General features: G+C 43.1%; 1 protein-coding gene across 1 annotated transcript; it reads left to right on the top strand.

Moving 5' to 3' along the window:
- Positions 1 to 1,097: 1,097 nt before the first annotated feature.
- Positions 1,098 to 46,123, top strand: LOC102941678 (tyrosine 3-monooxygenase). Its single transcript, XM_007072310.2, has 12 exons — positions 1,098 to 1,286; positions 1,810 to 1,984; positions 2,974 to 3,062; positions 5,874 to 5,941; positions 7,128 to 7,178; positions 14,799 to 14,944; positions 19,439 to 19,574; positions 22,310 to 22,379; positions 27,524 to 27,580; positions 32,459 to 32,554; positions 42,201 to 42,334; positions 45,964 to 46,123. The coding sequence occupies exons 1-12, from the start codon at positions 1,098 to 1,100 to the stop codon at positions 46,121 to 46,123; spliced, it is 1,371 nt and encodes a 456-aa protein (XP_007072372.2).
- The last annotated feature ends 14,825 nt before the right edge of the window (positions 46,124 to 60,948 follow it).

Raw genomic sequence — 60,948 nt, 5'->3', positions numbered from 1 at the left:
AAAAATCACAGGGTGTTCTTGACTGGCATCTCCTCTACTTTATTGCTTTTAAAAAAAATCAATCACCGGTTTATAATCTTCTTAAACTAACCGGTTAGAAATAATTATATTGCACGACATAGGTTTAGTCATAGCTAATAAAAATCTCTACGTGACAGTATTCAAAATAGCGCTTAACACTCACAGCTGGCTTTGCAGCGGGGTTTAAGCAGGGCTGGAAACCCATCGAGAGTTACCAGATTGAAGAGTTGTCCCTTTCCAGGTCATTCTAATTTCCTCCCATCTCCTCCCTGCTGCTGGCCGGGACTGTGGCTCCGGGAAATAAAATGTAGAGGTTTCTTTATGATCACCTGTTCCCCAGATCGAAGACTGCGAGAAGAGAAATTCTACTTCCACCTTCTGAATTACCTGTGTAATTGACCGCATTAGGTAGAATACGGACCAGTCCAATAGAGGGAATTCAGCTATGGAAATAAGATTTGTCCAGTTAGACAATAAAAGCAAAGAAAGACACACACACACACACACAGAGGATGGGGGGAGGCTTTTTTTCACACACGAAGCACAGAAGCTCAGATTCAGAGATGTAAACTGAATCCAGACTTCAACTGGCCTCTTAACAAAAGACCCCTATTTCTAAAACGGTAAAAGATGCAAGGCGGGGGAAAATAAAGACACTTTGAAATAGAGCAGGAGGGTCCTGCTTTGAAATTACCATGAGAAGGGGGGTTATTTTAGTCTCCTGCGCACACTGTAGGCAGCGCCCTTCCATTGATCTCCCTGAGGCGGGCACCATAAAGGGTCCCCACTCACTGCTGGTCTCCCCCACTGTCAGACCCACAGGGAAGCCTACATCCACCCCAAGCCCAGCTCGCACTGTAAGGACGCCGGGGAGGGTTTTGCCCCCCAGCCCTTCGCAGCCAGGGCATAGACCCCTTTCGCTGCCTATGACCGATCTCCGCCGGGGCTGGCTCTAAGCAAGGCGAGGACGAGGGCTGGCTCTCGGAAACTCGGCGCCTGCGGGCGGGGTGAGCTACGCCCCCATCGGCACAGGGGTCGCCCCTGGCGGGGATCTGGATTTCCTGAGCCGGTTTGCGATGAAGACCGACGCTGCGGGCGCCCCAGGCAGAGAAGATGCGGAGAAGGGAACTCCGGCCCCACAGCCCGTGGGCAAGGGAGAGGGCCTGGGCTGGGAGGAAGAGGAAGGAAGAGCCACCCTGAGCCTGACCTTCACCCTCCGGAATGCTGGAAAGGTCGGGCTGTCCAAGACAGCCAAAGTCTTCGAGGTACAAACCTCCCCATCCCAGCCTCTCGCCTAATCCTCGCCCTCCACAGCAGCCTCCTGCCCTACCTCTGGCCTCATCCCCTTCCGTGCTCCATTGCAGCCCCCTGCCTCTGCCCCCTAATCTTCCCCTCCCTTCTCATCACAGGCTGTACCTTCCCTGGGACCCTGCTGGGCCTGACCCCCTCTAGTCTCTGCACGTGTCCCCACCTTATGGCCCAGCTGCTCCCCTCTATGTTAGCACCACCTCGCTGCTCAGGGGGGTTAGCTGGGGCTCTCCTGGCTGAAAGGGGATGCCAGGGGCACTTTGAAATGGGGATGGAGGGTTACAGGGATGGGAACAGCTGTTCAGAGGAACCATCTTGCTGTATGGATAGTTCATTTTAGGCCTAAGAAAAATCGGGGTTGGCATTTCTTGTAAAGCTTTATCCAGTTATCTTTTAAAAGACATATAACAGCTGCAGTCAAAGCGAGCCATCTTTCAGTGATTTTAGATTTCTCACCAGGTGGACATTTGTCTTTTGCAGGCTTCTGAAGCTGGAATCCAACACCTTGAAACCAGGCAAGCCAAAATATCCAAGAACACTACCGATGACCTCGAATTTTTTGTCAAATGTGAAGTTCGTAATTCTGATGTCAGTGTCCTTATAAACTCCTTAAAGAAAGTGGCAGAAGATGTGAAAACTATCAGAGAAAAAAGAGGTATGCAATGTGTGGAACCTGTATCCTAATGGCTAAGTCCCCTCCTCCCACAAATGAACACTAGCTTGTGTCTAATTGTATTTAAATTATTCATTAGGTCCAGAGTTTCCATTTTGTGTATGTGACGTTAGGCCCCCTATCCTGCAATGTGATGTTCCTGAGCAGACCCCACATTCAAGCATAGCTCCAGTGACCTCACAGAGGTCAGCCTTCCTAAAGCACATTGCGGCATTGGGTTCATGTTTTTCATACATCTTCTGTTTCTAGATGATTCTGAAAATAATGCACATAAAATATGCAATTGATTTTATCAATATTTCATATTTTCCATAGTACTTCCATGCATTTTGTCTCTGTGTGTCAACGTGTAGTAATTATATTTTCTATGCAATAGAAATTATTCCGGAAAACTGATGTTCTATAAATAAGAAGTGCTATTATTATTATTTATTAGAATACAGAGTGTTCTCTTCTTTTTAAATTTCTAAAGGACAGGATATTCCTCCTGTAATATTACTTGTTCTCTTAGAAGAAAAACAGCCTTCTCAGCAGCCAGTCTGAAATTAACAGTGGTCTGAGATCTAAATATCCTTTGCCAGAGAATAGGGGCTCAGCCTATTCTGGTAATTCTTACGTTCATTGGCTGGTGAAGAGTGAATGATCTGTGATCAAAACTTGAGGAAATGATAGAGCATAATGGTATATGGGCTTCATGCATGTGCATAACACTCATTTATGCTAATGTAAGCTACATTTTTTAGTTCAAGTATGAATAGGAATAGACTTAAACACATGTATAAGTGCATTACTGGATCAGTGACAGTAAGTTTGTCATTTTTCAACTCATTTTTAATTCACCATTTGTAACGCAGAGGTGTAAAATATTCCTCCTATAAAGCAGAGGTTGTTATTCTCAGTGGCTTGTTTTTTTTCTGTCCCTTCCCAAGCCTATATCATTTAAATGTACCATTTTTTGCTATCTCCAACAGTCCCATGGTTTCCAAAGAAAATACGAGACCTTGACAAGTGCCACCATCTGATCTCCAAGTATGAACCTGATTTGGACCACGATCATCCTGTAAGTTTGAGGTCATCATTAGTTTACCTTTGAAACTATTTAAATACGTTGGCTATTTCTGCTGTCCAGATGAATTCTCTGTAAAACTAGCCTCCAAAACAATTCTGTGCCCAACGTTTGTCTTTTAAAGAGGAGATTTACAATGGACATCAGTGAACTAGGAATGAATGAAGGAACCTAATAAAAAAAATCATAGAGACCTGTTGTATTAATTTATATGGAATAAATGGGCCCAAAGAGCTAAGTGTTAACATGATCCTGTCGCTGTCCAACATTAAACAGTGTCAAACAAGGTCTGGTGTTTAGCATACAGAGATCTCACTCTGCTTAGTACCATGGCAAACACACCATTAAAATAATTTTAACCCTTTAGTAAAGATACAGAAAAAGAAGGAAAAACAGTTAAAACATTTGAAAGGTAAAGTATTAAGTAAGGCTTTCCTTTTAATAGCATCCCTTGTTCCCTTTCCCTTTAGCTGTTGAGTGTCTTTAGAAGGAAAAGCCCCCTTGTCTGACAGTGTCTTAGATGGTAATAATTGTCCTTCTGAGGGGAAAGGGAAAAGGTTAGTTGAGCTGGGATGGAGCTGTTGTTATTGCCATTGTTGTTGAACTCTGATGCTGTTTCCTAGAAGACACAAGAAGACAAGCATGCACAAAAGGGGCAAGTAGAGACTAGCAAAGCTAGAAAATGCAACGTTTGTCCGTGGTGTTGACTCTCACTTGCAGCACATGGTCTTATTGGGCCCTCTGAGGTGTGGCAAACCTGTACAGCATCAGGCTATTTAAGGCATTGCTTTTAGCTGCCTTTTTGATCACAGGCTTACAGTAGTGTGTACAATATACAGTCTTGGCCAGCTACGTCAGACTCTTCTTAGATAGAAGGAAAAAGGAGAGGGAAAGGAAAGAGAAGGCATAAAGTGGGGAAGGAAAAAGACACAAGAAGAGGTAAGGGGGAGAACAGTCTCACATCCCAGGTGGGGTTTGGGATTCAGCCACTGTCAGTGGAGGTGGTGATGTCATCTGGGTCCCTCTCTCTGGCCCAGTCTGGTAAGAACCATCTCTCAGGATCAGTACAAGGAAGGCCCAAAGATATTACAGGAGATCCAGGGTCCCAAGAGACAGTGGGGATGGCAGCCCTGATGATAAAGCTCACTCTTACGTGCATCCATATTCAGAAAAGCCCTTTAGCACATGATCAGATCTCACTTTCTAGACAAGAAACCTCTTGTTCATTTGCCACCCCCAAATTACAACATATTAATCATGTGCTTGGCTGGTCTGACATAACAATGTGTTCCTGTTCCCCAACCTTCTGCATCTTGCCTTATCTTAGGTCTTGATCCTATGGTCTTTAAGCCCCTGGGTAACTTTACACATGTGAGCAGTCCCATTGAAGGAGATAATAATACTTCCCTGGCTCACAGAAATTATAACATACTCTCAGAGTCAAATTCTTCCCTCAGCTAAATGTGCACAACTCTCATGGACTACAGTAGTATTCATGATCATAACCCTAAAGGAAAAGTTTGACCCTTAACATGAAAAATGGTTCCAATAAATGTTGTTTACAATAATAAATATTTGCACAGTGATACCGATCAGCTATGCTTTATTAGTTGTGTTAATATGGAGCCGGAATTCAGATATTATTCTTATTATATCAAAAGTGATGTAAACCTTAAAGGGATTTGATTCCACGTGTTTTTAATGTTTATTGAAGAATTGGAAAGACCTGACTGGAAGAGCTGAATTTCTAGTAAAACATAAGAAAAAAGAAACTCAAAATTTCAATTTGCTCCCTTTTGAGCAAAATATCATATGTCTAGCTCTAAATGTCTCATATTTTAAAATGGCTGTCATGACCTTTCCCTTCCTAGGCGCACACTTCCTTCAGCACTGGTGTTTGTGTGTTGTTAGTACAGCCTTTTCCCCCCCATCCCTCAGCTTTCTGTCACGACCCTTGCCAGTGAAAAGCAGAAGATCCTGTCTGCTTTTTCCTAACTCTCTTTTGTGGGCCTTGTAGATCTCTTCAAAACCCACCGACTAACGACACTTCCGACTTTTACGTGTGAAAAACGACTCAACTTTTATTTAACCAAATTAAAGATAACAATAGCTTTCAGTAACCCTTCTACTAACTCCAGAGGGAAAGCCTGAGCTTATAAGACCCTGGTGGTGCTTCCCTTCCTGATCACAGTCCCGTTCCCCACCCTCCTCTGCGATCCTGCTCCCTCTCCCCATAGCAGCGAACCCCCCAAAGTTCCAAATGAGCAGGCTAACGACACTTCCATCCAGGAATCCTGTGTTTCAGGTCACCCAGTAGCATATGTTCTTTTGGTCTTTGTCCAGAGACACATCTCATCTTACAATTTCACTTAACAACTCTTATCCTATAGCAACGTCTCCTAGCATACAATTCCATATTAACATAGTCCCTTTTCACAATGGCTAAGCAGAAAATCAGTGGAAAATTAGCTTAGTTTCTAACTCTCCCACTTAAATTGTGCCTTTCATTCTATATAATGCTCACTACTCAAGCCTACTCTATCTTCATGCTTAGCTGTGACCTAAGTACAATTTACATTCCTTTGTAGGAACAGGTCCAAAGTCAGTGAGATTTCATGGGTGTAACTAAGTGCAGAATTTGGCTTACTCTGTAATATTCCCATGATGCCTTGCCACAGAGAGACTGCAATAGAAGAAACAACCAAATTCAGGCCTGTTAGTTTTGAATGTTTCTGTCAGCAAATCCATCCAAGCCCATCAATATGTCCTGATGTAAGAGTGATGCTAAATTATTTCCCAATTTAGGGCTACACTGACCCAGAGTACAGGAAACGGAGAGCCTTCTTTACAGACCTGGCCTTCAGCTACAGAGAGTAAGTGCATCACCACTGGAAAACTGCTTGTTCTAAGTCAGTTTCACATTTTGTGTGCTCTCACAGTAAGTAGTCTGATTTTGTTCACCTGTAAGCAGCTTTATGGTTGATGTAACTTAATCCTAGGCCAATGGTCTGTGGTGCCATCTGTTGGAAAACTGAGTTAATCACAGAAACACACATCCCAGGCAAATCAGGAACATTTCAGAATACAATGAAAATTAATTTAATATTTAACTTTAGGGCTGCCTCACTGAGCTCTGCATAATTTCATGTAACTCTAGGGGGAAAATGGTCTCTATATGACTCTTTCGTTTAAATTATAGGATGAGGCTATCTTCCTTCCAGGATTTGGCATGTACCTCAATAAACCTGTCAGGTAGACAAGGACTTGTGCATGTCCTACAGAAAATGGAGAAAATAATAATAATAAAAAAAAGATGGACTTATCCTCAAATGAACAATTTACACTTTCTTGCCTTTCTGTGTAAAAACACATGGGAGTGGAAGAGAAGTCTGGGGGCTTGTCCTTGTGGACACTGAAATTCATTCTACCCACTTGTAGGTGGCATTAGCAAGATGCATAATGATCTTGAGCTGTGAGCCACATGGTGCCCAAGAACTTAGGAGAAACCCTGAACCTTGGGAGATTTCTGCTTAATGACAGCCTCCATACATGGTGGCTAGTCAGCCTGCTCCCTCACTAGTAGTGTGAATGATCGCCTTCTCGGATGGTAGATACAACTACAGAAGGGAAGTTAATGCTGAAATATGCACAATATACCTATGCACTCACTTGCTGTATAATTTAGGGCTCTTTCCCCTGTGACTATGTCACGTGGAGCAGTTGTTCCTAGCTCCATCCCACCTTCTGGCTAGCCAGCTATGTTGTTGATGGTCTGCCAGCAGCTAAGCGATGGGAACGGGAGACAATACAGCACTGCTTCCTCTACATTCCATCAAGTGGTCCTTCCTTTACAGTATTTCACTGTTTGCACCACCCCTGGGGATTCAGTAGAGCCTAGGACACCTGGGTCATAAAACCCTTTGGAATCCTTCAGGATGATTATTTCTTATTTGTATTTATTTTAGTATGCCAAATAATCCTGATGCATAGAAAGAAAATTATATTTGAAACTAGGACTCAAATCAGCTACATAATTTTTTTTTCTCTCTTTCCTTAAAGAGGAGACCTTTTGCCTAGAGTTGAGTACACTGCCCAGGAGACCGCTACCTGGTGAGTATATTTTTCATATCCTGCCCCATGACACGTCATGGGGCAATTCTACTGAAACCCAGGGAAATTTTGGAGGCGCAAGAAGTGCACAATGGTTCCCTAGAATTTTCAAATAATATTGGACATCTCTAATTTTAATTGATGTCTTAATGATCCCTTCTTGTTGTTCATTTTGCAGAATTCTATTCTCCCCATGCAAGTGTAACTCCTGGTGTTGCTAAGAGGGGTTACATACCTGCACTGAGGGGTGAATAGACTTCTGAGTCTACTTCCAAGTTACATTAAGTGGTGAGAATACATCAGAAGGCTCAGGGTTGGTGCATCTAAGTGAGGGGGGGCTTTCTGCTACATTTGTGGCCTCTCTTTCTGCCCCCACCCAGTTTCCAAGGTAGCAGAGGCAAATTTGATCCCTGGCAGGTTGGAACAACCTCGGGGCTGCTCTAAATTGCACTCGCTAAGGGGCTGTCACATCCCCTGTGATGTTGGTAGGAGGTGTGGAGCTTAGGACCAAAGCAGCATAAAGTACACTGAGTAGGGCTGTGGATCTAGCCCTCAGAGTTCTGGTTCACTTAAAAGACACTAAGAAGTCTGGCTACTTAACCATACTATCCAGAACTCTTGAAAATCTGCTAAATTTGTCTTGAAAACTCATAAGAACAAGCGCTTTATTAAGATTTCTTTTGCTTCTGTTTGGGCTGGAAATAAAATGAAACAGTTTCTTGCAAGATATTTTGGCAGCTCCTGGCTTGGCCAGAACCTGGAAGTGTGTAAGACTGAAAAATGATCAAATAAATGTTAACTGAGCATTTCAGAATCTTTAAAAGAGATTGGTCCCATGCCAGAAAGTTCAGATCTCTATCCAGATCTGGATTTGAGTCTGTGGTTTTTGTTTGGTCCTTATAAACATAGGGGCCTGAAATCATCTGTTACTGGTCTCTACCAGAGAGAGGATGCTGGACTATTTGAACCACTGGTCAGTCCAGCATGGCAATTCCTGTGTTCTTAACTTGAAATTGAACATTATCTGGTTCATGTTATACTTAGGGGATAGTGTGAAAAAGAAGCGAGAAGGGGAGAAAGAATAATCCAGTGGAAAAAAAGGGTGAAAATGGAGCAAAAAGAGTGAAAAACTATGTGAAAGTGGGAGGGAAGAGAAAAAGCAGTGTAGTCAAATGTATATACATATACACACACACAGAGTGTATTTTTCCATTTGAATTTTTCTCTTCTCCTCTTTCCTCCCCTTTATATGCTAGAACTGATGCAAAGGTGTGCTCTTAATATATACATGCTGAGACAGATAGTAGGTGCAAGGGAATGCATCTATCTAGCAATTTATGGGGTGCGGGATGTTTCTAACCCCAGTGCACAGCACAGGTTTCCCGTTACGTTAAAAATGTTCCTTTTTAAGTTGACTCACTCTCTGAATAAACATGGTCTCAACTTACAGTATAAAAGCTTCATGATCTCAGCTGAACCCAGGGCAAGCCACACTAGAGAAAGTCACTTTTCACACTGGTGCAGCACATTTTCCCCGGTGTTTTCCTCATTGTAGCTATCCCTGTGCAAAAGCCCCAGTGGGGTTTGCAACAAAAAAATAATGCAAGAAATTCATTAAACCTAGAAGACGTTTGCCAACTTCAGAAATGGGTGAAGGTTTTGGAGGAAAGGGGAATTCTTATTTCCTTGTCCACCTCCTTCCATCATCCCTAGCTGCCTTTCAAAAATCACAGTATATAGCAATAATTATTGTTATGGGTTACTTGTTTTACAAGAATGTCTTGTGGTCCCACTTGAGATCAGGGCCCCACTGTGCTAAGTACTGCATGTACACATAGTTGAAGATAGTCGCTGCCCAGAAGAGTGTACAATCTAAATTGACAAGACGGACAAAGGGTGGGAGAAAGGAAAAATGATTATCCCCATTTTACAGATGGGAAAGTGAGAGATTAGATGATTAGCCCAAGGTCTTACGGGGCACAGCCAGGAATTGAACCTAGATCTCCCAAGTCCCCACCCAGCGCCTCAGCAACAAGGTCATCCTTCCTCTCTGAAGAAGTGTTTTATTTTAAATAAAATCCATTGGGCCTTAGAATTTGCAAAATGAGCACCAGATAATCACCAAGGAACATCATATCCCACTCATCCAGCTTCTATTATTTTCAGAAGCTCAAATGCTAGATTTTCAAATAACCTTTGAAAAGTAGTAACATGCCTGTTAAGTCCTTAGCGTCTTGTTCATGACGGCTCCCACCAGCCAACAATATTGGCATGTTCTGGTGTGTGGGAATGTTGTATTTAAGAAAATTAAATTTTGTGTTCTTTCCTGTTTTTCCCCTTTTTCTGCCAACCTCCGTCACGGAAGCCATTCTCCACCTAGAACTATTCCCATAGTGGTAAATGGAACAGGCCTTTTGGGAGTATCTATTTGTCTCCTCAACACAGTTAGCCCCAGCAACCCAAGTCCCTGGTTGTGAACATCAAATTCCAAATTTAGATCTCACAGTTGTTACCGTAGCTCCCTCGGGCTGTGTGCTGAGGTCAGCTGCATTACAGCACAACTTCATATGGATACAGGGAAACCAAAGGGGAAATTTTTTAACATGCTGTAAATTCCCTTGATGTTAGCTCTGAAGAGCTGTTGGATTCCATTAGTTTGTAGCAACATGTGTATAAAAATGAAAACAAGAACAGAAATCTCAGCTTCCAAAAACAGGGCTTGGACTATCTGAGTCTACGTTGTCAGGCATAGTTATTGCAGAGCCATAAACTGAACAGTCCTGGAAAAGGGAGAACAGAGGACAAAGATATTGAGACATACGTCATGTGACAATAGTAAAGGCTGACAGTCACCTTCTTCTAACAGAGAACAAGGAACTTGATTAGAATAAGGAAACAGTATTAGCCCTAAAACTGTCCCAGCTCTTTCCCACTGCTTCACTGTCAAGAGTCTCCCTAGAATCTTTCACAGCCCTCACCTGTCATTTTAAAGAAACAGCACACATATGCTCTCAGCATGTGTGCATTTTACAATGCACTTAATTTATCACACTATTCAGATCAAGGTTCAGTTTTAGAAATCCAGATTTTTACTAGCTTTTAGTATTTACAACGAATATTCCCTTTTAAAATATTTATTACCTTCCTCCTCCCACACCAAATAGGGGTCTGATCCAACTCCTCGGAAGTCAATAAGAATAATTTCACTGCATGTAATGGGAGTTGGATCAGACCCTAAATTTCTCAGGTGTATTATCCTCAGTGTTCTGAATAAATTTTATCTAGGGGCTATATGGGGGGAGGGATAGCTCAGTGGTTTGAGCATTGGCCTGCTAAACCCAGGGTTGTGAGCTCAATCCTCCAGGGGGGCCATTTAGGGATCTGGGGCAAAAATTAGGGATTAGTCCTGCTTTGAGCAGAGGCTTGGACTAGATGACTTCCTGAGGTCCCTTCCAACCCTGATATTCTATGATACTAGAGATGGTCAGGAAATAATTTTCTTCTCACAAAATGTTTTTGAGGAAAATCAAATTTTCATTGATTTTTTAAAAAAATTAAGGTCGTAAGAATGGCCACATGAGGTCAGGCCACTGGTCTGTTTAGCCCAATACCCTGTCTTTTGATAGTGGCCAGTGCCAGATGCTTCAGAGGGAATGAACAGAACAGGGCAATTATCAAGTGATCCATCCCCTGTCACCCAGTTCCAGCTTCTGGCAGTCAGAGGTTTAGGGACACCCAGAGCATGGGGTTCTGTCCCTGACCATCTCGGCTAATAGCCATTGAAGGACCTATCCTCCATGAACTTATCAAATTCTTTTTTGAATGCAGCTAGCATGAGAACATAAGAATGGCCATACTGGGTCAGACAAATGGTACATTTTTTAGGATTTTGTCTGTACTGAGTGTGTATAGATATATATTTCTCTTTCTTCAGCAATTGAATTGTTCAGCTTATAATTAAAAAAAGTAGGGGTTTTTTTTGTTTTATAAAAAATTGTTTTTCAGGTTTTTTAACAAAATCCCTTCAAATTTTGAGAAAAACAGATTTTTTCCAAACATTTTCATTGATTCAAAAAGCCATTTTCTGTGGAAAAAATGTTTTGAAGGAACATTTTCTACTTTCTCTAGCAACTACATCACTCTTCTGTGTCCCAGGTAATTTTAAAAACCAATCCCAGTCATCTAAGGGTGGTGCATCTTTCCACAAACCATTGATCACACAGGGAAGTGACTGCAGCCTTGCTCAGGATGGACTGCCTCTGCTTTCCCCCTCGTGGCCTGGGGACTTTGAAGGCAATCCAAAGAATGAGAAGAGGTTCAGTGCAGAAGGAAGGAGAGGAGCACATGTTCCTGAGCTCACCATCTGCTCCTCCTGAGAAGCTCTGAAACTCTCTGTGGAGAAGTTTGGTGTAAAGAGGTTCTGCCTTCAAAGCAGATTAACTTTTCCTCTGCTTCAGACAGCTTACTATGGAGCTGCCTTCCAAGGCTTCATACCTAGAAAAGCTGTGCACTGAAGCAGTGGGCATTTTCCCTGTATAAGGACTGCAGAATTGAACCCTATGTGTACACAGTTCTGTTTTCCTGTGACTGAATTGTAGCCACCTCTGGGCTTGAACTCTGCAGCTGCTTAACAGTGCAGATTAATAGTGCACAGCAGCTGAGAATACTAAATAAAGACCACTGTTTCTTCTCTCTATTTTCTAAGAATAAAATATTTTTTTTTTAAATTTGCAGTGCTTATAATTTTCTTAAAAAAATAAACTGTTTGCAGTAAAAGCATATGTAATACTGAACTTTGTTTTAGAGCAACCTGTAAAATTAATTTTAAAGTTGTCTCTATTGTAAGTGTAAATACAATTTTACATTTTCTAACAGGGAAGTATTGGTCTATTAAAAATATTTTTAAAGTTTTGTAAAGTATAAGTAAGTATATTTAAAAGTCTGTAATTTCTGTTTTCTAACTCAGCTCCTTTCTACTTGGTTTGTAAACAGAATTCATAGGAACATAGGACTGGAAGGGATCTGCTGGGTCAAGTCCAGTTCCGTGCTATCACAGGAAACCACAGCATATAATTCCATTCATAAATTTATCAAGCTCCACCTTAAAACGCGTTACAGTGTTTGGCCCCACAACTGCCACTGGGAGGCTGTTCCAGAACCTCACTCCTCTGACGGTTAAAAACTTTCATTTAATTTCCAGCCTGTTGTTCATGGTCAGTTCATACACAGTTGTTCTTGTGCCAACATTGTCCTTTAGCTTCAATAGCTGTTCTCCTTCCCTGGGGTTTACTCCCAATGCATTTATAGAGAGCAGTCAGATTCCCCCTCAGCCTTTGTTTTGCTAGGCTAAAGAAGCCAAGCTCTCCTTGTCTTCTCCTCTCAAAAGATAGGCTCTCCATTCCCCTGATCGTCCTAGCAGTTCTTCTCTGTACCTGTTCCAGTGTGAATTAATCTTTCGTGAACACGGGTGCCCAGAAGTCCCACCCCCTTGTGACAACTAGAGGTAAAGCAGCCTCAACACAGGGAATGTCCCTTTGCTGGTGATCATAGGCGTCCAAAGGCCGGATCACAAACTCTTCTGTGGGGATTCACCTAGTCTGCTCAGAGTGTGGACTGCAGTCTGAGGGGCTGCTATGGGATCAGGTTCCTCGGCTTAACTCCCCCACCCCACTCTGCCCTTCCCACCCTTCTTGTTAGTGTGGGGATGGCCAGCACTGGCCCTTCAGCGCCATTGGTCCCTACAGCTAGAGCAGGCTGAATACAGGGTTCACAAATATTCATTTGAATTTCCAGCTGCTCAGTTCATTCTTATTCATGTGCTCTGTACAATGGTTTGGAGAATGCCTGTTCCTTGTACAAATAGCTGCATTCATATGTGAACCGAGGTATTTATGCCCACACAAAATATTTGGTGTTCATTATCCACTAGTCCCCATTCCTTTTATGTTAGTCCCCATTTCTGTCATCCAACCAGGGAGTCAGAACACCACCATGTGGAGGAGAAATGGGCCAACAATTGGCTCCTCCAATGGCAGAGTATCCTGGCAACAACTTGTTTCTCTGTGGGGCTTCTGTCCTCCATGTCTCCTCCTCCAAGCCCTATAGTAGAAGGCCAGTATCTAGTGGCTTCTCCTCTTATATGCTGATGGTGATAATTATGCAGACAAATGGTGCTGAAAGAGACATGACTACAAAATACACTGTGGGCCAAAGCCTCATCCAGACAATTAGATAAAACGCATGGACTGTGTCTATTTACACTGCCTGAGGCTCTGGCCCCTGGACTTTAAAGTTTGTTTTGTTTTAAAACAAAATGACCAAGATTAGTTCCATAGAGATAAGGGACAGGGCATCCAGCTTCTTATCAGAATACAAACTTTCCCAAAGCTGAAGAAGAATATTTGGCCTGGAGTTTTGGGTCACACTTATTTCTAGTCTCCTATCCTGCCTAAGTTTTGGTACTAGTATTAACAGTAAAGTCACTCTTTGAAGTAAGTATGTCCAGATTCTTCACACAAGTCTAGCTAAGACTGTCCAGAGAGCAATCTTGGACTCATGCCCTGCTTTATACCCTATACAATCCCATTAAAGTAAGAGGTAGTCTATGGGAAATAAGTTAGGGCAAAATCTGGCCTCTCATTCTCCTGAACTTTTCCTAACTGCTCCGTGGAGATGGTCCAGGCTCATGCAGCTTTTACAATACTGACAACAGCCACTGTCTAAGGCTGTTTCTTTTTTTCCCAATTACACCCACGCTAACATAAGAAGTTTATGTGATGGAATGACAAACCATTACAAGATACTGGCTATCACCTCCATAGCAACAATAGCAGCAAAAAAACTACAATACAAAAACAAGAGAAGGTCATTTTCTTTAGTCAGCATTTCCAAGAATGAGCTCAATTTTCATAAAACAATGTTTATACACTTGTTAGAACCCCAGAGCCGGGTGTGAATAAATATAACTCTTTCTATAAGCTTCCCTGCCATCACTTTAGTGCTTGTTTATTTTGCAACAGCTAAATATAGTTAAAAAGTGAAGCCTTTAAAATGAAATAATAAAATACAAGAGAAGGGCCCAAACCACAGCCCTAGATTCCAAGTACTGCCAAATATTTTTATATAATAGCATATAGCACCTTTCCTTACAATAAGCTAAACACCTCCAAAATTTGAGATGATGGAAATCTCCATCTTGCATTCGGATCTGCCTGGGTGGTATCTTGCACTTGCACAATGACCCTGATGCAAGAAAGTACTGAAGCATTCGCTTCACTTTATGCACATACTTAGTGCTTTCCTGAACAGGGAAACTCTGGGTGCCTCTTTGCAGTTGAACAGTTCCTGGGGTTCCACACAGGCATCAAGATCTGCCTGAGCAGAGCCAAATACAAGAGCGAGGCCCATATCTGGTTCCTCATTTTGTGCCCATCTCCTGGAAAAATCCTACCCTGCAGCCTCCATCCAGGCTTCGGCTTCAGAGCATCATTTTTTCTGAGCTCAGCTCGGCTTTAGATACCCTCTCTGCGCTGCCTGTGTGAACAGCCGTGGTTCTGAAGCCAGGGAGAAGAGGTGCTGCTCCTAGTAAAGGAGACGAACTAAGGGTTGTTGTTCTTTCAGGAGAGAAGTCTACAGGAAGCTGAGCAGCCTCTATCCCACCCACGCCTGTAAGCAGTACCTGGATGCCTTTCAGCAGCTGGAGAAATGCTGTGGATACCAAGAGGATAGTATACCTCAGCTTCAGGATGTCTCCAGATTTTTAAAAGGCAAGACATTACAGCTCATTGTATTTTAGCACTCCCAAGGTGGGAATCTACAATGCTGTGTGCTGGAAAGAGGAGTTGATGGTAGACCCCCATTCTGAAGGAACTGTGACTGCACAGGCCGTGAAGATCTGTTTGCTAATAACAAGGAGAGGGGGGTTAGGAATAGATACACTGTTGAGAGGCTGCAAGCTCAAGTTAGTCTGTCAGCAGACGTTTGAGTGACGGAGGACAGTGGAGATTGAGATCCTGTCTTGCTAACCCCCAGGCCAGATTCAGTTCCAAGGCAGGGTGTGCCTTTTCGACAAATCGGCTTGCCAAAATCACTGTAATCTGGAGTAGCCAAGGAATGGCTGCAATAAAAGAAAACACCCTCCTTGCTGCTCTCCCAGCAATAGGAAGGGTGCCAGATGCAGGCCAAAGACAGTTGCTAAAGTAGGGCAAAATAAATAGATAAATTGTAGATTTAACTTCAAATAAAGTTTAAATTGGATGTTTATCCAGTCAAGTGATCCATTCCATCTACCAATAAACAAATGCAAGACAAATTGGCTTAACCTACTGCTGAAGAGATTTCCAGTACATTGTCATTTTAATTAGAGACTAACACATATTGGGTCAGGTCCTTGTGTTGATCCAGCAGCAAAAAGAGACTGGACAGCTGCATTACTAGTGCAGCCAGGGAGTCCCCAAATGTAGAGACATCCTTCTGTGGTGTAAATGGGAATGGCCAGGAGTATGTCATCCATCCCCTCTCCCCCCGAACCTCAGGCATAATAGGCATTCCTGGGTGGGCTGAGGGCATTGCCAGGGCTAGGAGGAGGTGGAACTGGAGAACAATGCCCTCCAGTGATTCCATGATGGCAAAGCAGTCCTAGAGAGTTGCTGTTGCTGATATAATATAGAGCTGCCTTTAGGCTGCTCTACGTTGTGCTGGGGGCTCGTGGTTGTGTTAAGGATAAGGAGAGTGGAAAGATGGCTGAGAGGCAACTTCCCACATCTCACACACCTGTGCATGAGCTGAACACTACTCAGCTTGGCCTAGGGATCTGGCCCATTTTAGCTTGCTCACTAACAGAAAGTGAGAAATAACTAAGAATTGTAGGTTTCCTTTGAGTTCCTCAGTGGATCATGGGGACAGTGGCCTCATTCTGATATCACTAACACTGGTGATACACAAGTATAACTCCATTGTCTTCAATGGGGGTTATTCCTGATTTACACTAGTGAACATGTGGTCAGAACTGGGCTCATAATACACATTGTTTTTCGTAACACACTGTTGTTGCTACCGTCATGTCCTATTCCTGCCACTGCCTCTGCTCAGCTGGCTTCTTCCAGACCCCTACTGATCACAGCCAGTGTCTGGAAGATGTCTTGGACCAGGTCACTTGTCTTTTTCCTATCATTTGCCTCTCACCAGCGGTCGGAGGCTGTTTCCCTTTGAGAGCATGCCAGAGTGAAATTTTCCTGAAAAAAAAGCGTAAGACTTGAAAGTGCCTTAGCTAAGGGAAGTTTATTTAATATAGGAAAAAAGAGAATCATTTAAAATAATAGTGGATCACAACACTCCTGAGCCCAACTAAGGGAACATCATACCTCACTGTGTAGGTAAAATGACATTTTGTTTTATTGATTACTGTTCATTTTGGAAAATCCTACACAGTGGGTTCAACCATGTCTTTCCTCGACTCCCTGAGCCAAACCTCCAGGCTTCACCCATCACCCAGTTCCTTCTCTGCTCTCTCTTCCTTTTCTGCTCCACTGAGCCTCTCCTTGGTGTACATGGCAACCATATCTGCCCTGACCATTTGGGCAAGCTACTCTGACCAGTTTAGGGCTTGTTTTAGTATTCTCCCTCCCCCCTTCCTGTCTATTCAACCCTGCCTCCTGCACTCACTAGAATATTGGGGCATCTCTGGATGGTGGCGAGGAATTGGGTATGTATCTTCTCTGTGTGTTTTACTGCCAGCAGGGAGGTCTAGAAGTAATCTTTGTCAATAAGTCTTGGGATACTGCTCTGAATGTGACTGGTATTGATATTTTTTTTCAGTCCTAGCTAGCGTCAGAAGGGATAACAGAAGCAGGGAGATTAGGGCAAAGTAAGGATCTACTGGTGTTCACTGTTTGTATGTGAACTGTTAGATTTTGTTTACTGATGTCTGTGGCTATCCGCATCTGCTCTAGATTGTGTCCTAAGTTATTTCCATGTGTCATTATGCAAGTTGTTCTGGGCAAACATATGACAAAAAAAAAATCAGTTAGAAAACTCTGCAAATATCTACTGGGGGAGGGAAATTCAGAGTGTTCCACAAACCAGTGTTGTTTGTGGCTAGACTCATATAGTGGTGGATAAGATACTTGGGTCCAGTCTGAATCAATATTCATTGATACCTCCTTGTCACCAATACCTCTAACATTAGATTCTCCTTATCACACAGCATTCCTCATAGGGCATTGTGAGAGTTGCAGTTACTGTCAGATCCCTTTGGCACAAACTCACTCTAAGTCAGAGTCTAATGGTGTCATTGCAAGATCTGCAGAAGCCGCAACAGCCAGTCCCATGTCAGTGAGCCACCTTGTGAGATTAGGGTGCATGAGGCATACCTCTTATTTACAAATATCTTGGGTGAAATCCAACCCGTGTTGTGGGTGGTGAAGAGATGCACTGTCCCAGAGGAACTCTGGGTGGCATTGTGTCTCCCAGAATTCCACAGCATGTGGTGGGGACATGCCAGCCACTATATCCTATAATGGGAGGCAGTGTGCAGTTCCTTCCATTGCTGGCCAGATGTAGGTGGAGCTGTGGTCATGTGCAAGGCTAGTCCTGAGTGCTACAGCCAGGGCCTAAATGCCATGACAGGCCTGAATAGCCAGTGTAGGTTCTCCCAGTTCCTCCTGATACCCTTGCACAGGCATGTAGCCCAAGTACAATCTAAACTCTTAGATTCACATGTACTTACTATAGTGCAGCTTACATGCTGCCTCTTACACATCGTCTTTGGATTTGGTTCAATGAATCATAGAAATTCAAGATGGAAAAGACCTTTCCTCCCGGTCATCAGCCTGCCAGGGAAAGAGTGTTCCCTGCTTTGTCTAGTCTGACTTCAAATGTCTCTAGGAATGGGGCTTCTACCTCTTCCCCTGAAAGATCATCTTTATATGAGAAAGAGAACTAGTGACCAAACAGACCGAGACCAAATGTGCTGGAAGAAACATAAAACATTTCATGTGAACAGCTTGGTTTCTGTGGGAAACATTTCTGTTTAAACAAATTAGGAACGCAAGCACAAAGCCATTTCTGTCCTTTTATTTTTTAGTTGTGCACAATAAAAGTAATTAAAATAAGAGATGAAACGGTATTTATGAAAGCAAGGAATGCAACACAGATTTGGAATACGGGACTTCAAATAGATTATCTACTCTTCTTAAAGCATGGCAGTTTTACATGATGCTTTCTGAATATATAGAAAACATGGGCCTTGCCAAAGGGGGCTTATAGTTTAAACTTAGACAAATAAAACACAAAGGTGCAAGAGCAGATGGAAAGATGGGAGTTGACAGCTCTGGAAAGAATGTTCAAATAAAAATGTAGAAAGGCTAAGGGCCAAATTACCCATAAGGAGTAACCCTACCTGGTACATACCTTGTAGGGATCCCATGTAAATTCAATTGCTGCTGCACCCCCAATGATTTCAACAGACTGCAAAAAACAGACACCCTCTCCAAAAATGTATGGCAGTGTCCTGCCAGTGTAAATCCAGTTCCTGCTTTTGAATCATGCATACAAAGTAAATGAAACACAACATAACACCATATGGTAACTCGACTACTTGAAGTTGATTGTGTCATAAAAGGCCCATGCAGGACCATAGGTATTGCCAGGCTAGCTTAGACCTGAGGTCCATCTAGTTCAGTGCCCGGTCTCCGGCAGAAGCCAACGCCAGCTTCTTCAGAGGAAGGGGTAAGAATCCTGCAGTAGGAAGTTACGGGCTAATGTATAACCAGGGAATATACCTCCTGAGCTGCCAGTGGCTGGAAGTTACCTTGTGCCCTGAATCAAGAGGGTGTGCTTCCCATCCAAAACTCTTGTTTATTTCTGATATTTATGATTACAAGAGAAGAAGGCTGCCAGTGGCTAGGGCAGTAGGCTGGGATTTGGGAGATCCAGCTTGAATTTCCTGCTGTGCCACAGTTCCCCTCTGTGGACAAGTCACTTAACCCCTCTGTGCTTCAGTTCCCATCCATAAAGTGTGGACTATACCCCTGCCCTTCTTCACAGAGGTGTTAGAGAGATAAATACACAAAGGATTGTGAGGCATTCAGATACCACAGTAATAGAGCCCATATTAGTACCTAAAATAGACAGACATTTTCCTTCTCCATATGTACAAGAAAGTACTGGGACTAAATGCAAAGGAAATTTCAAACTGCTTGGATGGTGTGGAGTTGTCATGTTCACAGTAGATTTTCCTGCTGGGCTGTTTTGTTTTGCAGAAAGAACAGGCTTTCAGCTGAGGCCAGCTGCAGGGCTGCTATCTCCTCGTGACTTCCTTGCCAGCCTGGCATTTCGTGTCTTTCAGAGCACACAGTATATAAGGCATTCCTCTTCCCCTATGCATTCCCCAGAACCGTAAGTAGGATGATATGGCATAATCCAGTGGTTCTCAGTCTGTGAGCCTTTCGTCGTGATGGTTGTATTCATTCAGATGGAATACAGGGGCTCAAAGAGTCAAAGGTGTCAATGTAACCCAGTCATTGTCCAATATTCAGCAGTGTTAAACAAGGTCTTTGTTATACAGAGACCTCAGTCTGCTTATTACCATGGCAAAAACACCATTAAACATTCTTTAAACCTTTTATTAAAGATACAGAAAAGAAGGAAAAAGTTAAAGCATTTGAAATGTAAAGTATTAAGTAAGGCTTTCACTTTAACAACATCCCTCCCTCGTTCCCTTTCCCTCTGGCCGAAGAGAGTTTCTAGAAGGAAAAGTCCCTTTGTTTGACAGGTTTTGAGATGGTAATAACTGTTCTTTTGGGGAGAAGAGAAGTTAGTTGAGATGGGCTGGAGCTGTTCTTGTAGCTGTTGTTAAAGTACAATCCCATTTCCTAAAAGACAAAACAAGATACACATGCGCAAAAGGGGAAAGAAGAGAACAGCAAAGATGGAAAATAGCAGCTTCTGTCTCTGAGGCTGATTATCGCTTGCAACCTCATTGCTGGAAAAACACAGGCACAGCACACAGTCTTACCAGCAACTCTGAGACCTGACAAACTCATATCATCACCAGGCTGTTTAGAGCATTGTTTTTATCTCCCTGTCTGGTCACAGGCTTATAGCAGTGTTTAAAAAAATGCAGTCTTGCCTGGCTAAGGCAGATTCTTCTCAAACAAAAGGAAAAAGGAGAGAGATAGGAAAGAGAAGAAATAAGGTAGGGAAGGAAAAGAACAAAGGGGGTGTGCAGGGGAAACCAAGTCTCACATGGCAGGTGGTGTTTGGGATTCAGCCAGAGCTAGTGGAGGAGGGGATGAGGTAAGCCCCCTTCTCTCTGGCCCAGTCTGGTCAGGACACCTCTTAGGATAGGGATGAAAGTGGCCCAAGGTTCCAGGAGCTGGTGGGGGTGGCAGCCATGATGACAAACCTTGTTCCTTCCTTTTCTCTCATCTTATATCAGCCAGTGTCGCAGTCCATTAGCTTTTCCCCCAGGGTCTGTCTCTCTGTCTTTTTAAGGAGCCCAAAAGGGAGTGATGGACAGAATGAGCCCACTCCCTCATTATTTGGTCTACAAATTAGGCCTAATTTCCAACACCAATTTTGATTCATGAATTTTCAGTCTCAGGCCTTTCTTGTTTACCAGGCGTGATTTTAACACAGTCCTTGAGTTCTGTCAGGATGCTCTTTTTGCTTGGACTAATTCAGTTCTGTTTTTTTCACTTGTGCTAATTTTTATAAACAAGCTTATGCAACAGTCTGAGTTGGACTTTGGTTACCTTTTGCCCATCAACATGTGTTATCTTCAGCTATTGTGACATTTTTAAGACCTTTCAGTCACTTTTTATAGTTGAGCTCGCAATTAGGATAAATTTGTAGGCTCAATTACCACAATATGGGCCACAGAATGAAATCATTTGAGAAGCAAGCAGAGGTGGAAGTGATCCACGAGAGAGCGCCTGTTTCTTTTGCAAAGATGTCTGGAGAAGGAAAAGACTGGGGAGCAGCTGGTTTAATCTGTTCATACTTATTATGTTGACCATTTGTTGAATTCTGAGAAGATGCTTGGCTGCATCCAAAACACAGGAAATGTGATCCCAGCCATGAGAAGCATACAATGTAAATTAGACACAGCCTCTTGGCTTGATTTTGAACACCCATCAATCCCACTGAAGTTACTGGGAACTGCATTGCTGAGCACCTTTGAAGATGAGTCCTCAAGGACCAAATTCAGAGTTGACATAATTGGGGAGGGAGATTGGGGGGTAAGTTACACATCAGTAAGAGTGGATGAAAGTGAGTATAACTTACACATTGAGTAAGTGGGACAGCAGGGCCTGCCCTGCCTTATCTTACATCCTCTTCTTGGTTGCTTTGCTTGCTATGAGTCCACACTTCTGCCTCTCCAAGTCCCACACCAGTCCCACACCAGTTCCACACCAGTTGCACATCCTCTTCCACACCAGCATTCGCACCACTTCTCAGTTGGGCTCATGGTGTACAGTTCGAAATCAAGTTCATACACAGATTATATGTACAAGAGGCACTGGATAAAAGGCTGGCCTTTTCTGTAGTTGTGGCCTGGTTTTTGGAGGAGCTGCTGAGCACCCACAGGTATGAATGAAGTCAATGGCAGCTGTGGCCATTTGAATTCTGTTTTCATGATGTGTGTTCAGAGCTTGGCAAGGTTATCAATGAAAGGCTGCATGGAAGAAGTAAATTTTGGGGAGAGATGTCCATGTAAAGAAGGAGGTATCTGAGCAAATTACTGGATCTGGGGAGTTCTAAGTCATAGCATGGAAGAAGGCTTAAAGACAAGAATAGGAAGATAACACAGAGCTGGACAGGTAGGAGGCTTGGAAAGAGCACAGACAGCTGGATAGGAGAAAATGAAGGCAGAGACCTAGAGCCAAATACTCAGCTGGTGTCTATCTGACTCCAGTGGTATTCTTATATATGTCCCCAATGGAGCTTCACTGGATTATGCCAGTTGAGAATCTAGCCCGCGTGAAATTTCTGTGCAAAGAGTTGGGAGGGAAAGAATAGCAGTGAAACAGCTGATATGCTCTGCTTAGAATTGTACTGCGGGAGAGGGGGAGTGTGGACTTTCACATAAAACAAGCTTTATTACATGAGAAAAGTGATTTGTTTTCCAGGGACTGCTGCCACGAATTGTTGGGCCATGTTCCCATGTTAGCAGACAAAGAATTTGCACAGTTCTCACAGGTAAGGAACCTTGTCTGTAATTCCAGTAGCAATGAATTCAAGGAACTAGATGTGATTTGCTATTTTAATTTTGAGGGTTTGATTCTCCCCCATTTATGCCTGTATAGGTGAGGTGTTACTTGTACTCTCCTGCATTGGGGGGTGCCAGCTACACCCTAGAGGAAATATACCTGAGGACAGGCAGGCAGTGTCACCTAGGGGAGATAAGAACCAAGGCAGAAATAAGAAGAGGGAAGCTTCAGTTTACAGCCATTACTGCAATGAGACCCCCTAAGAACTGCCTGCCTGAGAATGAATAGGCTGTTCTTTTAGGTACCCATCATACTGCATGGGAACTCACATCTCTGGGTTTCACAGACAGGAGCCATCATAATTTAGGCTGATCCTGTCCCAGCATTTTGATTTCAATCTGACAGGGTACTTCTATTATGTCCTTCACTGTGGCATTCAGTAGAGTTTTATCTTGTTTATAAATGGCCATATTCTGACACCATTACTCATAATTATTAGAGCCTTACTTCATGAGCAGTCTCCTTAAAGTAAATGGTACTTACATATGGAGTAAGCTGCTACTCCATGTAAGAGTATCAGAATCTGTCCCAAAGTGGATTTAGCGCTTCTGAAAAACTGCGTTCTGTGGCTAATTAGGGAACTGCAATCTCTAGGGATTGCCAGTTTGTTCTCTAATTAAACACAGAACAGGTACAGCACAGGAAAAAGCAGCACAAACTTCCCCTACCCTGCATTGTTAACACGCCTCAAACTTGAGCTGGTGGGATCCTCTCAGGGATTAAAAGGTACCTCATGCACTAGCCCCATCAGTCTTTTTCCTCTACTGACATGGTCAACAAAAGTGCCAGTGTTTTTGTGATGTAGACACCTGTCCAGTAGTTCTGGAAAGAGACCACCGGTTGGTTTCATGACATGGAGCCTAGGGTCAGAGAACAGAGCCAAGGGTCGGAGCCAGAGTCAGAGATCAAGAATCAGAGTCAAGGGTCAGAACCGGATTACCTGGAGTGAAGAAAGGCTTGGGCAAGTCTGGAGTCAAGGCAGGACCAGGGCTGGGAACACGCAGGAGCTATCACCGAGTCATGAGTTTTGGTCATTACCATATTCGAACCAGTGGATCATATAATATTCTAATGCCCTATGGCTGCCCTGCACTGTGGGGGCGGGGGGGGGGAACACTCCCTTTTGCTTGATACTAGAAATAAAAAACCATTAAAAGATGTAAAAATGGGGGCCTTTAGTAAGTTCAGAACCACCAGGTTTTGTTGTTGCTCACTAATTTAAGTGAATGACATCAAGTGTTTTTCATGGCTGAATTCCTGTCATGGAAATTCTTCTTGATTTCATCCACTATGTGAAAATTAATGGTAAAAATGCCCTTGTTTTGTTTCTGTTACTATGACACTGTATCCAGGGCTTGAATTGTAAGGAGGCTCCAGAGAATTAAAAATAATGCAATTAGCTTAATGGGGAGCATACAAGGGAGGAGACAGATTCTTGCTGTCAACCGCTGCTGCTGAAAAGTTCAGTAGTGCTCTTTTGAAGTGACAATAGGCCCAATCGAGGTCTCACTGAAGTTGATCGGAGTCTTTCCATTGTCTTTAATGGCAGTTTTAACAGGCTCAAATTTCCATTGGGCTGGTAAACCTGTAAAGGACCTTGTGTCTCATGCAATTCTGGAGGTGTATTATGCTCCGATTACCAAGGTCTATTCAATTCTATTCAGGTTTTTATACCCATGTTCACCACTATAGTATCTGAGAGTTTTCCAGCAAGCCATGTGACTACACATCTGTTATATGTTGTTTTTTCTCTTCTCCTCTCCTCAGAGGGAGATGCGTGGGTAGTGGAGTGTCTTTTCTGGATAGCATATGTCTTTTAAAAAAAAAATATATATATATATATATATACACCTGTTACTCGATGTTTGTTCTAGAAGACAGGACAAAGAAAGGCACCATGCCCTGGGATCGGAAAGTAGTGAGGTTTGTGATGGTCCTTTGCTCTTGAGGGAGTTCATTCCACAGATTGGGATTGCCCTGGAGAAAGATGTCTCCCACACAGATGAGCTTGACACTGATTGTCCAGAATTCCACTGCACCAGGGGAGCCTAGTTGTTGCCCGCAGACTTTTAGATGGTCTCTTACATACCCTGGGCCCAGGCCACAGAGCACCGTGAAGATAAGGACTGAGACCATAAATTTGATTCAAAATTCTATGGGAACCTAATGTAAAGAGGGTGTCATGTGATAGGGACATAGCCAGTGGTCAAAGCAGGAGTCATGCCCAATGATCAGAGCAAGAGTCAGGTCTAGTAATTAGAATAGATGGCTGCTGCCAAGGATCAGAGTCCAGGGCCAGACCCAAGGGTCACAGCCAGAGTCAGTAGCCAGAGCCTAGGGTCAGGGATCAGAGCCAAATGTCAGAGCCGGAGTCAGAGGTCAGGAATCGGAGTCAAGGGTCAGAACTGGATTACCTAGAGTGAGGAAAGGCATGGGCAAGGCTGGAGTCAAGGCAGGACCAGGGCTGGGGACAAGCAGGAGCTATCACAGACGTGGGCAAATACTTTGAGCAGCCATTGAACTGCTGCTGCAGCTGGGCTTAAGAGCCGGCCTGCTGACTCTGCAAACCAGTTGGGCAGTGTAGTCAGTCAGCCTACCACCAGCAAGCCGTGCTCGTTAGGTTGCCCAGAGACTGGCTGTGCTGCAGGCCCTGCCTCCATACTGGCAATGCTGCTGTCCTGATTCCTGACAGAGGGAAGGAGAGGTGTAATGTGCTCGTGGTAGCCTGTGTTGCTGAGGAGAGGCACTGCTGCATTCTGAACTAGTTGGAGCTTCTTAAACATAGAAAGGCTTCATGGCCAGGTATATCGCAGTGCCGTAGTCCAGCTGAGAGGTGATGAAGGCATGAATAACTAAGAGTAGGTCTTCGCTCACTAGAATGGGATGGAGTTTCCTAACCAAGTGGAGCTGATAGAAAGCATTCCTCATGGATGCTGCTATACGAGAGCTCAGTGTCAGTGAGGCATCCAAGAGTAGTCCTAGACTACAACTGAATTGACCAATTATGGCTGTATATCTTCCACCAACAGGGACTGCACCATAGCTGTAAGCTCTTCAAAATACTTTCCTCTGCCCACCAACATCACCTTCATCTTGCTCAGGTTCAGCTTCGGCCAGCTATTCTCCATCCAAGAGATGAGCTCATCCAAGCCATGGGATCTCTTGATGGCAGTAATGTGGTCATATGTTGTCAAGGTTCCTTCCCCACTGTGAACTCTAGGGTACAGATGTGGGGACCTTCATGAAAGACCCCCTAAGCTTATTCTTACCAGCTTAGGTTAAATGCTGCCACCCCCAAAGTGTCTACAAAAATAACAGGGGAAGTGCCCACTTGGAAACGTCTCCTCCCCCTGACCCCAAATATCCCTCCAAGCCCTACACCCTCTTTCCTGGGGAAGGCTTGACAAAAGTCCTCACCAATTTGCATAGGTGAACACAGACCCAAACCCTTGGATCTTAAGAACAATGTAAAAGCAATCAGGTTCTTAAAAGAAGAATTTTAATTAAAGAAAAAGTAAAAGAATCACCTCTGTAAAATCAGGATGGTAAATACCTTACAGGGTAATCAGATTCAAAACATAGAGAATCCCTCTAGGCAAAACCTTAAGTTACAAAAAGACACAAAAACAGGAATATACATTCCATTCAGCACAACTTATTTTATCAGCCATTTAAACAAAACATAATCTAACGCATATCTAACTAGATTCCTTACTAACTCTTTACAGGAGTTCTGACCTGCATTCCTGCTCTGGTCCTGGCAAAAGCATCACACACAGAGACAGGACCCTTTGTTCCCCCCCACCACCACCTCCAGCTTTGAAAGTATCTTGTCTCCTCATTAGTCATTTGGGTCAGGTGCCAGCGAGGTTATCCTAGCTTCTTAACCCTTTACAGGTGAAAGGGTTTTTCCTCTGGCCAGGAGGGATTTAAAGGTGTTTACCCTTCCCTTTATGTTTATGACATGTGTGGTGAAGGATAGGTAGAGCTGTGTCTCATTTGCATATTGCTGGATCTTGGGTCCACACCATCTAACCCATTTACCTAGTGGCTGCATGTAAATTTGACATGAAAGAAGCAGCAGAGGAGCTTCCTTGCCCATTGGAGTTCTGACTGTATGGCATGTCTGGCATGAGGCATGTTACTTCCTTACTCACACAGATTCTTTGTAGTGAGAGCCATTTCTGCCGCTCTCTCTCCTTCAGTCAGAAAACACCAATTGAGTTTGCAGGGTCACGTCATCAATACAGGACAGAAGGAGTGAACTTTTTCAATCTCAGATAAGGTTTGATTCAAGTTTCTGGTTATGTTTCTGGTGCTGAGGATGGTGGTTCTTGTTTTATCCAAACCACTTCACGCATTCTCACCTGTAACCTGCTTCTGAATTCTTTTCTGTACAGTCAGGGTTGAAGATGGAGAGTTCCAGGATGGGCATGGTAGCAGAGGGGGAAAGAGGAACAGTTAGGAAGAGAGGAGAAGGAAAGAATAGGGGAGACAGTAAGGAGGCAGGAAGAGTACCAGAAAACATGAAAGTATGAGGGAATCCAGAAATGTAGATAGGGAGGCAGAGAGGGCAAGGGGGAAGCAATTGAAAAGACAAGGCTAGGTGGGTAGGCTGGCAGATGGGCATCAAGGACAGTGAGTGGAGCTGGCATAGGAGCTAGAAAGGGGTTTGGCAGGTGGGAAAGAGACTATTTGTATGTTGCCAGGCCATGCAATGGGAGAAGCTGGAGGTGTCATCCAGCCATATAAACCTTGGCCTCATAACAAGATTTCTTTGTTGTTTGGGGCGAGAGGGCATATGCCTTGGGTCAAAACTAGGCTAAGAGCTGGTCAACATGAGGCCAAGAACTACATGCGATTAAACAGTTTTAAGGATCAACAAATCTGGTTCCTTGTGCTGTGTAAATGGGGCCAGAGAGACAAAGGTATCCTGGAAACCCCTGTAGGACATGTCGGCTGACAAACAGCAATGACTATTTCATGTTAGAAATGAGATAGTACTCCTCTATCTCTGTCTTTCTCCTGTTGGCTAAACAATAACACAAGTATAACATTGTCTACTTGCTTTAGGCTATTGGACTGGCTTCTCTTGGCTCATCTGATGCTGAGATTGAAAAACTGGCAACAGTAAGTACAGATTATACTTTAACATCAGAGAGAAAATACAAGGGCCCTGATTTTGAGAAAAATGCTGAGCGTTCGCTTTCAGGTGCCTCAAGTTGGGTAACAAAAATGGAGGCATCACAAATGTTGCCTCTGAACTGAATCTCCAGATCAAGAAAGGGCAGAAGCATGTGCTCAAATACATCCTTCTTCAGGAAAGCAGATAAGCACATGCGTAACTTTAAGCAAGTGCTTAATTATTTTCCTGAACCTGAATGTCTTCCTGAATCAGGGTCCTCATTCAGTTTCAGTCACAGAAAAGTCACCAGTCACTTCCAGCTTCATGTCACACCAGCTACGAAGTCAGGTTACCTGCATCCTACTATTAAACTAAACCAGCGTTGAAAAAGGGTTTATTTTTGTGTGAGCATAAACCAGTCACTAGCTGTGATGATCCACATAGTCACTACAGTTGCAAACACTAGAACTATCATAAGCAATCTCAGGGTAGCTATTACTCTGTAGATGGCCTGGCTTTGCAGATAGAGCCCATACTAGGACTAAAAAAAACCTGGGTTCTAGTCTGGCTCTGCCGCTGGGTGACCTCAGGCAAGTCACTTCACCTCCCTGAACTTCAGTTTCCCCTTCTGTGAAAAGGGGATAATGATACTGATGTACTACCTAAAGTGCTTTGCAATCCATGGATGAAAAGTGCGATATAAGAACTGGGTGTTTTTATTTCATCACTGTTCATTTCAGACAGCAGAAGTTATAGTCATTTACATGACCAGATCCTCAGCTGGAATAAGACAACATCACCACCACTGACGTCAATGGAGCTTTTCATCAGCTGAGGATCTGCTCCACAAGGTCTTTCTTGTGGCTGCCCCCTAGCCAGCTGCCCCAGTCATTGGAGAATCGAGCTCCAAGGCTAAACCACAATACAAATTCACAGCTGGCCTCACTTTACCAGGCTGCCCAGTCCGAGCGGCTCACAACTGTCCTGCAATCTGAGTAGAGCAGGGCCCACAGAGCAGAAAGCGCAACATGGTCGCCTGGCTTCTTGCCATCCAAAAATAGTTACTGGCCCCCAAAGCCAAAGGCCCTAAATGTTAGCCTGTGGAAGTTGTGTAGGACCACTGTAAGGAAGACTGGACTATCATACATTACATCACTTAGCCCTGGGATGGACAATACTTTAAGAACAAAGAGAGCTCACAAAAGGTATCCCCTGCTCTCCTGTGATCAAATCTGTGCACCAGGAGTGCAAGTTCCCGTGGAGAGAACAGAGGTGCTGGAACAATGTGTATAGTCGGGTGGCTGAGAGCCATTGAACTGAACTGTAAACCCTGGATATGATGGAAACCACTACAAGCCAGGGGGTGCTGCCGCACCCCCCAGGACCCCTAGTTCCAGCACCTCTGGGAGAGAATGGGTAGGGGACTGTGTGAGGATCCTATTAACTCGCTCTCCTATTTAATCACAAATAGTTTCCTCCTTCCTTGGTTATGAGAATCACCACTTAGCGAACACACATTTTAAATTACACTGGCCGGAGATGTTTGCAATTTGAGCCTGCAAACTCTGAGTATATTGATATGATAACATACTGTCACCTCACACTGACCTGTGTAATTTGAGGATAGTGAGGTGGTGTGAAGACCTGGAGCAAGCTGGTATAAATGGGGATAACTCCACTGACTTGAATGGAGTTTTGACCCCTAATGAAACACCCTGGGGGTACGTCTTTATTGCAAAACAATACCCATGGCAACGACTCTCAGAGCCCGGGGCAAATAACTTGGGTTCACAGGGCTCATGCTACAGAGTTAAAAATAGCAGTGTAGATGTCTGGGCTCGGGTTGAAGCTTGGGCTGTGAAACCCGGTGAGGAGGGAGGATCTCAGAGCCTGGACTCCAGCCCGAGCCCAAACATCTTCACTGCTATTTTTGGCCCAGTCACACAAGCCCCCTGAGCCTGACTCAGCTGACCCAAGCTCTGAGACTTGCTTCTGTGGGTCTATTTTTGCAGTATAGCTGTACCCTGGGTCATTCTCCCGGTGAAAGGCTTTCGGGAACACCTACCATTTCATGCGACCTGGCCTATTCCAAAGGCACATACTTTCTCATCAGGATGATTTTTGAGTGCCAGGAGTAAATAAGCTGTGTCGGGGTGAATTATCCATCTACGGAGAGCTCTGCCAGAGGCAGAGGAATCCTTCCAATGCCCCCCCCCATACAAGCAGCTCCTGCAGCCCCTCCCTGATGAGCCCACATATATCTTTGCAAACCCTGCAGTTCTCAGTCTCTTTGTTGCAGGCCAGGGGGGGTTGCCAGTAACAGCCCAGGGGTTGTGAGCCTGTCTAATGTTCCCTTTCTCCAGTCACCCATTGGAGAAGGTTTGCTCAGCCACGTGTGCCAGGACGCAGATTGAGTGCAAAGTTCCCCATGAACCTTTTAACGCTTCTGTGGCACCTACTGTGAAACGCAGGAGCCCAGGTATCCCATAAAATGCCATGGCAGGAGCCACACTCCCCCCCGTCCAAACTCCTCAGGAGTCTACGGCACACGTGAGAAAGACTCTTCGTGGGTGGGCAAAAACAGGAGGAAAAGAGCTACGTTGTCCCTAGATCCCATCTGCGCCAGTACTTGGGAATTCAGCTCGGGGGGGAGGGGAACAAATGAATTATCTTTAGTTTTTTATGGTTGTCCAACGAAGTGATGCAAACTACGGGTCAGATTGCGAACCCCTGGTATGACTCATCCAAGTGGTCCCATTAACGTTAATGGGACAACTCCTGAGATTCCTGGCTCATCAGTGGAAGAATGGGGTCCACAAGCTGGCTCTAAATTACCAAATCACATAGAGACAAATTCCGACTCCTCCTGCTGACCTTACTCCATGAGACGTTTCCTGAAGTCAGTGAGACCACTTATGGAATCAGACTCATGCTGAGGCATGAGTGCTGCTGTCACAATCTAGTTCTTAATGCCTCTCAAGTCTAGTGGCCAGAGCACAGGTCGTGGGAGGCAGGAATATCTGCATTCCCTCCCTCTCTCTCTCTCTCTCTCTCTCTCTGTGATCTTGGTTAACTCGTTTAGTTGGCTGCTTCAGTCTCTCCACCTGTAATAGGGGTATTAATACCTATGTCATAGGACCATTGTGAGGACGAGCTAGTTAATGTAATTAAAGTGTGCTGCTAAGTGTTATGAGATTGATTTTACTAAATCTAATGCTGAACCACCATTGATTCCTTCGTCTATTCCGTTCTTAATATTTAGCTTGAACATGTGTCCAATTCTACACAATTGTGTGAGAGCAGGACAGATTGAAAGGTGTCAGCATTCATGCTTCAACTGACTGCCCAGGTGGCATCATAGCATGTATCACACTGTAGCTGTGAGTGTCAAGATCCAAGATCCTCACTCACTTAGCATCACAGAAGTGACACATGGGGTACTTTCAGAAAGAATGGGGCACCCCATTCCACCTTCCTGTCCCTCAGGATCCAACCAAAGAGATCCTATACTAAAAAGATGAGGAATTGGAAAAGATCCCCATTAGAAAATAAAAAGGACCTAGATGATTAGAACATCACAAATAGAGTATTATCATTTGAAATGTGGGTAAAGTAGTTAGAAGAGAAAACCCCTAAGGAACAACAATCCTGGGTGTTTGTTTCTTTGTTTGACTGTTTGGTTTTTGGGTTGTTTTAATTGTAAATGTCCTTGCTAGTAACAAGTCAGAGAACTATGATACTATACATCAAAGAAACCAAGATATATAGGTAGAATAGTCTCATACTATTCTGTGAGGTAACTTGGTGAGGTATCACCAACTCTTTAAGTGGAGTGCTGTAAACAAATCACTTAGGGTTTGATTGAAACTTAGGGCTCAGCTCTGTGTAAGGGGCAGTGCATAGCTGAATGCCCCAGAAGGAAGCCTGAGATGAATTGTGACACGGAGCCACACTGGGAATATGATTCCTTCCTTCCCTATTGTTTATCTCTTGTTCTTGGAGCAGGTATAGGTTCTACCCCTCCCTGCCCTTCTGCTGGGGAAAGGTACTGAGTGTATAGGCCCTGCTTCCTCCTTCCCCCAGCTTCCCCATGTCTGAAACTGCAATGTGGGAAGTGTTAACAGGGTTGCGGAGGGGGAAAGTGTCCTAATTCTCCTACTCTCCGGAGCAGGTCTGTAGGGCTCTGTCACAATCCAGCACTTAATGTGGAACTACTTCAATTTGCAAGGGCAGCCAAAAGATATTTGTCCTTGGTGTCTGTTGTAATGCGATAAAAGATGGAATTGGCTTCATTTTAAAGTGGATGTTGAAGCTAAGGGATGGATCCTTTCAAATTTCTGCTAATAGTGCCATACATAGAATGGAGGGGAGGGGACCTTTTCTATTTCACTTTGCTCAAGTAGTAGATAACTTGTGTTACAATCTCAGGCACGGATCCTACACAGCGGAACATACGGGTGCTTGCTGCACCTGTGTGGAGGCCCCACAGACATCTCCACGTCTCCATTGACTAAAATGTAACTGACAGTTCACAGGGCACAATACAATTTGTAGCATCTTTCAAATCAAACGATAATGGAGCAGGCAAAACTTTTTTGTTTCCTCCATGTGGTTAGCATTTTTTAAAATTGAGTTTCCTTTTTGGAGGAGCAGAATGGCAGTAGATTTGGATAATTTACTTTAAAATTTAAATATATAAATATGTAACGATATTTTCTTAAAATATACAAACTTAATGCTTAAAGATAACAGAAATTAAGAAAAGCAATAGGGAGAAAAGAAACAAAAGAAAGAGAGGGAACAAGTCAAGTAAACCAAAAGGGAGGTGATTATGAGTTTAGTTTATGGTTCTCACAAACTGATTAGTTGTTCTTGGTTATCAGCTCTATTGGTTTACTATTGAGTTTGGTCTCTGCAAACAAAATGGATCCATCAAAGCTTATGGGGCAGGACTCCTATCATCATACGGGGAGCTTGTGGTAAGTAAAATGTATTTATTATTGAGGGATTCCTATGATCCATTTTCTAACATTTGTGGGGAAAGTTACTGAATGTTTTTTGACATAAAAATATTCTGAGGATCATTTTAAAAAACACTTGATCATCACATTTAGAACCTTACTCCTTCGACCCTAGAGAAATTCAGATATTCCCTTCTCTCCTACAACAGACATTACAAATATGAATAGAAAAGTTATAGCTTTGTCTGTCTTCCAACTAAATAATCAACATAGCCTTGAAAACTAACCATACTTGTGAACTAATAGACTGTCTCCTCATGGTACCTACACCAGTACAAGCTTGGCCTTTCTCAGCATATGCACAATGTACCCAGCTCTTTGATGGCATCAGCAGTAACCAGGTAGAGAGCCGGTAGCCCGCTGTCAAAATAAGTCAGTGAGGACTTGTCAAGGATATGTGACAGTCTGAAGTTGACCGCAGCTGCATTGCACGTCATTAGAAAAACACTGTTTAAAAAGATTAGCCGCACAGTTGCCCTGTCCTGTTCAAAACTGGTTCAGGGATGACTAGGGCCCTACCAATTTCAGGGCCATGAAAAAGGCATCAGGGACCATGAAATAAGCCCTTCCCTGTGAAATCCGATATCCCCTTGTTCCTAGGAGCGCCCCAGCAAAGGGGGCTCCTTGCTCCTGCTGGGCAGGGGAGGAACATGACTTGTCCATCTCCTGCACAGCTGCTCTGTGGGGGGAGACCAGACCCACATCTGGGTGCCTCCCCCTGCTGCACAATGCTCTCTGGAACTGGGCAGCAGCCCCAGAGGTTCCTGCAGCTGGATGAGACTTGTGGAGTTGTGTCTGATCTTCCCTGTGCTGCTGGGAGTGCCCCAGCAAAGGGAGCGCTGAGCTCCAGCTGGGCAGGGGAGGGACAGTTCTTGTCCCTCCCCTGCACAGCTACTCTGGTGGGGAGGCAGAGCTCAGACCCACCTCCACCTCCAGGAACCTCCTGCGGCTGCAGGAAGCTCTGTGGTTGCTGCACAGAAGTGAGGGTGGCAATCCCATGACCCCTCTACAACAGGTTTGCAACCCCCACCCCCACAATCCCCTTTTGGGTTGGGACCCCCGCGGTTACAACATCATGAAATTTTGGATTTAGACATCTGAAAACATGAAATTTACCAATTTTCAAATCCTATGGCCGTGAAATTGACCATAATGGACCGTGAATTTGGTAGAGATGACCACAGATGCCTTGGCAGATCAAAACCTGGCAGACAGAAGCACGGTTGTCTGACATTAAGCTAGTGTAGCTGCTTGTTGTTCACTAGAGGGTGTTATCTGGGGTTCTTTCAACCCGAAGCTCTTGGTAATTTTTACTCTGTACGAGCTGGTGTCAGGAAATAAATCAGGGGAGACACGGACATCCAACCGATAGATGGCTGGCACAAACAGGACAACACAAGAGTGCTTTCAATTAAAGCTAAACTTTACTTAGTCTCAAGCACTTACACACATCCGCAACAGGTTAGTAAAACACCCCCAACCCTTGATAATTACCAAAGCTGAGTGGCTCTCGAGTGACACAGAGGCAGGCTTCCGGTGGCCAAATCTTCCGTCTGCCGGTGGGGACTGCAAGATGTATCCAGAGGGAGAGGCCAAAAAGAGTCCAACTACCTCAAACTTTTCCCCCTTATTTATACATTAGTAATAGAATGACATGTCCCTTAAAGAAAACTTGTTAAATAAGCAGTTTCAATGGTCAAGCAATTCCTTCTGATTATTGATTAACCAGGTGTGGGTTTTTCCAGAGTTTGGAGCCTTGAGGCCCCAATAGGCATTCCTGGGGCACATCCTGCTCTTCGAAAATGCATGTATCAGCAACTTCAACACAAATCTTATCAGGAAGGATGCGGAGTCAAGTTGCCTTTTCTGTGGCACCCAAAACCCCCTCCCCTCCTGCCTTGGTCAAGCTGCATAGCCACTTTACAGTCTGCTGACTTGGCTGCTTTTAGCAACAAGCCATAGTGGTTTCAGGCACTTTACTGGTTTGCCAAAATCTCCCCGTACAGAGGGCAGTGAGTCTTCTGGGATTGGTGTTCTCCTAACTCCTGCAAACCAAACTGCAGGGTTCAGTTTCCAAACTGAATGGTGCACAGTTTGCAGATCTTTCCTTTATGGTATGCAGGGAAAGCTTCCCTCATTAACACCCGTATAGAAGTATGTGTGTATTTGTTACAGTGTGGTATTGCGATCTTGTGCATGACCATTTTTAAAACCTGTATTATAGAGGTACAGTACCTATATATATATATATATATATATATATATATATATAATACTGGACTTTCTCACGCTGAACCAAAAAATCAGCGTGCATCTCCACAAATTATGCTCAATTACCATACAGTTGGTTTAGACTTATACCTGTTCTAGGATAAAGTCTGCAGGCTACTGATATTTTCTTAAACGTCCCTCTGTCTTCACCATATGCACTGTCAACAAATATAAGGTTATAGCGGATTTTATTTATCTTTTAAAACCTGTCAGATCCATTATCCAAACTGAATATGAGGCAAGGATCAACCTTTGTTTTATCCCCTTATCTATCTAGGTGACCAGACAGCAAAATCAGGGCAGGGGGTGGGAGGTAATAGGCTTCTATATAAGAAAAAGCCTCAAATATCAGGACAGTCCCTATAAAATCGGAACATCTGGTCACCCTAGATCTGTCTGAATACTTTATAGCTTTAAATCTAATTTATTTCAGCGTTAAGCAGAGTAATAAAGGATACTAGTGCTCATGTCTCCAAATATATATGTTTTGAGGCACCTAGGTTAAAGTTCAGAAGCTCAGTAAAGGTTAACTAGTTGTTTTTCAGCATGGCCTCTAGAGATTTTGACAGAGCTTTAAATCTCCTTTAAGTGATTAATCACAATAGAGGAATCCAGTCAAGTCCTAAGGCTAGGTCTGTGGTGAGAGAAACTGAGTGAGTGTACGACCTTGGTTGTAAAGGCTAAAGTTACAGCTGCCGTTTAACTGAATGTAGAAGGCAAGTGCTTTGTATTGCTCTTGGGGCTGCCTAATTTTCTCATTAAGAACTGTAGGATCAGTCAGAGACGTTTTAATTCTTCCCTGCTAACTGCTGCTACTTCATTTTAAAATCAACCACTCTATTCCATATTATCAAGGTTCCCAGACTGTGCTCATCACCGCAGTCTGAATGTCTTCCAATATCTCATTAAGTAACTCGACTAACATCCCCGTGTGTTCTTTCATTCTCTATCCCCGGGGGATATTTTTTAAAATATACATGTTGCTGTGTATTTATGTTACAGAAGGCAAGGTCAAAGGGATGCACTTTGCTCTTGGGGTGAAAGGTGGTGAGGTTTGTGATGGCCCTTAATACCTGGCATAGAGGGATTCATTCCACAGTCTCAGACCAGCCCTGGCGAAAGTTCTAGCTCCAGCAATCTTTACCCTTATTGCAGGGGTGAAAGTAACTTAAAGGACTTACCAGTACGCCGGACTCCTGAGCTGGGGGCAGGGCCTCAACTGGAAGGGGCATGGCCTCAACTGGAAGACACTGGGCCTTTAGAGCCCCGGGCCCTTTAAATTAAGATTTAAAGGGCCCTGGGCTCCGGCTGCGGTAGTGGCGGCTGGGAGCCCCGGGCCCTTTAAATCACTGCCAGGGCTATCAGCTGCAGAGGTGGCAGGGCTCCGGCCACCACTTCCGCAGCGGAGCCCTGGGCCCTTTAAATCACCACCAGAACCCCGCTGCCAGAGCCCTGGGGTAGCGGTGGCAGGGCTCCGGCGGTGATTTAAAGGGCCAGGGGCTCCCAGCCACCGCTACCGCAGCGGCGCCCCGGGCCCATTAAATCACCACTGGAGCCCCAGGGGTCCTGGCCACCTCTGCTACCTGGGGGCAACGGGGCTCTGGCAGCAATTTAGAGGGCCCGGGGCTCCAGCTGCTGCTGGGAGCCCCAGGCCCTTTAAATTGCCACCTGGCGAAGCTGGTCCAGGATGGTGCACTGGCTCTTGCCGGTACGCCGCACCGGGGCGTACCGGCTTAATTTCACCTCTGCCTTATTGTAGAGAGTTCCGTTGTGTCAAAGAAGCGGAGTTATTGACCCTGATTTATATCTCAGCGTACTAGGTGGCCTTTTAGGTATCCTGGGCCCAGGTTACAGAGCGCCATAAAGGTACAGACTGAGACCTTGTACCTGAATTGAAATTCTATTGGAAACTAGTGTGGAGAACAGAAGCTAGATGTGATGTGCTCACAGTAGCCTATGTTGCAGGAGGAGAGGTGCTGTGCCATGCTGAACTAGTTAGGTCTTCCTAGGCGCTGAAGGCTTCATGTCCAGGTACATCACAGTGCTGTAGTTCAGATGAGGTGTGAATAAATGAGGCCAGGTCACTGTCCACCAGGATGGGGCAGAGTCTCTTAGCCATCAGAGCTGATAGAAAGCATTATTCCTGGATACTGCTATATGAGAGCTTGGTGTCAGTGAAGAATCCAAGAGTCCTCCTAAACTATGGATTGAATTATTCAGTTATCAATGGATCTAATGGAGACTTCACTGTAGCAGTACACTCTTCCGAATGTTTTCTTCTGCCCACCAGCATCACTTCAACTTTGCTCAGGTTCAGCTTCAGCCAATTGTTCTTATTCCATGAGCTGATCTCATCCAAGCACTGGGCCATCTTGATGGTAGTGGTATGATCCTATGTGGTGAAGGATAGGTAGAGTTCTGTGTCATCTGCATGTTGTTGTATGTGAGTCCATGCTATCTGACCAGTTGACCTAGTGGCTGCATGTAGGTGTTGAACGGGACCGGAGAACCATGTCTGACTCTAAGCCTAGCAGTTGTGGTGAGTCTGCTAACCAAACTTGCCTTCCCCGAACTGTATGGATAATCACAAATCAGCTTTCAGTATTGTACTGTAAGTTCACTATACCATAACTGTCAGCCATTCAGCATTATGTAAAACTAGTAGCTGACAGCCCATGCTGTGGGACAGCTGTAATTCATCAAGTCAGTGTGTAATATTGTGGTGATATTCTAAACAAAAAGAGCTTTCTGTCATGTTTGTAACTGTTCTCATTGCTTCACATTGACCCTACAGATCATCTAGACTTCTGAGTGATGTTTGGGGTTATTGTATGTGCTGGTTGTGGTGTTATGTGCGTGGTTGTGTTGATTTGGGCTAGGTTGTGTTGTGCTAGGAGAGATGTGATAATTTGCTTGGGTGACTAATGAAGGGTATGTACTGCCATGAGGATCTATGTGTGTTCAGGGTTATTGTGTATGTTGGTTGTGTAGGTGTCTGTGTTGATTTGTGGCAGGTTGTGCTGAGAGATTTGAGTTGATTTATGTGGTTGGTAGCTGGGTGCATGGGTGTGGCAACTGAACCAAGTAATCCACCATCTGTGTAGTCTCTCTCATACAACCAATGAAAATGTTGCATGCAAATTAGCAGTAGAGTATTGGTGCTGATTGGTTGAGTTACCTCTGATATCACAATGACCTAGGACTCATCTCATCGCATAGATAAATGCCTTACTGTAACTGTATACCACATGGGTGTAATTCATAAAGTTAAAATGGCTTAAAACTTAAAAAGTGGATGGTAACAGACTGTGAAACTCAGTGACGACTCAACCTGGTGATATTCTGAACAAAAAGAGCTCTCAGCCATGCTTGTAGCTGCTTCTGTTGCTTCACACCGACTCAACAGACTTTTTAGGCTTCAGAATGACGTTTATGGAATCTTATTATATAGGTGCTCCTCGTGTTCAAAAATTCATACATTCCAAGGCCAGAATGGACCATTTTGATCGTATAGTGAGTCTCACCTCCCGTATAACACGGGCCATAGAACTTCTTTGAAATAATTCCTAAAGCATATTTTTTAGAAAAACATCCAGTTTTGATTTGAGAATCCACCCTCGGTAAATTGTTCCAATGGTTAATTACTCTCACTGTTAAAAGTTTATGCCCTATTTTAAGTCTGAATTTGTCTAGCTTCAACTTCCTGACATTGGATCATGTTATACCTTTCTCTTCTAAATTGAAGAGCCCATTATTAAATATTTGTTCCCCATATAGGTACTCACAGACTAATCAAATCACCCCTTAACCATCTCTTCATTAAGCTAAGTAGAATGAGCTCCATGACTCTATCACTATTTTCTAATCCTTTAATCATTCTTGTGGCTCTTCTCTGAACTTCTCCATTTTATCAACATCCTTCCTGAATTGTGGATACCAGAACTGGACACAGTATTCCAGCAGTGGTTAGACCAGTGCCAAATACAGAGGCAAAATAACCTCTTCTCCAAGTCAATATTCCACTGTTTATGCATCCAAGAATTGCATTACCCCTTTTGGCCACAGAATCGCACTGGGAGCTCATGTTCTGCTGATTATGCACCACAACTCCCAAATCTTTTTCAGAGTCACTGCTTCCCAGGATAGAATCTCCTATCGTGTAAGTATGCCCTACATTCTGTGTTCCTAAATATATACAGTTACATTTAGCCATATTAAAATGCATATTGTTTGCCTGTGTCCAGCTTACCAAGCAATCTTGATCACTCTGTAGCAGAGACATGTCTTCTTCCTTATTTATCACTTCCTCGATTTTTGTGTCATCTGCAAACTTGATCAGTGATTTTATGTTTTCTTCCAGATCATTAATAAAAATGTTACATAGCGAAGGACCAAGAACCAGTCCCTGCTGGACCCCACTATAAACATTTCTATTCAAAGATGATTCCCCACTTACAATTACAGACCGACAGACCTACAGTTGAGACCTATCAGCTAGCCAGCTTTTTTGTGTGCATTGTTAATATTATATCTTTCTAATTTTTAATCAAAATATTGTGCAGTACCAAGGCAAATGCTTTACAGAAGTCTAAGTCTATTACATCAACACTATTCCCTTTATCAACAAAACTTGCAATCTCACCAGAAAAAAGATAAAAAATAAACATCCAGGCTGGGCTCTGTCCCTACATACAGTAAACTGTAAAGGCCCAGACTACTGTTCGGCAGAATTCAATACTGCACACGCTTCATTTGTAGCACAGCGAGCCCTTACCTTCTATGAGTTATATCAGCCCATCCGGGTTAAGCAGAACTTCCCACTAAAATCAGTGGGGAGTTCTGTGTAAACACTGATGGCACAGTGTGTTCCCACTGTTTTTGAATTTCTAAAACCTGTCCTCATTGTTTCACAAAGCTAGTAATATCTATATGCAGCCTTTTGATTGCACATTACTAATACACGTATCTCAGGCCATGTCTACATTACAAGTGCTACAGTAACACAGTTATGGTGCCATAACTATGCTGCTGTAGTGCAGATGCTTCTTATCGCACTGGAAGGGTATTTTCTGTCACTGTAGGAACTTCACCTCCCCAAGCAACAGTACCTCAGTCGATGGAGGTATTCATCTGTCTACCTAGCTGCATCTACATGGGGGTTATGTCTGCATAACTACCCCTGAGCTCTATAGCTATGTCTGCATTTTATTTTTATTTCTTTTGGCCACACAATTAGGCAAGTTCTGTACCATTCCTCCCAGCAAGCTACATTACTGAACAAGTTAGGGTGAACCTCAAAATAGTCAGAGTTCTGGTTTGGTTCAGATAAGATTCTAAAAATTTACTTAATGAACTTGTTTGACTTTCTCAAGTCAGCACATTGGGCTGGAAATCTCACGCAGTATCACTACCTCTTGAAATTTTATCACTAGTGTCATGATATTTGGTGCTGTTCTTCAAGCCACAGCATATGAATTAACGAGACCCTCAGCTGCTTTTTTTTTAAATGAAAGTTTCTAGATGCTTCTAGTCATAGTCAGAAACAGAGCACACAGAGCCTTTCTCATGGGATTTGGGTACTTCCTATAGCAATACTGGCTGAAATCAGCAGTGTAAAACACACCTCCAAACATTTCTGAACCTTTATAAAATGGCTGTGTAAGTGTGTAGGCATGTGTGGCTGTCCCTCACTGTCAATCTCAGAGGGTGGCTACACCTCTTTGCTGTCACGCACCTGAAACGACAGTCGTACAAAGGAGAATTTAGTTGTCTCTAGATCTCAAACCCTCACGCAGGGCAGAGCTGTGAATAGTCTATGAGCCCAGGCCCTCAAGCAGGGTGGGGCACCACACAGTCTAGGGCTCAGGAGGGGGGTGAGCCCCACACAGTCTAGCATCCTAGCTCAGTGGACGGTAGAGCAACACAGGCCTCCTGGCCTATGATGGGGAGGCTGCCACCCCAGGGGTTAGATGGTGGGAGCAGGCCCACCTGACTCCACCACGTCCCAGCCCAGGGCCCTAAGAGTGGCAGGGTGATCCAGCCACAACATGCTGACTTAGAGTAAGCCGGCAACATAGCCAGATAGTAGTCGACTGCTCCTGGGCTACTACCTGAACCCTGGGGTCATCCTCCGTCTCCCCAGGGTACACTGCCAGTGGCAAGCCCAGCAGCTTCTCAGTATCAGCTGGTAGCTCGGGAGAGTCCTCAAAGCAAAAGAAGTCTTCTGCGGTCTCCTGCATCAGCAGTGGGGAGAACATGTTAATCTCCCTTTGTGGCTGCAACCCAACTGAGCTACAGGGTCCACCTTTTATACTTCCTGTTCCTCTCCCACCCCTCTGCTTCCGGTGTGGTGAGTGTGGCTTTCCTGGTTCTGCCCACTAGGGGGCATCTGGCTGTCCCTCGCTGTCAATCTCCAAGGATGGCCACACCTCTTTGCTACAGGTTGGTTGTGCAACAGGCTAAGTGGAACTGGAGAAAGAGGATAAGATGTCAGAATGACCATACACTGGTGTGAGACTAGAGGCTCAGGAATGCAGGCATGAGGATTGTTCCTGAGCGTGGCTTGAAGACAAACAAGTCATGCCTCAGAACGTAAAGATGGCCTCTCAATATGTTTAATAGAGCTTTGTTTCTTTCATCTCCATGAGTTTGTTGCATAATTTATTGCTAATTAAATAAGTTGATGGGACTTTTAAAATAAAACTAAAGAGGATTGTGAGGTGAAGGGACAGCTGTGTTACTGAAACCAGGAGCTTCACCCACAGCTCATTTGCTTGGGAGAGACCTGCATAGTCAAAGCCTTCATACAACTCTCGTATTTAGAAAGAAATTTCAAATCATTATCTGATAAGAGGCAAGTGACTCAAAACTAGATGGTTAGCTCAAAATCAGAGATAATACCATCAATCTCTGAATGCTAGAGAGCCAGATCCTGCCATCCTTACCCACCTTGGTAAAAGGGATTATTGTTATGACATTTTTTCTGTCAACTCCCTACCTAGTATTTATATCTATGAATTGCATTTGCCTTCTTTATTAACCTTTCAGAATAAATGTTTAAATAGCGTCACACCCTGAATTTGATTCTAGAAAAGGGCTATGATATGCCCACCCTGGATTGTTGCAATGCATGAATCATCTTCTTTTCCATGTGTGTTGTGTTAGTGAAAAGTTATGAAAATAAACTTTAAACTGTAAATGTAGAATCCTAATCGTAATTTATCTTGCCCTGTCCCGAATGCACCTTAGAATCTTAATCAGTACAATGGATGTTTATTTTTTTAAGTCTTTATGCACAAATTCTAACCTTTTGTGTTGTTATTTGTTTTTAAAGTATGCTTTATCAAACAAGCCTGAGCACAAACCGTTTGATCCCGAACTGACTGCAGTTCATCCATATCAGGATCAGACCTTCCAACCTGTCTATTTTGTAGCAGAAAATTTTGAAGATGCCAAGGCCAAACTCCAGTGAGTATGTCACCAGTGCCCATTCTTTTCATTGAGCCAAATACCTTGGGCCAATCTCCAAGTCACAGGAGGCACTACTACACCCCTGCCCAATCTGGCAGCTGAGCTAAGATTAGAAGCTGGGCTCCCTTCACAGTGTCAAGATAGATCCAGCCTCATTCCATAAAATATGATGGCTGACTCAGAACACACACAATCTGCACATTTTTTTAATAAATAAAAGTAAATACTGCTTTTGAAAAGCAATAGTTGCATATAAGACGCCATCTACATACCTATCCAGCCCCCACCCCCAACATCCAAAAGATGCCTTACTCACATTTGTCCTCGCAACATCTCTCTGAGGTAGGTTCTGTTTCTGAAAGGTAGAGAGATTAAATGACTTTCCCAAAGTCACACAGAAAGTTTGTGGCAATCAGGAATTAAAGTTAGATCTCTTGTAGCCCCGTCAAGGGGCTTTACCATAAGGCCATCCTTCTATCCCAAATATGTAAGCACAAGGGAACAGAATTAAAATTCACAGTCAACATAGGTTCTGGCATAGCATCAGAGTGCAACCTAGGTAACAGGTTTCAGAGTAGCAGCCGTGTTAGTCTGTATTCGCAAAAAGAAAAGGAGTACTTGTGGCACCTTAGAGACTAACCAATTTATTTGAGCATAAGCTTTCATGAGCTACAGCTCACTTCATCAGATGCATTCAGTGGACAATACAGTGAGGAGATTTATATACACACAGAACATGAAAAAATGGGTGTTATCATACACACTGTAAGGAGAGTGATCACTTAAGATGAGCTATTACCAGCAGGAGAGCAGGGGGTGGGGGAGGAAGAAAACTTTTGTAGTGATAATCAAGATGGGCCATTGCCAGCAAAAAGAAAAGGAGTACTTGTGGCACCTTAGAGACTAACCAATTTATTTGAGCATAAGCTTTCGTGAGTGAGCTGTAGCTCACGGAAGCTTATGCTCAAATAAATTGGTTAGTCTCTAAGGTGCCACAAGTACTCCTTTTCTTTTTGCGAATACAGACTAACACAGCTGCTACTCTGAAACATTGCCAGCAGTTAACAGGAACGTCTGAGGAGCAGTGGAGGGGGGGGAATAAACATGGGGAAATAGTTTTATTTTGTGTAATGACACATCCACTCCCAGTCTCTATTCAAGCCTAAGTTAATTGTATCCAGTTTGCAAATTAATTCCAATTCAGCAGTCTCTCATTGGAGTCTGTTTTTGAAGTCTTTTTCTTGTAATATTACGACCTTTAGGTCTGTAATCGAGTGACCAGAGAGATTGAAGTGTTCTCCGACTGGTTTTTGAATGTTATAATTCTTGACATCTGATTTGTGTCCATTTATTCTTTTACGTAGAGACTGTCCAGTTTGACCAATGTACATGGCAGAGGGGCATTGCTGGCACATGATGGCGTATATCACATTGGTAGATGTGCAGGTGAACGAGCCTCTGATAGCGTGGCTGATGTGATTAGGCCCTATGATGGTGTCCCCTGAATAGATATGTGGACACAGTTGGCAACGGGCTTTGTTGCAAGGATAGGTTCCTGGGTTAGTGGCTCTGTTGTGTGGTGTGTGGTTGCTGGTGAGTATTTGCTTCAGGTTGGGCGGCTGTCTGTAGGCAAGGACTGGCCTGTCTCCCAAGATCTGTGAGAGTGATGGGTCATCCTTCAGGATAGGTTGTAGATCCTTGATGATGCATTGGAGAGGTTTTAGTTGGGGGCTGAAGGTGATGGCTAGTGGAGTTCTGTTATTATCTTTGTTGGGCCTGTCCTGTAGTAGGTGACTTCTGGGTACTCTTCTGGCTCTGTCAATTTGTTTCGTCACTTCAGCAGGTGGGTATTGTAGTTGTAAGAATGCTTGATAGAGATCTTGTAGGTGTTTGTCTCTGTCTGAGGGGTTGGAACAAATGCAGCTGTAACGTAGAGCTTGGCTGTAGACGATGGATCGTGTGGTGTGGTCTGGGTGAAAGCTGGAGGCATGTAGGTAGGAATAGCGGTCAGTAGGTTTCCGGTATAGGGTGGTGTTTATGTGACCATCGCTTATTAGCACCGTCGTGTCCAGGAAGTGGATCTCTTGTGTGGACTGGTCCAGGCTGAGGTTGATGGTGGGATGGAAATTGTTGAAATCATGGTGGAATTCCTCAAGGGCTTCTTTTCCATGGGTCCAGATGATGAAGATGTCATCAATATAGCACAAGTAGAGTAGGAGCATTAGGGGAGGAGAGCTGAGGAAGTGTTGTTCTAAGTCAGCCATAAAAATGTTGGCATACTGTGGGGCCATGCGGGTACCCATAGCAGTGCTGCTGATTTGAAGGTATACATTGTCCCCAAATGTGAAATAGTTATGCGTGAGGACAAAGTCACAAAGTTCAGCCACCAGGTTAGCCGTGACATTATCGGGGATAGTGTTCTTGACGGCTTGTAGTCCATCCTTATGTGGAATGTTGGTGTAGAGGGCTTCTACATCCATAGTGGCCAGGATGGTGTTTTCAGGAAGATCACCAACGGATTGTAGTTTCCTCAGGAAGTCAGTGGTGTTTCGAAGATAGCTGGGAGTGCTGGTAGCTCTTTTAAAACAAGAAGAAAAGGAGTACTTGTGGCACCTTAGAGACTAACAAATTTATTTGAGCATAAGCTTTCGTGAGCTACAGCTCACTTCATCAGAGTGTGTGGGGGGGAGATAATTTCCTAGATATTTTAAAAAAGGTAATAAAAAAATCCTATTGTGTAACAATGCCTTCCCCTGCTCCCAGCAGTGTTTGAACACTGAACCATCAGCACATTAGCTGGCAGGAGGAGAAGGCAGCTATTGGTTGTAGTGGTGGGGAAGAGGCTGCTGGGGCCATGTGCTGGGTCAGGGTGGGGAATTTATAAAGGCGAGCCCAATCCAAATCTCTTTCCCCCCACCTCCTGGAGAGGCTGCCTTTTCCCAGGGCTCCCAGTGTACAGTCTGCTATTGCGGTAGTAGCAGCAATGTAGGCCTCGCCTTAGGTTACAGTGTTCAGTTATTTTCGCACTCTGCCAAAATGTTGCTGACAACTCACCCGACTGAAGAAAAATGGTGATTTTTCAAAAGTGTAAATCTCAGTCAAACCTGAAGAGAATGTCATGGAACAATGAAAAGGCAATTTTCCGGCTTCAGGGCTTTATCCATGCCAAATTTCAAAAGCTGACTGCAATGGAGGTTTTGCAGCTTCTCAAAAAAAGAAAAGCTTCACAAGAATCCTTCATGGTGGAAAGTGTTAGGTAACCTAAATGTAGGGATTGCTTCCAGCTCCCCCTACAACTATATAAATTCCAAATGGAAACATTGACATAAATGACTGCTACTGATAGTCCCTTCATTCAAAGATAAGGGAAGAGGACACATAACATGTGTCTCTGTGAGTGTTTTACTTCTGTGTCAGAATGGTTACCTCTTATCCTAAATAGAAATAAATGAAAATTGAAAGGGTGTTCTACACTTCTGCCTTGCTCCAGCTCATTGATTGTGTAAAACAGGAGTAACATAGTGGTAAATAAGGCCTTATAGGTTTTATATTTAGAGTTTTGTCTGCAGATTCAAATGTCATTTACCTATCTCTTATATTTTCCCCCACCCCGACCCCCCCAATAGAAAATACGCTCTGAAGATCAAGAAGCCTTTTTATCTTCACTATGATCCATTCACCTGCAGCATAGAGGTTCTGAATACACCTCAGAAAGTCAAGAACACGCTCAGTCAAATGAAAGAGGAGCTGAAAAACCTCTGCTTTGCCCTTGAACACATTTCTTAAAAAACCCGTCTTAGCTGGTGCTGAAATGTGTACAAATAACTCTAGAACTTACTGATTTCTAGTGGTGAAACTGTGTGTCTGAAAAGCCTAACTCATGAGTAGCTGAGTCAGTCTAATCACCTCAGTGGGTCAAGCTACACAATCTTAGCCACATTCATGACTTGTTATAGTATGTTTCAGTGACAAACAACAAAATCTTCTACTTTTGATAGGCAATGTAAGCTAGCATTGAGTGGAGTATATTTATCTACTGTTGTACCCTTTATTGCATTATACTGATATATAGAAACCCATGCCACTTTTCTAGGACTATCTCATTGAATGACACCACCTTTCAGACATGCGACTTTTGTTTGCCAATTAAATGACCCCAAACTATCTGGGCTGATAACTGCTTGAAAACATCATCTATAAATTTTTGGAGCTCAGGTCTGCAAACAGTTACTAAGATGTCTAATACTAGTTATCATGCATAGTCCCCTCAATATGCCCTGTAGAAAATGTTTGTAGGATCAGGCCTTGAACTTGTACATGGTATTTATTTGAGACTGCCACTTCATTTAATAGCCTTCATATACTGGTAGATAATTTAGTGCCAGTCACTGGGGCCCAAAGTTTGCTATGGATTTACTTTCCTGTATTTCTCTCTCTCACACACACAATTTTTCTTTAGAGCCATTTTTTTCATTGCATCTTGTAGTAATTTATCTGTCTGCTTCTTGCCAATTGGGGCAAAGGCAAAAATGTTTGATGACTAATAATAAATCATTTTTGAATAAATAAATTTTTTTTTAAAACCAAATATTATGTTCATCAAGCTGGTTATTTTGCTTTGTAGGCTGAACCATGTGCTCAAGGAAAAATAGGTGGAGAATAATGCCAGAGAGGAAGAGTTATCAAAATATTTTCTATAGATGGACTCTGCAGGCCATAGGGTCTCGTTCATGAATTCCCTCTGAGAGACTGAATTTGGATTTTAGTCTTGAGTTTGGCTGGAGCTCAGAGTAGACCTATATTTGGAAGAAATGGCTTTGTTTTGTCCAAGGCCTCACACTTGCCTTGGAGGGACTCCAGGGCCGCCCACACACCCTTGTCTTTTCCAGTTCCTGGAGCAGTGAGAGAAAAAGAAATAACTTAGGGCCAGCTTCTCCTGCCCTTACACATGCTTATTAGTGCCTTACTTCTCGAATAAGGCCATTCATTGCAGTGGAATAACAGTGGCAGAATCTAGTCCTGAGCTGATTTTGGTGTTTTTAACAACACACTATTTTGACAAACTGCAGACTTAATGGCAATTGGCCAGATTCATCCCTGGTGTAACTTCATCAACTCCTATGAAGTTACAACAGTGATTAATGTGACTCATGATTTCAGGGGTAAATTGCTCTTTCCATAAGAGGCAAAACCTGCAGTCCTTACTCAAGCTCTAGGTCAGAGTCTCATATGATCCAGCAAAGGCTGTTCCAAAAGCAGCAGTCATCACACTTCCTTAAGGACTAAATTCTTTAACCCTTATTTGGTGTAAGGACAGAGCAAGAACTGCAGGGTTTGACCCAAAATGACGTGGACCAATTGCGTTGCTCTTACAATAGCTGTTGTTTCATCATCATAAAATAACCATGAAAAGGCTAGCATATGGTGCCAGATGGGGGTGATAGAGGCTAGCAGCAGACAAAATCAAACAGAAAAAAACTATATATAGTTCACATTTGAGTTGTTTCATGTTAATCTCTCATAGGGTGACTTGAAAGCCAAGTAAAACATGTCTTGTGACTTGAAACTGAACTACTGATGAACTCCCTGTGGTGGATATTTTGCTTATCGTGATAAATTTATTTTTCCTAGATTGGTTGCATGTAAAACAAAACAGTGTATTTTATTAAATTTGTATTGTGTTTTTCTGTGATATGTGGGAGAATTCTTGGGAACTTGTTACTTTTTTTTCTCTTAGCCAACTCCATCCCCTACCCATTTTGACCCCTCTGAAGTCTCAGGTGCCTGATTGCTGCGTTGTGGACTTACAAGGAGTTCCCAGCATGGTCACTTCTTAGGATTTTGTGGACTTGACAAGGCAGGGAGACGAGTCCTAAGTATCCTCAAGTCTTCATGAAACTGGGCCATGTTTCTCCCCATTTCTCACCTCACCCTCCTCTTTCCCCCATTGAGGATCTGTATTTCATTGCAAGGCAAAGCTCTCACAGTCCAGTGGGACACCACTATTTCTCAACCACTTCCCTCTGAGACATCTTCATTCTTTACACTGGGGTGAAGATGTGTTATGGACTGAACCTCCATCCTGACATGACCAATAAAATCAAACAAGGTGCAGGAGAAAATCATGACCCTTTCCCCATGAGTAGAAAGTATCACATCCTCAACAGTCCCACTCCCTACTGACCCAGGAGGAAAGAAGCAAACTCACATGATAAATTCCCAAAGGATCCTAAAACAGGTAATGAACGGATGTCTACACACATACAAAGGGGTCACTTAACCCACCACTGAAATGCAGCCACCTCCAAGATTCCCCTCAAGAGTGAATCTTTATAACTGTTTAATAGCTAACTGAAGCACTACACAGCAAGTTAAGACAGGAAGCAAAGATAAAGGGCCAGATTCTCAGCCCTCAGTCCTGTAGCCTTGCACTACTCAGGATGTACAAAGGGAGTGAAAACTTCACTTAAGTCCCCTTCTGGGGATTCATGGGGGAGTCCCCAGCAGGCATAGAGGCAAGCTATACACCTCCCTCACCACATTACCAGCACAAGGGGCATGTCACAGGTAAGGGGGTGGGGCAGGGGATGACTGGAGCACAATGTGCATTAGCAGTCCCCAGCTGGTGTCTGTGGGTGTTTTCTGATCAATATTGCTATTAAATTTATATTACTCTTGGACAAAAGAGGAGGAAACACTTTCACAATATACATTTAACTAAATGGTCGGAAGTGCTCCTTTAAGTAGCAAAACAAGCCCCTCCCTCCCTTCCATTGCTGCAGCCCACTTCTACAGCACTGTTCATTGGGATGTATTTGTAGAAGCACGCATCACATGTAACATACCACAAAGGACTGCAAAGGCCAGGCAAGGTAAAGTGAGGAAAAAGCTCTTCCAGTTTAGAAGCTAAAACTGAAGCTGAACTAGCTGGTTTAAATCACTTTGGGATACCACTGGAAATTAAAGGACCTGAGCCTGCTACCACTGAAGTCATGAGGCCAGAGCTTCAGCTGACATAAAGCAGTGGGGACCTTTGACTTTAGTAATGTTACACTGATTTATAGCACACGTGGTGCTGTGTCAATAGAAAAATTCCCATTGACTGCAGTGGTGCATAATCAGGATCAGAATTCCATAAAGAAGTCATTTACAGTAACGTCAAATCACAACATTTAGTGACATGTCCCTTTATTTATTAATAGATAATAACTCAGTTGCATGGATTTAATTGAGGTTCATCAAGCGCTATGGATAGACCCACTTTAAATACACTGAAATAGACAGCGAACAAACTCATAGAGAGTAAGTATCAGTTAAGGTGGCAATTAAACAGAGTTGTGTTTCAAGAATGTCGTGAGATGACACAGTTAAGCAACTTTCTCTTTTGCACAACAAGAGTATTAAAAACTTTCTCAACCATATTTTGTAAACTATGTTGTTTTTAAGTGTCAGCCTCCACCCTAAACCCCGCTTTGCCACCAGAATTTATAATGGTATTAAATATATAAAAAGTGTTTTTAATTTATAAGGGGGTCGCACTCAGAGGCTTGCTATGTGAAAGGCGTCACCAGTACAAAAGTTTGAGGATCACTGACTTTGGGGGTGGCCTGGAACAGCTATTACAGTCCATAGGCTACACCGGAGTTTGGCCACACTGGTAGTCTGTATTGTCTTAGTTAGAGGGAAGGATTCAGTCTCTGATATGCTTCCAGATAGGTCACTCATATGCAGCCATTTTTTCCCTGGGTGATGTGACTTCCACCCTTACTGCAGTATACCTGTGTACAGTAGTTCAGTGTTATTTATATTTTGCCCACAAGGTGGTAGCATAACATTAATATTTAATGTAAAGACAGTACGTTTCTTAATTCCAGTCCAGCACCCCCCCAGAAGCTTCGTGGGATAGTGTCAGACTTTAATAATCAAATAACGTAAGGGGAAAAAGTGAAGTTCAAACAAGAGTATCCCAAAGCAAGTAAATATTTCTAAACAAGCAGGCATACTAAATCCCACTCCAAGCCTAAGAAGGCTACATGAGAAGCATGAACAGCATGGACTAAAAACATGTAACTGAAATGAATCAGCTTGGGTTTGCTATTTTGATTTGGTTTGAGAAGTAAGGGGGCAAATATTACTAACTGTTGCTCGTGACGGTTGAAATCATTTGAGGGGCAGTAGCTGATCATGCTTAGAATCAAACTCGAGAAGACTGGAGGGAGGAAGATGTTGGTAGAGGGTCCTGAGTTGTGGAACTTGTTCCTGCTGTGCTCCACCAGAGCCTAAATTCACCAACTTTCAAGACAGTATGCAAGATCCATTCCTTTAGCTAAGCAGTCGCTTGACTAAGGCTCGCTTGGTTTCCCTAAGGTCAGTTGGATTGCTTACCAGGGATCATGGCTATTTCTGCAGTCTTCTGTGGCAGTACAGATTTAAAATGTGCAATGCATCCAGATACTATGGAGATCATGGCATCATAAGTCATCAGATAATTAAGTATGGACATTAGTACTTAACACCATTAATCTGCTATGTAATATAGTGAGCATAGTGAACATCTCATGATGACCCATGGTTTCCCATAGGTCACTTAACTTTCTTGGTTCACAAGGTTAGAGCCAATTGATTTGGAAGAGTCAATCTTCTACTCCACCCGAAATAAGAGTTTACTGTTCACTGAAATCACCTAGCTTGTCCCTCTTACCCAACTGATAGTCTTCTACACTGGGATTTATATACTGTTGATATCACTATGTTTGAATACCTGAAAACTAATCAAGTTTTTTCACAGACCACTACAGCGTCTGAGAGATTCTCGTGCTGTCCCAGTTAACTAGAGCATTAACGTTTCCTCTCCCATAGCAGCTGGAGATTTACTTTCTTTAACAGTTATCAAAACAGAAAGCCTAATCTTGAACTTCTTGGCATTACTGGAACTACCTGCATGTGTAATGGTTATGTACATGAATAAGGGTTTGTAGGATACGGCCCATAATGAGGGTGAGCATGCTGCAGATTATAAATACTGAATAAAACCATGTAATTTCTTAGCTTCCCAATGGCATCTCTATATTCTGTAGGTGCTATTTCTGTGTGACCATAATTCTTCATCCATGGCTAGTGTACTGAGTTTGGAGATAAAAACATATAGCTTGGAACCCCTTAAAAGGCTTTTATTTGTAGAAGCAATCATATAAAAGAAAATCATTTAAAAAGAGGTCTTAATTATATTTCTGTTTCCAAACCACACAGCATAATGGGGGTGGAACATGATTACAATAAACTGTTGTTTAGCAAATCATCATTAATGAAGTTAAGAGCAAAAATTCAGGTGTGATCAAATAGTGTGAGCCCATTTTTTATTGCACACTTGGAGTAAACATAAATCTTTCTGTAGATCAGTTGAGGAAACCGGACATATCATATATCATCTTTCTTGTAGGGCCAAATCCTGATCATATGGAAATCAATAGGAGTTTTGTTATAAACTGTAATAAGATCAGAATTTCATCTTTAAAACATTATAATGGAAAAGGGGAAAAAAATCCGTAAGCCTAAAATTTCTAAAGCGACTATTGATCCTAGGTGCCTTAATTTTTGGGTGCCAAATTTATAGATACGTAGAGTCCAAGGTAAATTGTTCTAATGGTTAATTACTCACAATGTTAAAAAATTACACCTTATTTGCAGTCTGACTTTGTCTAGCTTTAACTTCCAGACATTGGATCATGCTATACTTTTCTCTGCTATGCTGAAGAGCCCATTATGAAATATTTGTTCCCCACATATGTAATGATAGCCTGTAATCAAGTCACACTTTAACCTTCTCTTTTTAAGCTAAATAGATTGAGCCTCTCAAGTGTATCATTATAAGGCATGTTTTCTAATCTTTTAATCATTCTCATAGCTCCTCTCTGAACTCTCTCCAATTTATTAACATCTTTCTTGCTTCTGGCAGTGGTCACACCAGTGCCAAATACAGATGTAAAACACCTTCTCTACTTCTACTCAAGATTCCCCTGTTTATCCATCCAAGCATCACATCAGCACCTCACACTTTTGGCCACATCACACTGGGAACCCATGTTCAGCTGATTATCCACCATGACCCCCCAATCTTTTCTACATTTCATCTAATAAATCAGTTTTAAAGAGATCTGGGTTTCAAAAACTACAGAGCACCCACACTCAAAGTCAGGCCCCTTTCATTTTGATTTTCCTCAGTTTTATTGATTCATAGAGTTTAAGGCCAAAAGTGATCATTAGATCATCTAGTCTGACTCCTGTATATCATAGGCCCTTAAATTTCACCCAGTTACCCCTGTACTGAGCCTCATAACTTGTGTTTGATTCCCTTAAATTGTCTCAAGTTGGGCACCTAAGAACTGAGGAATCAAAATTGCTAGTCACTTTTGGAAATGTAGGCCTCAAGATTTTTAATTACCCCGTTCCTGGAGATACTCATGACCTCTGCAAGGTGTTCAGAAGTACTTCCACTGACTTCAGTGGATTTTGGATTAGACCTATAAAATCAGCATAAGCTGCCTTTTTAGGACGGCCAGGACTACTTGGATCCCATCCTCAAACCATTTCTTTTCTTCACCTTCACCCTTTATATTCAGGTGCGGATAATGAATCACCTGCTTGCTTCAGTGAATCAATACAATCCATTTAACCCTTCCCCAGCAGGATCAACATCTGCTAACACAATGCAGTGTTTCAAACAAACTCCTCCTGCCTATTACAGAGAGTGATCAATCTTTACAGGAGAGTATCAGCATCAGAAGTGAGCATGCAAAAGGGTCCTCTGCCCCAGTATAGTAGGCTGCCCTATGCCAGGGTGAGAGTATTCTTTAAAACCAACACAAAATTACAAAAATGCTATAAAAATACGCTAACTCAACCAAAATGACAGTATGTGGATTCTCTCACCATGCACCAACACATGTCACAAAACACATTTCCTGTACCAGGCATCTTAGTGAAAACAGTCACCATAGGCACAATTTCCAAATGTGAAAACCTGAACACTTAAGGCTAGGGGAAATCTAACTCTGCAAAGATTTTCACCTTCCCAAACTAGGCTGAGCACTGACAGTAGCTAATGTGCTCACAGCACATACTCTTGTTTAGGCTTGTCACATCCACGCTCATTTCTGCCTGGACATTAATTGTGGAACCTTTGCACCTGTAGAGCTCTAGCCTGCCAGCACCCTCACTGTGGACATTACTGCCAGATTCTCCATTCTTCAGTCTAATACCTGCTTTGCATTCTCCTAGACTGGGGTGACCCTACATCCCGTTTTGGCCAGGACAGTCCCTTTTTTAAGCCCTGTCCTGGCCGTCCCGACTTTTTTTCCAAAAGGAGGCATTTGTCCTGTTTGCTCTTGCTGACTTGCTCAATTGGCAAGAGCAAACAGGACAAATGCCAATTTTTTGAAAAAAAAAAGTGGGGTGGGGTGCAGAGGGGGCGAATGAAGATGCCAGCCCCCCACAGGGGAGAGGGAGGGCTGGTGGCAGGGGAGGAAGCAGAGTTGCAGCATGCGAGGCCCCCCGCAGGCTTCCAGCAACCGGGCGACATATTTGGTCTCATATTTATCTGCTCCTTTTTGTGTTGTGTATTGTTTGTTTTACTGTATTATTGTGGGTGGTTTTTCAATTAAGCTTTCACTATGTTTTGACAGGTTTCAGAGTAGCAGCTGTGTTAGTCTGTATTCGCAAAAAGAAAAGGAGGACTTGTGGCACCTTAGAGACTAACCAATTTATTTGAGCATAAGCTATCGTGAGCTACAGCTCCGATGCATCCGATGAAGTGAGCTGTAGCTCACGAAAGCTTATGCTCAAATAAATTGGATAGTCTCTAAGGTGCCACTAGTACTCCTTTTCTTTTTATGTTTTGACTGTGTATTTATCATGTGGTACAACAGCCTGAGAACATTATAAATACATGAATTATTAGTGTAAGGTGGAATTTTCAAAAGGGCTCAGAGTTGGACTGACTCTGTTCCCTTTGAACTCACTGGAGCTTTACCAAAGACTTTAATGGGAGCAGAGTTAGGCCAATGATGAGCACTCTTGAAAAGGCCACCTGGAGATCTTTACAATGTACGTTCTCAGTTTACTTCAGTTTTTCCTAAGGTCGGAGAACCCAGGAGCCATCCTTGAGCCTCCAGGGAGTCTGGATCTGGACATTTAAAGGTTTTATTGAGTTTTCATAGTAATGGCATTCTGTGTATTGAAATTCAGGCATAACTACGACATCATATGGGCAGCTTACCAGAATTTCCATACTTTATTTTCTTGGCCTCACTTCCAGGTTAGCAAAGTTTGATATTTCAGTATTTATTAAATTTTAAAAAACTAGGATCAACTTGAAGCCAACTCTGCCATAGTCCATTCAGGGATCCCTAATGTCCCCCAGGTCACTGAAAGGCACTGAGGGGGAGCCTAGTAGAGGAAATTTCTGAGACTTCAGGGAGGCACTAAAGGGGAAGAGAGGCCCTGTGCAGCTTGTAAAGTCCAGAGGAACAATAGCAAAGTTGACAGGCTCTGCAAGAATTCCTGTGGTGAACAGAAGATGAACAAGTAGAGTGTTTCCCAGTCACATGATACATGACAGCAGCTATTTAGGCACCTGGTAGCCTTTGGCTACATTATTCCTAAAAAGTGCATGCTGTTGATACGTTGCTTAAGGAGCACATAACTGGCTGATAGCAATTTCCAAACAAAGTACAAAGCCAGCATGCTATATATAGAATATCTCTGTGTTCCAAATGTACATAGACATTGATGTTACTAATATTTAAATAATAACCATGAAACCTTCCAAGACTAGTCCATGGCACCAGTCCTTGCCAGACACAACAAAATAACCAAATTTGGAGTTTCCAGGTCAAGGCAGTTTTTAGTTATGACACTCCTTTAACAAAACACACACATTAGGAAAAAGTAAAAAAAGTGAGATCACTCCCATTTTTAAATATCTCCAAAATGCCTTGCCTTATTTTTCTCAAACTTTCCAAGACAATTCTAGCCAGCTGTAGGAACATGCCTGTGAAATTTCAGGTGGATTGATTTCATCCTGACAAAATTAGTGAGGAATTCAAAGTCAGGCTTATAATGGAAGGCTTTGCATCGGTCTTAACTATGGAAGAAACAAGCATCACTCCATCTTGTAATATACTCTCAGCCAGAACTAACAATAGCTTTGCCTCCGCTACTACAGAGTTGAGCCAAAAAAGCAGAAAGACACAAGGCCAAAGACAAACCAAAAGACACGACGCAGAGACAGAGAAGACAGACAGAATAAAAATCCACCCCACATGAAAACATAGATCACACATAAGAAAAGCTGCCCTGAGAAAGCCTGTTCAGACATTAGGAGATAACTGAAGCTCCAGGGGATGGCAAAACTACCTAACCTGACCTGCAGCAGAGAAAAATTAATGAAAACAAGGAGGAGAAATTGGCAGGAAAAAAAGTGAAGTTTGTCACTTAAAAAAAATCATTGTTAATTATGACAGTAAGCAAAGCAATAAAATACAAAATGTTGGAGCAGGCCCATACCAAAGGAATTCATTCTATAATTACATGCTAATAAAAAAATGTCAAAACACAATAAGATATTGCAGAGTTATTTGTTTTTTGTGCAGCATGCACATCTACGCCACCATAAAAGGGAAAAAAATTATATGCTAGCTGAGTGTGGGGATGACAAGAAAGGGATCATAAAGGAAAGGAAGAGGGAGGAAAGGAAAGAAGGGAAAAGGAATGAAAAATGGTGAAGAGAGTGGGCTACAATCAGAGGAGGAGACACCCAGCAAGAAGTTGTGATAAAGAGGCATCCTCATTGTCCTTTGGGATAAAGATAAGAATAACTTGCAGGAATTTCCACCCCAGAGGGCTAGACCCGCAGCTGGCTTTAATGAAGCTATGCTGATTTTTATCAGCTGATAAATCAGCTGAGGATGTGGCCACCAGAGTGCATAATCCCTAATTTCCTTGACAGTAACATGCTCTCAGAAGTGCTCATTGTTGGTCTATGGGAAGTTTTACCATTTTTACCATCTCAATATCCCACCTTGCATGTAAACTTCTATTTATTATTTTTTTCCTGGAGAAGAACCCCAGGCTCCCTCTTCTTCACTCTCACTTAGATCTGAGATTCAAAATGTCCAGCAAATTCATCCTGTTACTTTGCATTTCTTTTTCCTCCCTCTTTCTTCCCACCATGTCAGCAGCACAGCAAATGCCTTTCCATAGCTCCTTGCCAGGGATTAGACACGGGTATGTACTGGAAATTTAAGGAACTTCCATGTTCTCTGATCTTTTCCCTACAGCTAAATCAATAGCTACCTTTTCTCATGCTCCTTTTCTACCCCGAGAGATCAGCTGCACTGTAAACAGACCATTTAAATGTCTATATACAGGTTCTTTCTAACATCCATGATAGAGTATGGTGCACCTAGGTATCATCCTAGGTATGATCCTCCACCCACTGAAAAGACCCTGAATCTAATTTATCAGTGACCTCTGTTCCTTGTTCTCCCTGCCCCTGCTCCTGTCCTTCCACATTTTTCTTTGCCAGAAACTTGAGTGTAAGTCCCATAACCCAAGTCCGGGAAAATGGAGAATAAAATGAGGAGAAGCTAAAAGGACTGCAGCTATCACTAACAGCTTTATCCTAACCTACTGCAAACAAAATGAACAAAAGACAACAAAACCAGAGTCTTCAGGAAGTGCACACCAGCCTCGGCAACAGTCATCCCCCTTTCTCCAATACCCTCCTTCGTTTCCCTTGTTATCACTCATAATCTAATATCAAAATATAAGGAACAACCTTACATTTTTGCATGACTCACTGAAGGCAATGGAAGCTTGAGTGTGCGAGGAATGCAGGACAGGACGCAGATCTGAGCCAGGACTATGCCTTTTACTTGTTTGAAAAGTGCTGTGCACCTTTAGGTTGATCTGTCCCACATGAAGAATAATACATAACTAATAAAAACAACATAGCCAAATAAATAAAATAAAATAATAACGATATGGGTAAAACCAGCCAATACTCTGCTCTCAAATGAACTCACACAGAAAAATTAAAAAAGACAAAACCACCCTAGCAGCCAGGAGCGAACACTTCTCACAAAGCGATCACTCCAGACTTGATCTTTTAATACTTGTCCTCATGGGAAACCTACACAATCCCTTCAAAAGGCGAGGCTGGGAACTTAAATTCATAACTCTGCTATGAATAACCATGGACTTAATAGGGACACTGGTCTTACGCTCTTTAAAACAATTTTAACAAACCTTACCGCTGGCTAACCTTTAATTGGCCATTTCAAACCCTTTATGCATTATCATCTAACTCCCAATTGCCCACGTCAAGGGACTGCCTCACCCTTTCTGCTCAAACAATCGGTCCCAGCTTGTATTTAGTTCAGACACTCTGCTTCCTTCCCCAGATCTGAAGAAGAGAGCTGTGTAGCTCACAAGTTTGTACCTTCCACAAACAGAAGTTGGGCCAATAAAATATATTACCTCACCTGCCTTGTCTCAAAAATAGTTGTAGAAGTTTTACATTGCACTAAGTCTTCTTCCGACTGTTCAATTTTTCTCCAGATAGGAACAGAAGTATTGTAAATTATTATTATTACTTATTTTGCTCGTAGAAGCCCGAATCATTGGCCACAGCCCCATTGTTCTCAGCGCTGTACAAACACAGAACACAAAGACAATCCCTGCTGTATAGAGCTTATACGTGGGAATGGGATGAGCTGAACTTATATGTGCTACATCCTGATTTTCCCCTATTCTGATAGACCCTCACTAGTTTCCCTATCACTGATTGGTTTCAGCAGCGCTGGTGAACTGAATTTGATGCCACTGGAATTCTGCAACTGAGTTGATTCTGCTCCTGCCTCTTGGGCAGACAGACAATCAGAAAGTGCAACCAGACCAGTTCCAGGCTTGCAGCGGCACCAAATTCGGTGCACTGGAGCTGCTGCGAGTAATCAGTGGTAACAAAGGTAGCAAGAGTACTGCTACTGGAAATGGGACAAAGCACCAGCGTTATCTCTCCTTTTCACAGAAACATACCTCGCTTTATAAAGAATTGCTTAGCAAATATTTTAATACAAACAACCTCAGCACAGCTGCCAATGCAGGCTCCAAATAGACAGCTTTGTTTACCATCTGGACCCGTGCCTTAAAACTTGCCCTGCTTATTCGACAGAAAGTTAACCCCAGAACATGTATCATCACTGCTGCAGGGAAAATCTCCAGAAAGATAACATCCTAACCTAACTCTCCAGCTGAACCCAGGACATTGACCATGTTTTATCACATCAAGTGCCCTTGTAGTCACTCAAAGTAAATAAGCAAACAAAGACGTGCAGGTTGAATCACGTAACAACTGGGGTTACTGGGGCCTGCATATACATTTGGCTCTGCACCAACCCCTTGCCTTAACTTGAAAACTACTGGAAATCTATCTTTGTGCATAATTTTAAGATATTAAATGGATCTTTTCAAATATTTTGGTCATCCCAGCTCAGATGTTATCTTCTCCTTTCCCTTTCTTAAAAAAAGTATGAAGGTGAATGCTGAAGAAAGAAAATTCTGCCAGCAACAGAGTGTTGAACTCTCCTCCAGAGCAGTGCTGCCAAAGATCATCTTTTAGGTCTGCTAAGAGGACATTAGTAGCTATCATGAAAATGTGGAACTGCATGGATTTGTTCTCGGTAGCAATACTATCAGCACAGAAACTTTCATGTTGGTGAGGGGGAAGGGATGGTTGTCTGAGTTACTGCACAGCATGACTGAAAACTTTGCAGGGAATGGTCATTGATGAAGAAAAGTCATTCTAGCAGAGGTACCATAATAACCTTCAGATAGCAGGTTTCTTGGAAGATGGAGAGCAGCGCTGGTCCATGGAATGTTTATCTTGTATTCCTGGACTGACCAATAGAGAGCTAGGTTAGCCTTTTGTTGAGACACTCAGCTGATTTTGAGTTGTACCATAAATAGCCGCGTGGGGGAACTAGAGTGTTACTTGTTGCTAAGCAGATTATAAGTATAGCATAATACAGCAAAACCACTCCAGAAACAGGGGTCCCTGTTAGTCTACAAGTCCCCCCCACACACATATAAATCCTAGAGCTCAATGCTGTAATTATTTATGTGTAAGCTTCTAAGTGGAATAAAGATGGTGTCCTCTTTTACAGCACCTTAAATGGCATGTCAAACTGAATTTCCTTAGGCGGACTTCTCTGCCCATCTTTAAATCACATGGAAACTAAATTAGCTGGGTTTCTAGTGAAACTTTTGTGGGTCATGAACCTAGAAGTGAAGCATTGACTATATCTGTATAGGCAATTGCCACCAATATCCCCAGCTAAAATGAGTCGCACAGGTATCAATATTAAAAGAGTTGAGCCAAGGGTGTGACCTAGAGGAAAAGGGGTGAGAAAAGGGATATGTTGCTTGGGTAGGCAAAATAGTAGCTGGGGTCTTGACAGCCATTGTAGGGGGTGGACCTAAGCTCTGACATATTCTTGTGCAACTCTTACTTAGGCTGGTGAGCACTCACTCATAAAAGTAGTCCTACTGAAGAAGCAGTAACGGGGTGTCACTGCTATCAGTGCAGGTTATGAACAGAGGAAGAGCTACTTCTTCAGCTGAATCCATCAAAGCAATGGCCCTTGTTAAGAAGGCCGAGCAAAAGCAGTCCCAAAACCATCATCCCTCAATAAGGTCAGGAATCAAGTGAATGACTCACCTGATTTTTGGTGAGACCCTCAAATACAGCCCTAACTGTCCTGACAATACCCAATGGTCCTTCCCTTATAGGAAAGTTGTATAGAAGGTAATAGAAAATGAAAAGTGTACTGTAGGTTTTTTGAACAATCCAATAGAATTTATTGGAAAATTATATCCCTGTTACAGAATTCTATAAAATTGTTTTTTAAAAAACTAGAGAAAGAATATCACTCTATTAAATTCTATATAGTTTTAAAGTAATTTCTCTGGAAATCTATTGGATTCATCCCATTAAATTCTTCAGGACTTTCCCTTGTGGATTTTTTCAATGCCAAAGCAAGTGAATTCCTGGAAGTTATGTGTTGTCCTTTTCACTTATACAAGGTGAGAATCCCCCTGGGAACTGAGGCCATGGGCAGCACCCAGATGGTAAGAATCAAGCAGGATGTATTTTTCCTCAAGAACAGTTTTACAGCTGTTCTAAATGCTGCTGGATACAGGGATCTCTTCTTTGGAGAAATCTAAAGGCAAGAAAATCCTCCTGACAAATCGACCTATAAAGTATTGAATGAGAGCACCCACTTGGTCTGCTTAGGTGGTGAATAGAAAAAAGGGCTTGTTTGTGTGCTGGCTGGTGGCGGAAGCAGCAGCCACATGTATGCACAATTCTGAGATATGGCACGCTGTGCAAAAAACAAAGGACGTGCATAACTTAATGAATTCTCTCCTCCCCTGTATTCATGGCATCCAACAGCAGTTCCAGTGTGGTGTGAGCTGTGCATGAAGGTGGGGTTGTCTGCGACCTTGGCTTTGCACACTGCCTGCATTTAATGATGTGGGAGTTGTTGAAACAG

The sequence above is a fragment of the Chelonia mydas genome, chromosome 1 (genome assembly GCF_015237465.2).
Source record: "Chelonia mydas isolate rCheMyd1 chromosome 1, rCheMyd1.pri.v2, whole genome shotgun sequence".
Taxonomy (NCBI): Eukaryota; Metazoa; Chordata; order Testudines; family Cheloniidae; genus Chelonia; species Chelonia mydas.
Note: the sequence above shows the minus strand (reverse complement) of the source record. Positions and strands in the feature narration are given on the sequence as shown.

Coding starts and splice junctions, on each gene's coding strand:
- LOC102941678 (XM_007072310.2), top strand. CDS start 1,098: ATGAAGACCGACGCTGCGGGCGCCCCAGGCAGAGAAGATGCGGAGAAG. Junction 27,581..32,458: donor AGATTGAAAAACTGGCAACA/GTAAGTACAGAT, acceptor CTTGGTTATCAG/CTCTATTGGTTTACTATTGA. Junction 32,555..42,200: donor CATCATACGGGGAGCTTGTG/GTAAGTAAAATG, acceptor TTGTTTTTAAAG/TATGCTTTATCAAACAAGCC.